This window comes from Equus przewalskii, chromosome 16 (assembly GCF_037783145.1).
Source record: "Equus przewalskii isolate Varuska chromosome 16, EquPr2, whole genome shotgun sequence".
Lineage (NCBI taxonomy): Eukaryota > Metazoa > Chordata > Mammalia > Perissodactyla > Equidae > Equus > Equus przewalskii.
In genome coordinates, this window is record NC_091846.1 from 18,221,214 (window position 1) to 18,293,302 (window position 72,089).

General features: G+C 40.6%; 1 long non-coding RNA gene across 1 annotated transcript; it reads left to right on the top strand.

Annotated features, from left to right (window-relative positions):
- The first annotated feature begins 28,058 nt into the window (after positions 1–28,058).
- Positions 28,059–29,627, top strand: LOC139076380 (uncharacterized). The gene is made up of 2 exons (XR_011527945.1): positions 28,059–28,156; positions 28,402–29,627. It is a non-coding gene; the product is annotated as an uncharacterized lncRNA (long non-coding RNA).
- Positions 29,628–72,089: the final 42,462 nt, after the last annotated feature.

Sequence of the window (72,089 nt, forward strand, 5' to 3'; positions counted from 1 at the left end):
GTGGTGTCAACTGCAGATCAATTATTCTCTTTGGAATCACTTCCTTATGCTCTGGTTTCAATGATCCCACACTTCTGTTCCTTCTCTTACTGTTTTTTCAGCCTCTTCTGAGTCTGCCTTACTGTGGACTCTCTTTTTTCACTCACTTCTTAAAGTAAAATTTCCTAAGGTTCAGTTCTCAGCTCTCTCCTTTGGTTCCACTGCATGCTCTCAAATGGTGACTTGATTCATTCCCGAGACTTAAACTCTAAATCTATCCCTAAGCTAATTCTTTAGTTTCATGCATTGTTTTTAATAATCTTTTTGATATTTGAGCCATGGTGGTATGAACACCGTGTTGCTGAGTAAGCCAGGGAAAGCCACAACCTCTCTGAGATGACCTCTCCTCTTTTGTGAGATGAAGGAGTTAGTGTTTCAGGTTTCACATGGATATCATCAGTCAACATTCTTGGATTGAGAAGGAAACTTGAACAAAAAATAAATTTTCTCTTGACTTTCTGTGAGCTTTAGAGTTGCTAGTAAGGCTGGGGAGACAGCCTTACCTATGAATCGGAACAGGACATTCCCAGGTGTTCACATAGCTAGAAGTACAAACAAGTCCCACGGAAGGAAACATTTAGCTTTGCTGACAGGCTGCCACTGCGGGCACTGCAGCCATGGCCACGGATCCTGCTGCCTCCACCACTATGACTGTGTCCTGTGTGTGATGAATCGACTCTACCTGGTCGGCATCCTAGTATCACACGCAGGATTCACAGTCTCCAGTTGGAACATCCTATTGGCAGATTCTGGGTCATGTTGCCTGTGCCTGGGAGCAGTCAGAGGAAAGATCTAGCTGACTCTACACACAAAGGGGATTCCCACCCAACAGGAATGGGGATTGGATGTGGGACTGCAAAACTGTCTCCCAATAAGAAATGTTTACTATAGATTTCTCAAAGCTACCTCAAACTCAAGACATTTAAAACAGAACACCATCTGTTACCCAGGTAACTTGTGCCTGAAACATCTGCCACACGTACTCAGGATCAGGAATCTTGTTTCACAAGCCTTTGTTTTAGTAGTTGTTTGGTGTTATTCAGTGATTACATTGGTCAGATTGTTAAATTTTTGATCACTTCTTTCTTTTCTTTTCCAACCCCAGCACCTAGGTTTTGTTAGGAAATGATTAATGAGGGAGTGATTTAGGAGCTCAAGGCAACACAAAGCAAATCTCAAGGCAGAGTTCTATCAAACAAGGACAAAATAGCCTTGACTTGAGTTCTTGCTCTTATATGTGATTTTCATGGCTGTTTCTCCCCTATAATTTTCAATGAGCTTCAGTTACCAAGTAATGATTTTTCAACCCCCTGAATGCTAATGACAGAGAGCAGAACCTGGTGATTAAGGGTCTACCTTCCATTAGAAAGGAGAGCGTACTGAGACAACACTTTCTCTGGTCTTTTATTCTTTCACTGTAAAGCACATCACAACACTCTCAGCACTTATAATAATCATCATCTTTTGAAACTATATTTAGTTCAAATACTTAAACATTTTCATGTGTTGATGAAAGAAACATCCAGTGAATAAGGCATGACTTGTACCTATGGAAGTCTACAGATGGAGAGGAGGTGAAAGTGTGTCATCTCTCCAATAGACATATTTTCCTTTGTTTTTGATTGTGAAACTCAGCATGTCCCTTGCACTCACAAAACAATAAAGGAGATAATGTGATGTTATTCGAACATCTATAAATATCCTCAGAGGATAATAAACGCCTTCACTACCTCTAAGCCCATGTGTTATGTGAATTTTCAGTGTCTAGCAGTTGTCACAGATGCACTTCATGGTTTTTAAACTTGGGATCTGATTATATACTCAGTGGACTCTTAACTGAATTACCCATTTGAAAAAGCAAACCACCCACCATATTTTAAATTAGAACCTGCCCCTACTACCTTGGCATTCCTAGTCCCCTGACGCAGCTCTGCTTTTCTTTCTTTTTCTATCCCAACTTATCATCCCCTAAAATACTGTATGACTTAACTTTATGTATTTTTTATTATTTATTTTCCATCTCTTTCTGCTAAAGAGGAAGCTCTGTGAGGACAGAGGACTTTGTTTCATTTATGTCCTGAGAGCTTCAAATAGTACCTGGCACATTCCAGTCATGTACTTAACCTCTATGGAATGAATGAACAAACAGCATCCAGATGGCTTTGGGGCCAGCTGTAACCCCTGAGCCGTATGCTTCTGAAGTGTCTCCTTGTTGTGTTCAATTCCTGGTCTGTGGTCCCTTCCCCCTTAAAAACCTGCTTTTCCAAAGAGTCTAAAACTCATTCAAAGCGAGCCTTCAATGACTCCTCACAGTTTAATGCGCTTCTACTTCCTGCAGTAATTGCATTTTAACAAGGATCACAGTGTCAAGCTAAAAGAACACAATTACTTTTTAGACTTTACCTTTTAGAGCAGTTTTAGGTTCGCAGCAAAATTGAGAGGAAGGTACAGAGGTTTCCCAGATGCTTTCTCTCCCTGGGCATGCATAGCCTACCCCACTCTCAACGTCCCTCATCACAGTGGTACTCTTTTTTTTGAGGAAGTTCAGCCCTGAGCTAATGTCTGCTGCCAATCCTCCTCTTTTTGCTGAGGAAGACTGGCCCTGAGCTAACATCCGTGCCCATCTTCCTCTACTTTGCATGAGGGATGCCTGCCACAGCATGGCTTGATGAGCAGTGCCATGTCTGCACCCAGGATCCGAACCGGTGGACCCTGGGCTGCTGAAGAGGAATATGTGAACTTAACTGCTGCGCCCCTGGGCCAGCCCCACCGTGGTACATTTATTACAAGTGATGAAGCTTCACTGATACATCATTATCACCCAAAGTCTATAGTTTACATTACGATTCACTCTTGGTGTATATTCTATGGGTTTTGACAAATGTATAATGACACGTATCTGTCATTATAATATCATACAGAATAGTTTCACTGCCCTAAAAATCCTCTCTGCTCTGCCTGTTCAGCCCCCACCCTCCACAACCCCTGGCAACCACTGAACCTTTTTCCTGTCTCCATAGTTTTGCCTTTTCCTGAATGTCATATAGTTGGAAGCATACAGTATGTGTCCTTTTCAGATTGGCTTCTTTTACTTAGTAATATGCATTTAAGTTCCTTCCACATCTTTTCATGGCTTGATAGCTCATTTCTTTTTAGTACTGAACAATATTCCACTGTCTGGATGTACCACAGTTTATTTATCCAATCACCTACTGAAGGGCATCTTGATTCCTTCTAAGTTTTGGCAATTATGAATAAAGCTGCTATAAACACCTGTGTGCAGGTTTTTGTGTGGACATAAGTTTTCAACTTCTTTGGGTAAATACCAAGGAACACATTTACTGGATCGTATGGTAAGGGTATATTTAGTTTTGTAGGAAACCACCCAACTGTCTTCCAAAGTGGCTGCACCATTTTGCATTCCCACCAGCAATGAATGAGAGTTCCTGTTGCTCACACATTCCCAGCATTTGGTGTTGTAGGAATACAATTTTAATTGCAAAATTTCCACCACAGTTTTGTCTTTGTTCGTGGCTTATATATTCTAGCAGGGGTAACTTCAGTTTGAAGAGAAATAGACTCAATCCCTCTGATTATTACGTAAAGTTCCTAATTTATGGATTTCTTGTGAACAGATATCTATCCAAAGGAAGTTGTGACCTCTTTTTCAGGATTCTACTGAAAACTATGCGTTGTCTAGAAAACAAAAATAAACATAAATCATAATCTAATCACAAGGTGCTGGTATTTTCATCAACTGCTCTAGAAGGCTTGGACTCACCATCTTATTGTGTTTTGCTTTTCTTTTACTTTGTTTCTTTTTAAAATCTATAAATCATCATCACCATCATTATCCTCATCACCATCATCATCATATCATCATCATCATCCCATGAAGTTTGATATTGCATTATTTTAAATTTCCTAACCAAATACAGTAAAACCATACTAATCCGAAGGTCGTAACTGGAAACCACAACACTCTGGAATTGAATCAATAAATGGTCTCGAGCTGTTTCGAATCACTGCTTAAAAGTATCTCTTAAGATCCCCCTCTTTTCTTCTTGCCAACTTTTACTATTCCACCAGCTTTTGGCCTCCAGTGGAGGTTCTCTGGGGCAATCAGGTTCCTTGCAGCCATTTGGCCCTGGGTGTTGAAGGGAAGAACAGCACAGGTCAGGAGTTAGGAAGGATGTGGCTGGGCCTGGAGCTGGGAGGAAGGCATGGCCCGAGGGGAGCCCGGTATGGCTACACTCTGGTTTTCTAGGCTAATCCCGTTATTAAATTTAAAATAAAATCTTTAGTCATCTGAGATGTCTTCATTCTGCTTTTACACTTGATTTTTTGTTTGGCTGGGTATTAGAATGTAAACTAAAAAAAATTTTTCCCCTGATTTTGAAGGCATTTCTTCTTTGGTTTTTATGTCCCTTGGTTGTATTTGACCTCTGTTTTCTCTTTTTTTTAATATCTCGAAGACTTTAGATTTTTTATTTATCTTTAGTGCTCTAAAATTTCTAATTGATGAGTCTTTAGAAAGGTCTTTTTTCAAAACAATGAGAGTTTTTTTGGCTAAGCATTTCAAGAGCCCTTTCAAACTGGAGACTGGAATCCTTCAGTTTGAGAAGTTTCCTTGTTTAATTTTTTGTTGTGTAATTTTTAATGCAATTTACCATAAGGTGACTGGGCAGGGATTAAGCCCTTTAGCTGAGGAACCCCTAAATGTCAGCATGCAGCAGCCATCTTTGTTCTGGGCCATTCAGTTTCTCAAGAGCCAAATCTTTAACCCCTTGCCTGGCAGGCTCAGCTGTTCAGGCTGGCTGTTGGTATGAGACCATGGAAAGGACAGGGTGTAGGGGTGTCATTCAGATTTCAGACCTTCGTTGAACCCTGCCTTTGTTTCCTCTCTCTTTAGCCATACCTGGCATCCTGGAGTCTTGATCTTCTCTTATTAATGTTTTCTGGAGGAAAGCTTCTGGTCTCCTACAGAGGTATAGTCACCTGGCTGTGAGTGGAACAGCACACCTGGAGACTCTTGCTCTGTCCACTGACTTCAACAAGCCCTGTTTCCTGTCCTGTACTTCACCCCCACCTTCTGTGGCTTCCAACAGTGTTTCAACCAGCAGAGCGCTGTTTCATCAGTTTTCTATACTGAGTTTCACGTAAAATGTCTTTGAACAAGAAGTTCTGCAGCTAAAAATTTTCCGAAAACTACTAGTCTAGATAATCTTTAACACAAATTTATGATGTTGATGTTTGATGATTATACAGTTCACTTATTCATTTGCTAAAATAGCTATTGGGTTTCTACTCTATGACAGGCACCAAGCTAGGTACTCATGTCTTCCCACTTGATACAAACAGATTTAATAACGCTTCTTTGTGTTAATAAATATCTTATAGTAGCCACCCATCTTACCTATTTGAAATACTACATAGGTAAACAAATTCAAGTGATTCAGAATTATCAGTATCCCACTTGAAGAGCAGAATATCAGAACATTTAATAAATCTACTTCTTCAAATAATGAACTGGGACCAGAACTATTGCATTGCTTAAGGGTAGAAGGTCATTTATAAGATTATGGTTTTTCCCTTTAAAACTGTGCCTCTAACTTGTATTCAAGTAACAATACAACTTTTAGTTAGGTCAAATGAAACTGATTTTCCTTTAAGTAATGTATTATCTCAGTTTCAGATGAAAAAAGATAATTTTTTGATGTGTGGCTGGAAAATCACTTCAGTTGGTAAGTTAAGAGCATCGCTCCTCACCAGCTCTTTCTCCAGTGCTCCTTAGCTCAGCAGCTGGTACCACCCAGTGTCTCGGGGTGTTAGCTTCCTGGGCTGCCTTAAAAAACCGAGTGGCTTAAACGATGGAAATGTATGCTCTCACAGTCCTGGAGACTAGAAGTCCAAGATCAAAGTGTTAGCAGGATCGGTGCCTTCTGGGGACTGTGAGGGAGAATCTGTTCCATGACTCTCCCGTAGCTTCTGGTGCTTTGCTGTCCATCTTTGGTGTTCCTTGCTGTGCAGAGCATCACCCTGATCTCTGCTTTCATCTTCACAGGGTGTTATCCTGTGTGCATGTCTGTCTTGAAATTTCCCCTTTTTATAAGGACACTAGCCATACTGGATTAGAGCTCACCCTAATGAGCTCATTTTAACTTGGCAACCTCAGGAAAGACCCTATCCAAATGAGGTCAATATAGGGGTTAGGACTTCAACCTATGAATTTTGGGGTACACGATTGAACCCGTGACACTCAGGAACCTGAATGTCATTCCTGGTAACTCACTTTGCCTTCCCTCTCCACATCGTTCTGCCAGTTCTACCTTAAATACATGTTGGGTCCAGCTATTTCCTTCTATCCTTACCCCAACATAGTCATTCTTTCTCCTGGACTATGGTGGTAACTTCCTCACTGGTCCCCTGATTCCAGTTTAGTCTCTCCTAATCCATTTTCCATATGTCAACCAGGGATCTTCCAAAAGTGCATATTTGATTACACTTCTCCTCTTCTTACAACATTCAATGCCTTCCCATTGCCTAAAGATAAACTTCAACTCCTTCATGTGGCTTTCACACAATTTGGCTCCAGCCTTGTCTCTCCTATTTTATTTTCCCAGTGTTCTGAGCTGGGGCCAAATGGGAACTTCTTTCAGTTCCTTGATTGCACCATTCTTTTGCCTCTAGGCTTTGAACATTCTGTTCCCAGTCTGGAACACTCCCCAACCTCAACTCCCCAGACACTGATTCATCCTTTAGTCCTCAACTTTAATGTTGACTGGCTTCAGGAAGGCTAGCCCTCTGTAATAGGTTGAATGGTGGGCCTCAAAAAGATATGTCCAGGTCTTAATCCCAGGAACCTGTGACTATTATTTTATTTGGGAAAAAGGTCTTGATAGATATAATTAAGATTCATGGTTATATCCCCAAAGCCTAGCCCAGTGCCTGAAGGATATTATAAATATTAATATTTAATATCAATGCTATTAATAATAATAATTTTCTTGAATGAATAAATGAATGAATTGATCCATGCTTTAATCTAGGCACTATCCAAATGGTATAGATTCGGAAAAAACTAGAGGTCCAGCACCCCATAGTTCTGACCTTCCTATTATCTTAAGAAAGTTGCAGGCTCCCTAGTAGAAAAATTGCTCACATCTGGTAAGATACGTTAAAAGCCCAAAAAACAACACCACTCCCTCAAAATGAAAACAAATGCAATCAAACCTGATTTTACAAATAGTTTAAGGGATCCTTTTATCAAGACATTTGTCAAAATTTATTTATTTATTTATTTATTTATTTATTTATTTATTTCAAGGAAGATTAGTCCTGAGCTAACTGCTGCCAATCCTCCTCTTTTTGCTGAGGAAGGCTGGCCCTGAGCTAACATCCGTGCCCACCTTCCTCTACTTTATATGTGGGATACCTGCCACAGCATGGCGTGCCAAGTGGTGCCGTGTCCGCACCTGAGATCCAAACCGACGAACCCCGGGCTGTCAAAGCAGAATGTGTGCACTTAACCGCTGCACCACCGGGCCAGCCCTCAAAATTTATTTTTTATGGAATGGCACATTAGTTATTTAAAGCTGTGTTTAAATGGGTGGAATGGCCCTTAACCCAGAAAATTCTATAGCATAGTGAGAGAAAAGGAGAACTATAATTTTCTTCTTATAAGCAAAAAATCAGAAATATGTAAGAAGATATATGTTATTAGAGACGAAAAGAAAACTAACAATGACAGGAAGGACTAATAATAAGCAAATTCACAAGTTCCATGCCTGTTTACATCCCATTCTTAGAGCTCAGTATCATAATCATTGGTATTTCCCTGTATGCCCAACAGCTTTTCCTTCCAGAAACTGCTCCTTCCCAAAGTTCTGTTGAGCAATAAATCCTGCGACCCTACTTCTTCTGCCCCAGGAGGGCCAGACCCCAGTATCCTCTACTCCCAGGGACAGTGATGTGCTCAATGGTGAGTGTGCATCTCAAGTAAGATCACACTCACAGATTGCTGAGGATGTCATGTCAGAGAGGTGATTTTATTACTTTCTTTTCCTTCTGAGATTACTGGTTCTAAAGACGATGCAATCTAAGCTTCTAAAGGCCATTGTGTCCAGCGTGTTGTGACAGCCTGCCTGAGAAGGAAGCCAACAGATAGGAGAGCAAAGACAAGAAATGGGAAGAGAGTGACAGACTCTTGCTGAAGTTGTTCAAGCCTCTGGATGCAGAAGTACCTGTGACTCAGTCTACCCTTGGACTATCCATGTCTTTAGGTTGTGATAGAAGCTATGAAGGGATCTGCGTGATGTGCTAGAGAGAGGAGGGGTGGGAGAGATGTGTCAGAGTTGGCTGGATATTCTTAAAAAATTAATGCTTCCGCTTTCATACTGTAGAGTTGTCCCGGGCAGTGAATGTCCATTAGGGACTATATTTCCCAGTCCCTTGGCATCTAGATGGGGACATGTGACTTGTTTTTGCAAATGGAATGAGGGTGGGAATGAAGTGTGTCCTTTTATTTATTTCTATGAATAGACATCATTTTATTAAGCCTTTTGAGAGTCCATACCATCATTCTGTTAATATCGGCAGTGATTTGTTCCTGGTTGTACTGAGACATAATTACCATATAACATTGCACAAGTCTCATGAAGTGAGCCCCTTTAGAGTGGAGGCAGGTAAGAAATGGGTGGGCCTGCTTTACTCTCTCTTGCCCTCTTTTGTTGGCTGGATTCAGAGTACTCCAGTGGTTTTAAGGGCATTTTATTTAAGATCAATAGAAAAGGAAATAGATTCCTGAAAATTAGTCTTAAATGCAAAGGAATTTAAGATCAAACCAGTAAGAAAGAGACATTGAAAAAAAAATCTCAGTGCTGAAACACTTGCACCCTTTTTGAATGAAAAGAAGTAATTGACCCTTGTTAATAGTGAATCAAAGCTTTACTCCCAGGTCTGGAAGCTCTGTTGCTCACTGGCAAAGCATTTGGTTTTGGTCACTTCTCAGGGTCTCAGTTTCATCATACATAAGATCTCTAAGTCTCCTTCTAGCCCTGCAGCCTGGCTCCATCCCCATCCCCTAGTTGCCTTACTGGACCTCTTGCAACCACAGGTCCATAACTTACTGTGAGACATTTCACTCAAGAGCCAAAGAGCGAAATGGACAGGCTTTTCTGTTTGAAAGTTGTTTAAAAACCTTAGTCACATTATTTTGTCAATAAAGCTACCTTTGTTTGGTCTATGCTGTTCTGCTATTTTTACCCTTTCTTTCAAGTGTGCGCAAATTTGCTATTTAAGCTCAAATGGGACATGAAAGCTAAAACTGTATCCAGGAGGCTCAGAGACTGAACTTTCAAGTAAGAATTAACCAGTTAGCCACAAAAAGAGGGGAAACGTTTCAATTGTTTTAAGATAACAATAATCCTATTGTTTTGATCTGGAAACTTGAGGTTCAAGGAAACTTTACAGAGACTATATAAAATTTGAGGATGAGCCCACAACACTGTCACAGACTAACCCGCACTGGTAATGCCAGACCCGTGGGATATTCATTAAGCTTTATGAAGCAGCAAATTACAGGCCCCGTGGAGCCAGAAGAACATTTCTCTTTTATGTTGTTCATGTGATCACCTATTCCGGAAGCATTTCTGGAGGTCATGAATGTTGTGTGCTTGAGAAATCTCCTTTCTTCTTCACTAAGTCAGTTGTTGGTAATTGGGTCATTATTAAAAGACAGGTAGAAAGACCTATTAGAAGACAGTTAGAGCACCACTGCTTGATGCTGATATTCTTTTCCGGGTTTTTTTGGATAAGGGACCACCTGTGTTTATCTTCTTGTCGTTGTAGACCAGCCCTGAACTCAATGGAATGAGTGAGGAGTGGTAGATGGGATTGGTTTGGGGAACAACAGATTGAATAAAAAGAGGTGAGCCGAAGTGGAAATGGGAATGAGAAGGAGGAGTGCAAGGAAACTAAAAGGTACGAGTCGGGAGGGGAGATTAGGCCAAGGGCCACCCAGCTGGGATGATTGCATAATATTACAGGAACATATGCATTGGCTCTGAGAAGTTCTAGGTCTGTCTGCATGGAAAAGATGGCAAAACACATTCATTCATTCATTAATATATATAATCAACGTTTACTGAATTGCCTCCTATGTGCCAAACTTCAGATCAGTAACTACATCTTATAAAGAAGGACAATAATATTTTACATCAGTATCTTGCAAGTGTTTCATGATGATTTTCCTAATTGCTAACACTAATGTGCACTTTTTGAAGATGAGGAAATGTGAACCACTAAGAGTTTAAATGACTTGCCTAAGGTCACAAAACAAAGGACTGGCTGCACAGTGATTAGAAGACAGAGACTTTAAAACAAACGCATTGCCTCTGGCTAAATAATAACTAAGATTTAATGCAGCTAATATGATTTTTAAAAGTAATTTTCTTCTTAGCGACACAAGACCAGGCTTATAAGCAACTATAAAGCTCACAATGCTTGCCCTTTTCTAGGATCATTCCCTTGTGAGGTGAAGCCAAAAACGTTTAACGCTAATTACTCATTTGATCATTTTCAAAAACTTAATATCAGATAATGTCCTTGGTATAGAAAAGGCATTTTGCCTTTTTTAATATGCTTTTCCAAATCAGTGCAAGGGTAGTGACACCATAGCATCCTGGCTTTCTTAACAAACATCAGCCATTTGTGGCTATCTTGTCTCCTAGCCTAAAAGTGCTCAGAAATAGATTGCTCAAGAGCGTCTCATACCAGAGAACGGAGCTGCAGGAATCCAAATGAATATGAGAAAGAAAAGAATAGTAAATCAAGGAATAATAACTTTAAGAGGAACCAAATAATTTGACCTTTAAAGGCACAGGAAATGCTTAGGTCTGATTATATTGCACACAGAGCTAAGCCGACCGGCATATAAAAAAGTGAGAAGGCATTGGACAAAATGGTCGAGTGTAAATTGTCTGAGATCTCCACCAGTTCCAGCACGATGCTGGTCATTGGGTAAAGAATTCGAATCCTCTTGGCCTTGAGGAGCATTATCTTGCCTATTTTAGGCTTTAAGGGGAATAGCCATCATCCTGTTCGATGAATAGTGATGGAAGCTGGTCCCTCTTGGTTGCTGTTCAGTGTAGCAGTAGCACTTCCCTTGATTTATACACTCTCTGAGAGGGACACAACCTGACATCCTGTTTGTTGTCACAAATGGCTATAAATTGTAAATTAGGTGACAGCCATTCTCTTCTATTTAAAGGACATCCTCCTTTTTTTGTTTAACAGCTTTTTTCTGCCTATTTCACTGGTTTTACAACCATCTGAGGCATGAGAGTGTTCCTCAGTAAACGTGTTAGGCCTCAGCATTGACGAGTGGCTGCTGTGTGAAAACCTTGAGGCCTCATGTCAATTGCCATGTTGTCTCCCTGACCAGAACGTAGCCAAGAGCAGAATTTAGCTGGCTGTTAGGAACTTTTTCAAGTCATACACGAATTTGAAAATTACCTTAGCAAGAATTCAAAGTTGCCTATTCCTTATTTTGGAAATGTAGAATTCATATTCAATAGTTTGGGGGCCATGAATGGCTTGTAGGGAGTCCATAAGCCCTTGAAATTTCAAGCATACTTCCTTTCTGTTTTCTTTCTGAGACAAAGAGAAAAAGTGAGGTGGCCTTTCTACCTGGGAAGGGGCTAAGAGAAGGTGTACACCTGGCCTTGACCACTTGTTTTGTCAATAAGAGGTGACCTATTAAATGTCTGCTTTTACACGCGAGCCAGTCTTCTGCTGGAGTTCAAGAAAGAAGTGGATGGGAAAAGTACACTTCTCATAGCTTAAGACCAAACAATTCAGATCTTTTAAAGTAATTTATTCTTATACTTTTCCTCGAACAATTCAGGTCTCTTTAAATAACAATTTATTCTGATATTTTCTTGCTCACTTTCATTTTCATTTGGTTTCCAGCAGTTCCCTTCCTAGTATGTAGTTTCACACTACTTATTATTCTCATCTCCTTAGAAGTGTGATCTGGACAAATATTGTGAGACTGGGCTCAAAACTGGAAAAGAGAAGGGAAGCTGGTGTTTTCTAAAAGGTGTCAATCAAGGCACCTCGATCTGTGACCAGATAGTTGAGGAAGGCATGCAGGCCTCCGAACTTTTGCAAGTTTGTTTTGGCCTTTTTCACGCATTTTCTCAGTAAAGACTCTTGAAAGACTAACTTTGACTGTACTGAAACTAAGATAAAAGGGATTTTCCCACCCTCTGTCCAGAATAGTCACAGGCTTTCCCACCAAGTGAGGAGCAGCAGCCGTACCACCAGCTCCAGAAGGGGAGCCGAGCCAGGAGAAGCTCAGGGGGTGGTGGGGCCGGTGGGAAGAGGAAGCGGGAAGCCAGGATGGACTCTGGCAGGTGCAGGTGGGCACGCTACCTCCTTTCCTGAGTCTTCGAACTCAGGCTCTCTCCAAATAGGGTGTGCATTTCTCCTTCCCCAACTCATTAAAAATGATGCACATTATGCATTATTGGAGGCTTCCCTCTTAACAGGACCAGATATCCCGATGGCATTTGGCAGCATCCTCTTGCATTTCAGTGTCCAATGTGCTCCATTTCCGCTGCTCCCCCACCCCGGCACAATTTAGAGGGTGGGGTAGAAGTGAGGTTGTCCCTTTCTCTATTTTTTCCTTACCCAGTCCTCTTTCATTCTTTAACACCTTTGATTGTGTCTCTCCCTCTGACTTATCCATGATTCTACTTACAAAGATTTTTAAAGTTTTTGTTAAAAAAGTCAAGATGATACTCTTACACAATTTGAATCATCAAATAGTTTTGTGAAGTTTGCTCAAAAAGAAAAAACTGCATCCTCCTCCCCCGCCCTCCTTTTCCCATTTCTGAGAGGTTACCATTTTCGGCTTTAAAAGTATTTACCTCCATAGCTCCAAATAACATACTTCTTGATTTTTCAGTTTTAGGTATTATTTTTTGACCTCCACTGCAGGGGAAGATTTGCCCTCTTTTACCCTGCTGGACCCATCCCCTATATGTGTCTTACATAATCAGTGACTACAGAATTATTACTATGTAAATGCTGCTTTAACTGAATGATGTGAGAAATGTGACTCTTCACGCGCAACTTCATATTCTCCTTGGGATTAGTAATTGCCTTGGTTTTGATTTCCTTAGTTTTCCACGTCCTCATTACAATTCATCCGCAAACTCTGCCCTAGTTTCTCTATTGTCTGTTCTAGAACTTCTAATTTTTGAATATTGGTCATCCCGGACCAATCCTCTAATTTTCTTCTCTTTTCCTTCCTGTTTCTCTTTTCTTTTCATTCTACTTTTTCAGAGACTTCACAGCTTTGCTGTACAATATTTCTGGTGAGTTTTTCACTTCTTCTAGCATATTTTTAATCTACAGGAGTTCTTTTTTTTTTCCTCAGAAGTTTCTTTTTAAGACCAGCTATCCTCTTATTGTATTTTGTGAGACTAATATCTTCTCTGATCTTTCTGAGAATATCGATAGTTTTCTTTTTCAATTTCCTGGGTGGTTCTGTCTCTTCGAGTTGTTTTTTTCTGTTTGTGAGTGTTGGCCTCTGTGATTCGTAGTTGAGACTTTCTTCAGATATCTGGGGATCCTCCACTGTCTGCTTATACTTAGGAAAGTGGCCCAAAAAAGCTGAAAGGCAGCTCTGTGGCTGGTTGGTGCCTCCCACCTTTGGGACACACAAGAGAGCAATCTGGGAACCCCTGATGTCAATCTCTTTGGACATCTTCTCTTTCAAGGGAAGAAACTTTTGTTGTCTGTAGGGTCTGTGCCTGGCTGATGGCATCCTGAGACCTGAGTGGTAATGGAGGATTTATGGCCCCAACGTTCAACAGCTAAATGGCCTGGGACTTTGACTACTTGTGTTCTATAGACACCCTCATCCTCCGTGGTGCCTGGTCTCCCCCATTCCAGAGACCCCCTTTTTCACCCTGTCCTGAGAACAGCCTCCAGGGTCCCACCAAGGTGGGGAAATGCAGAGGCCAAGCTGTGCTGAGCGAGAGCGTGCGGGGCATCTGAGTCTACACGTTTTTTACACAGACTTCCAAACAACCACACTGTTTCCAGCTCTGCTGTCATTCCCATACCCACGGTTACTGAGTGCTGCCAACGTCCAGCCTTTCGAGGGGTTCCACGGTGCAAATCTTGTTCAGCTTTCCTCACTGGCAAGCTTAGTATTCATTTCCATTACTACTGTTTCACTCATCACTCATCCTTTTGCTTTCTAGCTTCCACAATTTCATTGCCGTTCCTTTCTCTCCTGCTCTTTGTCCTTGAGAACAAAATGCCTTAGCATTTTTTTGTTTCACTCTCATTTTAGTGAGGTTTCAGGAGAGTTAGTTCCACCTACTGCATCTGACCATAAGTCCTCTTGTGATCTCTAAAAGTAGTTTTCTCAGGAAAAAGAGCACAAGAGCAGGGTTATCATGTACAGTTGTGTTGCTTGTCCAGTGCATAACTCGAAGGGAAACCATTCCCCTCATAAGTGTTGCACATTTCTATGTTTATTTTGACAAATTTCTGGCAGATGACAGTAAAGTGTCTTATTCTACAAAAATAAGTATACCATAGCAATTTTTTAATAGGTAGAAGTAAGATTCTTCGTGAAGGGATAACTTTTTCTAAATTCATGCAGAGGAGCTGTGTGCACTAATAGCAGCTCCGAACACGGGATTTGAATGGAGATTTCTGATTTCAAAGATGTTTCTGAGTCTTCTAGTGTAAGTTGGACCAGACTGACTTCCAAAAACGGACTGAGCAGACTCTCATAATGCCAAATAAATAAGGAGTTTCAACAGGTGGCCTCTGAGTAGTCTGATCAAGATTCCTCTGAAAGGAATAACCAAAATTTTCTTGCCAACATGGCAAAATAAGATCTTACTAATTGCAATAGTCGCTGACAAAATTGTATTTAAAAATAAAACCAGAAGCAGATTTCTGGCTTAAAGTCTTTTGGCTAACTGATCCTGACACAACCTCTCCTAATTTCCTACTCAAATAACAAGAAAGAGGGCAAAACAATGAACATTTGTACAAAACTAAAGTTAACCGCCAAGATATTGCCAGAACCTGGGAAGAAATTCCACCAATTAAGAGGTATATGAGGTGGAAACAGAAATCACAATTGTTGACCTAGGTGTGCTTTTCCAGCGGAAATAGAGTGAACCTGACTTTTTAGATGAGGTGGGGGTATCGTGGTGCCCTATTTCAGTGCTGTACCCTGGCTCAGAGATCTAAGGTCTGTATCAAGCCAAAAACAGGGTGGCCATCACCCAGTTGCATAGATACTTCTTTTGGGTTCACAGGACTGATCTCTCTACATACCTCTTACCCCATCAGTAATTTCCCTTCCTCATTTATTTGGAGATTTTCACCTCTTGGAAAACATGCAGCCGGAAGTGTGTATGGAAGGAGATGAGAAGAAAAGAAGGAGAAGGCTTGACAGTGGCATGTTGCATTCTGGAATTTTAAATCCCAACAGTAACAAATTAGAGGTGAGAACAGATACAGGAAGGGCATGCTGGGGTTAATTTATCAGGACAAGGAACCAGGCATTGAGTGCAAGAGAACGTCTAAGGCCAGGACAACTGCACGAGTGGGATGTGAGCCAGTCACGGGGAATTAGGCTAGAAATCGTGCACCTAAATTTTCCCTCCAATTGTAAATCATTTCCATTTATAAATGAACAACTCATAAGGCCAAGGGCAAGTCATGGACCAGTTCTGCTGGAAAACACTAAACTCTAGATCAATCTTTTTTTCTTCCAAGATAATTGAATAGGAAAAGCCACAACAGCAGAAGGAGTACATGAGAAAAAAAAATACTATAAATAATGAGACAGAGACATAGAGAAAGCCTCAAAACATTTCAAAATGATTTCCTGGCCGTTTGGTAAAGGTGGTATCATGATTTCAAGTTTTACACACACTGTTACAATAACATAGCAGGAAAGAAAAAACAGCATTTAAAAGATTTGAAAAGACACAGCTGTTGCCGCACAAAATGATGCACATCTCTGTGGACCAGAGATTAGAAAGCAGGCAGGGACTGCTTCTGCTCTCAGTCTAGAATAGATCAAGACAACTGGGGTATTGATCCCTTTAGGATATTGAAAACAGAGTGCCCCATATGTGTCAGCAGCCCCGAGCCAGCCCGCTGCCTGAAACCTGGGCTGTGGTGGGGCACCCCAACCCTGAAAGGAAGTGGAAAGAGTTACAACCGCTGCCGAGAGCTCTGGCTTGCATAAATCTACTTATGTGGCTGCAAAGATGGAACAAAGACAACTGCAGAACCAGAATCTGGGCCAACCACAACAGGTCTGGGACTGGATCTATGATGTACCCCAATGTCATTGTGGAAAGGAACCCAAACCCAAGTCCAAAACCTGGTTCTGGTTATACTGCTAGATATAAATGGGGGAAGTGTGTGTTTGAGAGGGAGAAAGAGGGAAAGAAATTAAAGTAACTATTAAGAAATATGAAGGGGCAGCCCAGTGGTATAATGGTTAAGTTCATGTGCTCTGCTTCTGTGGCCCAGGGTTCTTGGGTTCTGATCCTGGGCATGGATCTGCACACAACTCATCAAGCCATGCTGTGGTAGCATCTCATACACAAAATAGAGGAAGACTGGCAACAGATGTTAGTCAGGGCCAATCTTCCTCACCAAAAAAAAAAAAAAAACCAAACCATATATACACGAGCAATAAAAACAACAGAGAATAAATTCCTCAAGAAATGCAAATAATAGAGCAATGTGAAAAATGACTTACTATAAAGTTATAAGCTATGTCTAAGAAAGAGTAGTTGATAACAAGGACTCCGGAATCAATCCTTCAAAACCTAGCTCTATGTCTTATTAGCTGTGTGACCTTGGGCAAGTCACTTTACCTTACTGAGCCTTGATTTCCTCATCATAAAATGAAGATTAAAATAGTATCCATTTCATTGAATTATTTCAAAGACTAAAGTAATTACAACAGCCTAGCACATGTCAAACCAAAATGCAATGAAGGAATTAAAATCTTCCTTGGAAACTGTAAAAAGTTGGAAATGGTAACATAGAAAATCTAACCAATAACATAGAATATAAACTTGAGAAATTCTCCCAAAGTTTCCAGAAAAATGAAAAGAGATAAAAAATAAGATAGAAAATAAAATAAACATTGAGGACATAGAAAAGCATTCTGACATTTAACACAAGCATCCTGACATTTAAATAAGGATACAGAGTATTTGCATTATCACTGATAACCTTGAGTTAGCAACAATATATAAATCTGTACAAGAAGATAATTTGCCTTCTTTCCAAGGATCTAGAAATACAGCTACTTTACATACTAAAACAAATTGTGCTATGCAAATATACAAAGCCATAGGGTTTCAAGAGATCTTTGGTGTTGCCTGGGTCAAAACCAAGGGGCCGTGATCATGAGTAGATTTCTAGGCCTCTCGCTTCTCCATTCAACCAAAAATGTTCTGCTTTTTATCTTTTCAAATATTGTGGTTTCAGTTAAGGTTTAATTTTTTGTGTGTTGCATTTGTTAAACAATAACAACAGATTGGAAATTACTGTCCTGAAAGTTAATAAATTCCTAAGTGTTGAAATAGACTGTATAGACCCAACTCTCAGACTGTCATAAAGCAATACCAGAAGTTAGTAATAAAAGTTAAAAACAAAACAAAACCCCCTGGCTGATTGGACATTAAAATTATCCTTCTAACTCACTATTGACTCAAAAAAGTAATCAAACTACAATTATAGTCTGTTTGAAAATGTAAACATCACATATGTAAAAAACAGTACAATTGATAAATCTAAGAGTTGCGTCTGTGAGTTAAAAAACAAATAAGTCAATGAATTAGACAGACTTCTGGCACTTATAATTTTAAAAAGAAAAAACACAAATTATCAAAATTTGTGTAATAACGAGTAGTAGTGAGGTGATAATGAGTAGTAATGTACAGTAATAAGGACGTGGTCATAATCACAGACTCAAAGGAGATCATAGCTTTATAAGAGAATTTACACACTCTAGGCAGGGAATAGAAATTGATTCTATCAGGAAAGGATTTGACGCATGAATCAAAATTCTTTAAAATGTGCTAACTTTTTGCTAAATATTTGTTTCTAGTAATAAAGTTTGATACAATTATTATAGAGGTGAACAAAAATTTATTTAAAAGGGAGTTTATTGCTGCATTATCTATAAGAGCAAGACATTAGAAATTTCATAAATGTTCAATTATAAAGAACTATTAAATAAATTATGGTATGTTTGTTCAGTGCAATACCATGTTACCATTAAAAAGTTGTAGAATCTTTGACACACTTATAATGAAAATCTATTATACTTTGGAGAGTGAAAAAGGCAAGCTTCAAGACATCAGTCCAGGCTCTTTGGTGCATTAAATGACCTAATTAATCTACGTCAAGTCATCGGTGGAGAAGACATACAACGTGTGTTTGTTTTCTCTCCCACGCAGGCTTATTTTGACAGCTAGCGGTATATAAGTGGTTGCTCCAAGCCTGGCATGTGGTCGTTACCCATCAGCTATTAGACTCTGCCTCTCTACCACTTGTCGGGGATCAGGAGAGCTAAGGTTTCACTCCAGCACACATTGGCGTTTGTGTACCAGAATGCAGTGAGTTGAAATGTGGTTTCTGAAGCAGTGAGGAAATGACAACTCGATAGTGTATGTGTGTGTGCGTGTGTGTGTCTGTCTGTGTGCTAACCTTTTTCCTATTGCTCTCTCTAAACATGTTTAGTACTGAATGTCTTGCTGATAATCAGAAAAGGGCAGCTGCATGAAAACTAGAGATCATTCTAGGTTCTGGCCAGTATTTCCTAATTAGTCTGGCCATGAGCCGTGCTCTCCCCAGTTCAGCTCCATGCATGTGTCTTATCTAGATCCACAGCATGTGTTTAGAGAGACCCTGGGGCATCCTGTGAGTTGTCAGTGTCCATTAGAAGACAAAACTCCCCTAATGACAGTTTTTATTAAACTTGGTGTGCTTTACAACAGCTTTCAGAAAATTCTCTAGGTAAAGAGTCTGCAACCATTAGTTGATTTTCATTTTTATAATATGGTATGTTAAGAGTTGTAATTGGACTTAGTCTTGCTCACAGAAATAGTAGTTTCACTGAGATAATCAAAATATGAGCTTGCTCCTGACTTCTCCTTTTGCCTTGACAAGGTTGAGGTACTGGATCCCTGTTCTGTATGGCCAGTAGAGGTTCCCATGGGAAGCTCTGGCAAGCCTTTGCAGGGCACCTTAGAATTAACGAGTGTTATTTCTTTCTGCATCAGCCCTACATGAAATACCATCTTTGCAAAACGTGATGCAATAACCTGCCTAGGTTTCTCTCACCCTACAATTGTGATTCTTAAAACTATCATTGCAAGAACCTGTTGGGACAAGTCTTTTGGGTCCGTGAATAATTGTGTGACCTACTGAGTAGGATTTCTCTTTCCTCCTATCCTTCAGTACCTCTGATTATCCCAAGCATTATTTTGGATCTATTTCAAGCTTTCAATTATCCTTCTATTTTGTGTCTATAGGGTAAATTTTTATTCTTAGTTCATCTACTGTTATCTCATCCCAATATTGGACAAAACATAGTTGTTGCTCTCTAAGGGCCTTCAGAGTCATTTGTTTTTCTGGTAGCACGTGGACAGACTTACTTCCACTCTTGGAATTGGGAAATCATGTGGTATCAACTCATTAAATGAAAATAGTCTCAGGGATCTGATTTATGAGTGTGTAATAAGGTCAGGCTATCGGGCCTGAGGGCAAATGTGACCTCTTTATAGAATAAGGACTTCTGCCATGTGAGAAGCGGAGCTCTAAAGACACTCAAAAGGTTTTCTGGTCATCTAAATAATCTTACAAAACAACACTGTAATGATTTAAGTGTAAATAGATTAGACACATATGGATTCAATTTCCCTTCAAATACACATGACTTGTTAAAATCCAGGGGAAAGAGCTTAGGGCAAAATGTGTTTTTGGTTTATAAAAACCCAAACATTGGAAAATAACAATTGGAACAATTGTCTAGCCCCAAATACCACTGGGTCAGCTTATCCCTCACTGTCAATTTACAACTTGTTCCAGGAAAGCGGACTATGTCTCCTCTATTCTTGTCTTATGGGATAAAATGCCCTTAAAATAAGAGGACCTCTTCAAAAAAAATCTTTGAGGAAAAACTCATCAAACCTCCCAAATGGTTTTTAAAAGAGGAGGATATCATTTGCTCTGTCCACTGTAACGCTGATATCTCTCCTTTCATGGGGACGGGTCACTTTGTGTTACATCTTGGGGTCTTTGTATTCGCTTACTTTGTATTATTGGTATTTGCAGCTTTTTGGGGAAAACTCTTTTCTTAACAGCAATAGTGAATTGTTTAAAAATGAGCGTAGCTTTTCAAAGACTCAACAGGCTCTGAAAAGAAAAAGTACGTTGAAACGCAATGTAAAATCGTTTAAACTCCTTAAAGTCCACGGGGCCTCTAAGCTCATTTCATTTCCCTCAGAGCCTCCTGAGTTCTTGTTCAAAGAGGGCAAGCGCAGTGGATCACCCCAGCCTTTTGTCAAGGTGATGTGGAAGAGGGGTCAGTGATGGTATAGCCAGTGAGGACAGTGGGGGTTTAAGACTTGTCTGCCAAAAGAGGGCGAGAGTTCCATTACACTCGGTGCAGTGTGTGCGCGTGTGTGAGCAGATGTGTGCATTTGTGAGCGTGTTTGGTGGTAGTGGGCAGGGGGGTGGGAGAGAGGACTTTTCCATAATACCTAAATAACCAAATAAGAGCTCTGAGTGGGAAAAATGTGACTAAGCAGTAAATCCAGTCAATTTGTTGCTTTTAGACCCTGTCTTCAGCCTGTTGTAACCACTTACATTTGGCATTGTACATTTTCAACTGACTGTTCAAAATATTTACATCTTCTTGTGTTGATCATTTTCTTTTTAAAAATGTGAGGGGGTTCTAGTTTAGTTTGGATACAAACTAAAAATAAAAACGGTGTACCTTTATAACAGTAGAAATGCTACAAAATTGATATTTATGCAGTCGTCTCCATTAATGTGTAGAGTCAATATTGCCACAGATAAATAAAAGCAGTTGATAATTCAAACTCTGTATTAGTCAATAACATGGCATCCTCCCTCACTGACTTGCTGGGTCGGAAGCGCTCACAGGAAGGTCGGGATGGTGGTGGTGGTTTCGCACATCCACTAAGTGCCGTGTGTTTTACTGCAGATATTACTCATCTTCACCCAAACTCTTCCATTTCGATGTTCTTTGGTCCATTCTCTGGATGAGAAAACTGACAGTCAGAATCTATAAATGACTCGACAAAGGTCACACACTTATAAGTAACAGAGAGAATATTTGAGTGCAAATCTGGGCGATCATAAATCCATTCTGTTCCCTTTCCAAGTTCCCCATCTGCCCTTCAGTGAAGACGGTAAGGAGGAACAGCAGACTGTGATGTGGCAACAGCATTAACACAGCAGCCGACAGTTATTGAGGTATTATGACATGACAAGCAACATTTTAAGCTCCTCATGAAATAGACTTCACAACCACCACATTTACTGAGTGCTTATCATGCGACAGATTATGTTTTAACCTTAACGTATGGAACCTTTTAAATGCTTTACATGTATCAACTCCTTTGAATCTCTTGGTATCAGAAACCTTATCCCTGTGGGTTAGAAAAGGAAACTGACTAGTTTAACTTTCCCAAGGTCACATACCTAGTAAGTGGCAGAGCCAGGGTTCAAAGGCAGGGAGTGTGGTCTGGAGCCTCAGACTTACAACCTCTGTGATAACTGTCTTTCCTAGTCAAGCTGCTGCAGAAGGAAAGAGCCAAAGGCTAGAGATTTGGTTAAACTGAAATTTCAGGAAGAGGCAATATTGGCAAAGGTAAGAGCCTTCCTCTGGGTTGAGTGACATAAAACAGATCAGAGACGGAGAGGTAGATGTTGTGAAGAGGTGCAGTGGATGGCTGCAGTGTCCTCAGAGGATGCAGGAGGACAAGTCTCTGACCAGAGTGAGAGGGGAGATTAGAACATCACGGGGAAAAAATGGAACAATTTTCACAGGACAGGCCAAAAAGGAACCCTCAGGAAATGAACAGCGGACCAGGTCTTGTTAGGTCAGATGAATTAGTGGGAGAGACAATCATTCTCACAAGGTCAGGTCCAAGAGCGCTTTTCCAGTCTCAGAGGTGACTCTGGGCTGAGTCACCTGCCCCCAGCTCCCCTCATCACAGACGGGAGGTTTTGAAGCAGCTCCCAGGACAGGAAGCGTAGAGCCTGGGACTCGCCGTAGGGTGTGGCTGACTGATCTCCTGTGAGCTGGGACTTGTAGATTTGTCCCATCACCTTCCTGCTGGGCTCAACAGAGGCAATCATCTGCAGAACAGAGTTAGGCATGCCACCTGCATCAAGGGACTAGAGAAAATCCTTATGACAGAAAAGTTCCCCAAGATCCATTATTTCAGTGTTGCTATTTCTCCCAATTTCTAATAGAAATCTCAGTCTGTAGAGTGGCTAGGATCTCTAATTTTTTAGAAAGATTCTAATTAAATATCAGATTGAATCTATGTTCCCATCCTGGGAGAAGTAAGCGGATGCTCCATTTTACTTACCTTAGCTTGCCCCGTTTGGCATATCTCCAACGCATCCATCCTAACTTTAGGAGCATAGGACGTTAGCCTGCCCCTTTCTCTCTCTCTTTCTCTGTATATATACACAAATAATTCCAGGCTATTTCATTTCCTCACCTGCTCTCAGGACCTGTAGAATATGCAGGGAAGCTCCTATGATCCGATTTGTGTTGGTGTCTGTTTCAGTCAGGGAGACTCCCACTATAAGTCACAGACGACCTGCACAGACTGTCTAAACAATAGGGAATTTATTGACTATGTAACCGGAAATATAGAAAGGTGGGCTTCAGAGTCAGTTTAATTCAGTGACTCTAACATCATTTCCCCACAGTTCCTCAGGCTGTTCCTTTATCTGTGTGTTGACGCGGCTTCATCCCATGCAGCTTCCTTTGTGGCTGCAGAAATAGCTCTAGTAGTTCCTGACTTCACACCCACATACCACAATGTCCAGAGCAAGAGAAAAGAGCTGTCCTTTCCAGTGGTTCAATCTTAAGAGACAGGAAATTTCTTGCCTAGAAGCTCTCAACATACTTTCTCTAGTATCTAACTGACCCAAATTCCCTTGGTCCAGGAAACTCTGTGCATTGATTGGCTTAATCCTGGTATCTCAACCAACCAATGGCATGGGGGATGCTGCTATCCCAAGGCCAACCAGGTCCACTCCTGGACCTGGGGCTGGGCAGCTTCCCTGAGGCCCATGAGCTCTGAGGAAACGGGTAGATACCAGCCCAAAGCTGGGGTTCTCTTAGGCAGGAAAAAGGGGTGAAATGAAATTGAGGTAGTTATGCCCTGAGGGGCACAGGGGAGGAGGAGAGCAAATGAAGGGGAGCGTGCTGCTTAGACAGCATGAATCCTAGACAGTGGAATTCTGCTGGTGACATAAAAGGGTGATGAGCTTTAAATTGTAGCTCCTCTGAAGGGATGTCTGAGGAGCAAGTCCGCGTGGCTGGGTGCTGCTCCAGGCAAGGGCTGAGAAGAGTTACTTGGAGATGGGATACACGTAATGCACTTTAACGGATTTTTTTTAAGTTCCTGAAGAGTTGTTTTTGCATAGTCCTGTACATTCTGATCCAGTCACTAGAGGGCTCACGGGGACGCTTTTCAGAGCTGCCCCCTAGAGGCGGAGCCCAGAAAGGTGGTGCTAAGCTGTCCTGCAGCTCAGAGACCTGGGAGCTGATGAGAGGGCAGGAGGTCACAGGAGACCTTGGAGATGAAGCCACAGGGATAAAAAGCTGGTTGAGGTCCTAAAGACAATGTGCTAGTCACCCCTGAGAATGACACTCGGAGCACTTATAGCTGCGCTGTCCAGTACGTAGCCACGAGCCACATGTGGTTACTGAGCACTTGAAATGCGACTAGTTGAAATGGAGGTGTACTCAAAGAGCAAGATACACACTGGATCTCAAAGGCTTAATATGAAAGTAAAGAAAGTAAAGTATCTTGACATTTTTAATGTTGATCATATATTAAAACTTTATTTTGAATACATTGAGTCAATAAAATTATTAAAATCAATATCACTTGTTTCTTATTTATTTAAAAGAAATTTAAAATTGCCTATGTTTGTGGCTCACATTTTGTTTCCATTTGGACAGTGTTGTGCTAAGCTCTTCGCTAAGGAGAGAGAGTAACGTGGTTTGGAGTTGGTGGGGAGTGAGAAGGCTACACTTACTGAGGAATTCTGGGGGGATGCTTGAGCCAATTTACAGAGACCCCCTCCCACTTGTTCCTAGCCTGGAGTAAGAGAGTTCCATAGCAAGTGCTCACTAAAAGTTTGATGATGATGATAATCATGACAATGACAATTTTCCCTTCATGAAATGGTCCAGCCTCTATCAGGTGCCGCCTTTGTTTCTATACGCACTGCTGAAAAGCAGCCTCCCCACCTGGATGCTCCTGCCACCACGGTGGTTTCTGACTTCACATCTCCACAGCTCCCTCTCCTCATACATAACCTCCTGCCTGACGAACCTGTCCAAAATTGCACCATTAAAAAATTCTGTGTCAGATTAAACTCAACACCCAGCATATTAAATGCATCCCACGGTTGCCCCCAAGTTTCTGGGTGAATCAGAACAGATGACTAATGTCAAACCTGGATACAGAAAAAAAAAATCTTACACACGCATTTATCACTTTTTTTCCAGAATAGAAGTGCTTGACCATTTAGCATTTAGAGACTGTGAAAATGAGCTTTCGTGAAATATTGCTGCTGTGTGATCCATCTCTTTAGAGCGGACACATCTGACCTTTCTGTTAACATCACCTATCACTGCCTGGCATGTGTCAGACAGATAAGTATGTTGGACATCACCTCGTTTTTCAGAGCAACACCACGAGTCTTCTAGCTTCTTCCTGTTTCAGAAGGCAGAAGTTCATTACTTTTCCATACTTTTTATGTAACTTACTGAAGACAGATGAATAATATAAGCTGTTAAAACAGAAGCTTCCCAAAAGTCTTGGCCAAGGCTAAGGCCAAGAATCCATGTGAATAGAAATGGAAGCAATTATGCGAAGTAATGGATAAAATGATGACTCCTAATTCTAATTCCTGGGGCATCAATGTGGACATTCCTTAGATTCTCATAGGGGCAGGAGCTGATAGCATCAATGGCCAAGGTCCTATTTCCAGAATAAGTCACTGGCTTTCTTGTGCCATGTCATCACACCTCTTGACCATCTCAGCTCTTGACTGCCAAGGCAGAGTGTCCACTTTTGACTTCAAAGGCACTGCCAGGGCCATCCCGTAGGGCACGTCTTTTCTCTAACATTCCCTAGGTGAAGAAACCAAGATCCCTCCACCTGCCAATCGATGCTGGGGAATCCTTTTATTTCGCAATTGCAAAGGATGATAAAAATGTACATGTTTACTTCACATTAAGTAAAGTAGGATTGGCATTTGATAATGAATTGGGTTTTATTCTAGAAAACTGACAACAGAACTGTATGCATCTTTCAGCAGTAGTTTCAAGGGATAACTTTTAAAAATATCCATGCCTCAAAAGCTACAGTTCTATTGGGGGCATCTCTCATTTGAACATACATGTTCCAATATATCTGACAAAGGTCAACCCTGCCACTAATGCAGGTGCAACTCTGTCCAATATCATCGCATCCCTTTTTGTTTGAACTCTCTTTCATCCCTTTCAAAACAAAAGCAAAGCTCATTTTGCCTTTAGGGTTTTTCAAACAATTTTTCAGCCCTACTGAAGTGATGGCACATCTCCTTTTGCACCCACCTTCCGACCCCAGTACAACTCATAAAAACACATACTGCAAGCTTATTCACAAACATAGGGTGCTAAGGAGGCTTCATACAAAAAGAATCAGATGCAGTGAAGCTTAACATATAAAATGCGCTTCTTGATCTTGTTTAGATCCCAAGTGTTCCTTAAATAAACTAACATCCAGTTTCTACTCTGCCTAGGACTCTGTGGTAGAAATTGTGAGAGATATAAGGATGAATGAAATAGGATTGCTGCCTTCAAGATGCGGTTATGGCGGGAGGAAGAACTAAATAAGGACACAGTTAACTGTAGGACGTCCATAACATGCAAGTGCCCAGGGTGGTTACAAATCAATGGTACGTTAAAAATCACATGCCACAATTTCAATTTTTAATGTTGAATCCATATATATTGCTAATTAAAACTCTTTCAAAAAGGCAAAAAATGTCATAGTTAGTTGAGCACAAAGTTCAAGCATATTGCATGTCCTGCCAGGAGCTGTCTCTATTTCATTTTGTCACCAATATTTTATGCCTGCAGGGCGAAGTGTGTCTAGAACACCGCTGTTGCCAGGGCTAGCTGTGAAGGACAGATGGGTGGCAGGGGCGGGGCAGGAGGGAGAGCTCGGAGCCCGTGGGAGTACTCGGCTGGGAGGGGAGTGGTGGGAAAGCAGAGAGGCTTTGTCAGAGGCATAGGTAGACCCATCAAGGAGACTGATAGCAACACAGAGGGTGGTGTGGTTTGGGGTCAGCTCTGTAACACTAGCCCTTTGCAGCTTTTGGTCAGACCTCTTCCAGCTGCCTTCCTATCAGGCCGATGTTCAAGAGAAAGCAGACAGTTCCCCTTCCCTTTTGCCTCCACATTTTAAATTTCCATGGTGCCTGGAACTTTTAAGTCAACACATCTTTCTTCTTCTAAAGACTGTTTACTCAAATCTGTAAGACCTGAGTAACAGGATCTCCCAACAGTCATTCGATATCTTTGTGTTAGGTTTTATTTTTACATTGAGGCCAAGAATTCCTTAATTTTCAAATAATTTTATGTATTATCATGCACCAAATAGTTTACTTTTGAATCCTAAGATCTTTCAAGTAAAAAGCCCAAAGAACTCATATGTAGTTAACAGGAAAGGCAACTTTGTTCCTGCTCTTGTTAATGTGAATATTATCAGTAGTATTACCATTGGTAATAATACAACCCTCCTTAAAAGCGAGGAGGAGATGAGAAGGTCTCAACCACGGGAGTCCTTTTGCTACAGCAGAAAGAGAATGCCAGGTTTTTAAAAGAGGGAACTAGGATATTTTAACTATAAGGTCCTCCCCCCCTCAAAATACAAAGTAGTGCTTTTGTACACAGTAGTAATTTTATGCAATGAATAAAAATTAAAAACCACTAATACATCTGAAAATGCAATTTACCAAATTTTACTGACTGGTAAATTATAGACTGAATTGAGTTACTATGACAAATGTTAAGGGAATATGGGAAGCTAAATGCTGTTTTCCCATTGGCTGGTGATGGGTCTTTAACTGTTAGGGATGACCAGCACAGTAAACAGGAAGTTATCTCCATGGCAACAGGCCATTCAACTTAACTTTTTAACACATGAAGAGGTAATTACTTTATTTTTTACTTCCATTTTTATAATTTTCACAGTTTATAATAGCCATGAGGACCTTTGGGTCAGGCATTTCCTGGCTGTTAATAACAGGCTGATTTAAGGCCACCAATGCTTGAACGTTGTGCCAATTTTTTTTTTTTAATGGAAAGAGAGCTGTGATTTTTTTTTCCTTCCTGAAGTCTGTAGCATAAATAAATGACAGAATTTTATGTTCACACACATGGTGTTTTGATTTCCTGCAGAGATAACATCAGGGAGGGGACTGATAATTGGTGGGGGGATGGCATGGGGGTGGGGCTTGGGATGGAAAAGCTCTGGGTGGACCCCTCTCCATGGCAAGTTGGAAGATAATCCCAGGGAAGTAGAGAGATGACAAGACTGAGGCCCAAGCAGGGCAGAACTGAGAACACGAAGATGCACAGCCTCGGAGACCAGGCAATGTTCTGTTGGAGGCAATGATCAGTCAGTGGTTCCTTCTGATCTCACCACAGGCTTCAGAGTTCTAGGCAGCGTCCTGGCCTTTGCCCACTCAAGAAAATTCATCTTCCCTGGTAGGACGCAAGCTTAATGATCTATGCGTTAAAAAAACCCCAAGGTAGCCTGCAGTCATGGGTTGTCTTGGGAACAAGAGAGGAAGATTGGGTAAAGCCATTACCTTAGATACTAGAACATCACCTTAGGTAGTCGGAACACAGCAGCCACTCTCTGCAGGAGAAGCAAGGCCCAGACAGAGGGCACATTGCTCCTCAGCAGCCGGTGGGCAATTTTTAATCCAGCTCTAATGTCTCTCCCCCAGCTTCTGGTCTCTGAAGGGAAAAGGGAAAGGACACGAGGACTCAGCAGCCATCCTCTTCAGCTCTTCCTGCCCGGAGCACAATCTTGTTAACCATCCACCTGTAGGCATCGAATGTGAAAAAGGGAAGACAGGAGACAAATCTCTGACAGCTGCACCCTCTGCATCCAGAGCCCGGTAAAGCCACCTCACTGCCACCAGGCCCCAGAGAGGCAAAGGAAAGAAAGAAGCTACAGAGGGCAGACGGGAGCTAGGCCGGCTACCTGCCAAATCACCTCCCAGTCTGGAATTCAAACCTGAATAGACTCTCAAGACAAAGAGAGAGGCGCCATTTGTGGGGAGAAAGGGAAGAGTGATGCTGGAGAAGAGGGAAGAATCCTGCAGAAAATGGAAATGCACACAGCCCAGAACAGAGACCCAAGAATCCCAGAGATGCCCAGCAGAGTTTGTACTTCCTGGATAAATACTAGTATTCACATGACTGCACAGTTTCAGATAAGATTATTTTCAAATTTTATTTAAAAAATCCAGAAATTCATTTTACGTTTTTCCTGAAGCAATATTATTAGCACCCAGAACTGATTACTGTTAGAGAAGAGATAGGTGCCACTAATAATGTCTCAGGAGCTGGATGACAATGCAGGAACACAGACTTTCCCTTGTGGCGTCTGAGAGGACTCTTCCTGGACTCCTCTTGCAGGCACTTTGTGATCATCACACTCATCAGCCACATTGACACAAACACGTTTGGATGAGAGGCCATTATAGTTATTGCTTTTCTTTCCTTCCCAGTCTCTCATCACAGATTTTGTTACCTTAAAATCTGAGATACTGGCATGTGCTCCATTGCCTGCCATCCAAAATCAGGCCATCTGGATTTTCCAGCATTATTGTTAAGATGGAATCACTCACGGGAGCCAGAATTCCTCTTCTCCGATAGGGCTCCTCAGATTGAGGATGCTGTTATTTTTCTCCTGTTCCCTCAAAGTCAGAGTCAGCTTGTGAAAAGTTGTTAAACAATGTACTCCTTGTGGGAGTGTCCATCCTGCCTCTAAACTTGCCTTATCCAAACTATCCAACGGGGACACCATTGAACTTTATCATGTCAATATGTATAACATCCTCCAGAGTAATTTTATACTGTTATGCATTGTTACCCATGTCCTGCTTAAATTACCATAAATATGAATAAAAAAGTCTTTATAGAATTGGATAGAATTGAGGGGAAATGGCAGTGTCTATCAGGTGTCTTCTATGTGCCAAGCACTGTGCTTGTAAAACAGGTACTTCCTTCCACCCACACGAGCCCAGGTGTACAAAAGCAAGCATTGTGCTCCACTTTCCAGCTGACTTGCCAAATAGCCTTTCCAATGGAGGCCTTCTTCTGATTAGGCTAAGGGAGGAATCCTGACAACATCTCACAAAACTTCATCTTCTCAAGAGTGTCCCTCAGTTGCCAAGGGAGGCTAGGACCTCAATGGGGGGTCATGGTCGCATCCCTCTTGCACTCTAATGCTGATAGAAGATGCTTCTTTCTTGTCTGCACTGTGTGACAGGATCAATCTCATTACTGCAAGGCCCCTGGCAGGGACAAAGTTTCTCCTTTGTCACATTGTGGATAGACTCAATTTTCATTGACTAGATTGCAAGCTCAGTGAGGATAGGTGCCTGCTCTGTTTTCTGGCATTATGTCAATGTCACACACATAGTAGTCACTCAGTATCTTTGAATGACTGGAATCCACTCCAGCTAAAGCCTGCACTGGTCCCAGGAAATCCACTGGCTTCCCTTTCCAGGGGCAGCTTCCAATTCGCACTCCCACAGCCAGCTCTCTCAGCCTTTCTCAGAAGATTCATTCCCCAACACCAAACAGGACGATCAAATACGCATCTTCTCTCTCTCACTCAGTCTTGTGTGATGTGCTTTTGACACTAAACTTTTGAAAAGATACTACCATCATTTCACAATACCTCCTTTAAATAATGGGTGAATTTCCCATCTTTTGATTTCTTAACTAAGATATTCCAATATACCTTTGCCTTCGTCCTCTGTCACATGTTTTGCCAGAAAACACTGCTGAGATTGGAGTAGCAGTCAGATACAGATTAGACTTCACAGTCTCTCCTAAGAAACTATCACTCTGGTAACAGACTCCCTGTTCCCTTCTCTTCTGTCCTATTTGCCTCCAACAGCTCTGAGACATCATTAGAGTAAGCAACAGGCTCAACACTGTTTCTGTGGTTTGAGGCCAATGGGTATGGATGGATTTTCTTCCTACCTGTCTTGGAGTCTCATTTTCTGTTCTCTGACATCAGTTCCTCTCAGTTTCCCAACAAGTAGACACCAAGCGCTCCCTGAAGTAGTTTGGTGTAGATGGGGAAGTCGTCATGGAGGAGGTGAGATCTAGATTGAATATTTAGGAAGGGGTGGAATCTAGATGTGGTCTGATCACGGTTGCCATTCATGGAGGGAGCTATCACACGGGACAGTGGAGTGGGCAGTTGTCTGAAGTGAGCAGGTAGCAGGGCTAATAATAGGTACCCATTCCAGAAGACACTAAAAACACTACAAGGGAGTCAGAATCCCAAAGTCCAGTGTGAGAACTGGACCAGAAGGCAGAACATGTAGTCAGGTGTCAACAGAAGTCAGGTCTATCAGCAGAGACCCAGAAGGGTTTCCTGAGTTGTTTGCTTGTTGACTCCATTCACTGTAATTGGCTCGGCTCCTCGGGGGACTCCTCTTTAAGAGAAGCTTGAAGGCTGTTCTGAATCTTATGGGAGACACTACACAGAAAAAGCATCAGGGTGACCTTAAGCAGGATGTGTATATGAGGGAGAAAGGTTCACAGCAAGACATATGGCTGGGTGCAGCCCAGAGGGCCTGGGGAGTCATGGGGAGGATCCAGGACTGGACATGAGGACCATCAGGGAGCCACTGTGGACTTTTCAATTCATGCAACATGTGCTTGTTAAATATCTACGGTGAACCAAGCACTGAACAGAGGAAGGCTCTGAGGGAGTGATTAAGGAAGCTGAACTGGGTGGTAGGCTGCAGGAAGGGGTGGGTGGGAGGCAGGGACAGGAAAATATTTGGGGAGATAGCCTAAATCTCCCTTAGGCCCCCCTCAAACTAAAACAGTTAAATCCACAGCAAGAATCAGGGCGTCCACATTCTCTTCACTTCCCTACTTTGTTTAATTAATGTCCTTCTTGAGATGGAGCAAAACAAGAGTCCCTGTGTTTTTATCAAGTCCTAAGCATACCCACTTCATTTATTCCTTTCTTTTTTCTTTCATTTGACAACTATTTGTTTAATACTCATTAACCTCTGGGTACTGTGTTAGGTACAAAGGATACATTGATACTCAAGGCAGACACAGTCTCTGAAGTCAGAGAGCTAATAGTCTAGGACAGGTGTTGGCAAACTTTTTTGTGTAAAGGAACAGATTGTAAATATTTTATGGTCCCTTTTGTAACTACTCAATTCTGCCTTTGTAGTCTGAAAGTAGCCATAGGCAGTGCGTAGATGAATGAGCACGGCTGTGTGCCAATGAAATTTTATTACAAAAACAGGTGGAGGTCCAGATTTGGCTTGCAGGTCATAGTTTGCTGACCCTTGGTCCAGAAGGGAAGTCCCTAGGCATGTAATTGTAGTGAGCATACTGATTGTTTTGAAAGGGGAAGAGTGATGAGAAAGCAGAGAGTAAGGGATCCTAAATTGTCAAGTAGTCTAGAACTGAGTATGTGGTGTTTAAACTGGAATCCAAAGATTCAATAATGAATTAGCCAAGTTGAATGGGTGTTGGGAATTTAGAAGAGCAAAGAATATTCCAAGGAGAGGGACAAGCATGGACAAATGCTCAGGCATCAAAGAGAACATGGGAGACATTCAGCATGGTTAGAAGGAAGAAGAAAGGAAGGAAACTGGTGAGAGATGAGACAGATGTGTGCAAGGGTCAGATTATGGAGCACCTGTTAAGTCATGCTGAGAAGTTTGGGCTTTGCATAGCCTAAGACAATGAGAAGACTCTTGCCAGGTTTTAAGCACTGGAGTGGCATGACCACGTCTGTGTGTTTGAAAGCCCTCTCCACTGTGGAATGGAGTCCAGGTAGAAGTTATCAAACTGGGAGCCAGTTAGAAAGCTGAGGCCCAGTGCATGTAAGAGACAATGATGGTCTGGGGAGTGTGGTGGTGGAGATGATGGGCATGAACGGTTGAATTTTACAAATAGTTAGGAGGTAGTCCTGGAGTAAGCAACAAACTCAAAAACTTGTTGGAAGAGGAGATGGCTCCTAGCCATCATTTTGCTGGTTTTTGCTTTCTGGGAAGAAGGAAGAAATTTTGGATGAGGGAAGGGATGCAATTAAGGAGGGTGAGGAGTAACTGTGGGAGAGCAGATGGAGGAGCAGGATTAAAAGGCAGCTTGTGGTGAAGTGGAGCATCACTTCCAACTCTTTCCCTTCCAGTACACAAGAATGTGCACCAGAGTAGACTTTCTGGATGGGATACATGGGCTTTGTGAAAGAAGGTACCTGTCTAAACATAGTTTAACTATGTCCGTATATGATTATGGACATAGTTAAACCCATGCTGGTATTGATGAGTGAATTCCCTATATTTAATACTTCAGAACACTTTGATGGATATCCTCTGAATATGACAGACAGGAGTGTATCCAGTGGTTGCTCAAAAATATCAACTGACGTGATTTGGCACCTTAGAATGTCTAAAGACTATAGGACCTTCTTTCTAGACACTCTCAAAGATGGCTTCGGAGACAGAAAGAGAATCAGCTGTCATCTCAAAATATTTTAAAGATCTTTGAGAGGGATAGGTGATTTCAAAAATTCTGGAAATTTTAGCGCTAGGAAAAGCTAGATGCCAAACCACTACTTCCAATTCCCCTAAGCATTAAGTTGGGTTTTATCTTAGTAATCCATCAGGTAAGATTCATGGGGAGAAAAAAACTCCAACAAATATCTTTGCCTGTGACCAAAAAAATTTGGTGATCACTTTATTCAGGGGAAAACAACAGGTACTCTTGCTAACAGAGTGGATGTATATTTAAGGCAGATTACAAAAGATTCCTAGTGAAAAACCCTCTCACTTCAAGCATCCAGTGCAGGTATGGACAGAAGAATAAAATAAAGGCCAACGAGTGTGTCTCTCAATAGGAAAGGATTCAATTTGAAGAGCAAAAGCTAAGAAGAAACATGGCAGGCTGCCTCTTCATACAGCATCTCCTTTTGTGTAGCCATAAGCCCCACACTTCTAAGTCACCAACAAATCATCAGGAATATCCATTGAGCCCTGGTGCACTCAGGATCTCAAGGCCCAGGGGCAAGATCACTGCATGACCTGACATCACTGTCTACACAGCAAAGTGAAGTGAAGAGGATGGAAATCAGCTGCTTAATACTGGCTCCTTCCAAACTTGGTATCCAGGAAGGAGTCTTCTCTTAGCACCTCATCCTCTTCTGTGTGTTCACTGAGTTGGCTGATTTTATTGGCATAAATAACTGCCTAATTGTCAACGTATTTTCTTATAAAACTGCTCAAGTGATGTAATTTGGTGCAGCTGGGTGTGAACAACGTGGGGAATGCTGAGCCTTCATAAAAATCTGGAGTTGTGGACTCATTTAACCCAATAAGCCTCATGTAACCCACTAAGATTGTAAACCACTTGTAGGCAGAGACCATTTTGTACACTTCTTTGTATCTTTCACAATGCTGTGAACATAGAGGCTCAATAATTGTCGAGAAATGCAGTTCGGTTTGTGACCTCCCCATGGCACACGGGCCGTGGTTTTCAAAAGAGGCTCACACACAAACCCACACCTTAGAGTGGCTTCCAGTTTTCATCAGGTGCTGCTCAGGACAATGAAACTGCTTCAAAAAATTGAAGCTTTTTTGACCCAACCTTAATACTAATTTCAGGCAGACTCCTTGCAATGACTTGCAGCTGTGACTGTCATTCTGCCATGGGGAAAGTGTCAGCAGGACCAAGAATAGTAGCAGTCTGTCATCTCCCTGTTTTTGACGTTCTCATCTAAAATGTTAATTAAGAAGTTGCTATGCACAGAATGAAAATAAAAGTCAAGAAAAGTAGCAAAGGCAAAAAGTGCAATAGTGGTAGTACTAAAACACAAAATTTGTTTTCCTGCATTGCACATGAGCTCCGTTCTTCTCATTTTGGCTGTGAACATGTTGTGACTAGCAAAGAAATAAATAATGATGCCCACCGAAGGAGAGGAAGATTCAGTAGATACATGATTTTGTTTCTGTTTAAAATCTATTAACAAAGTTAGTTACTTAAATAGATTCTGTTTTGATTAATCCGTTAGTAATGGAAACTGTGTTTTTATTTCACACATTTGTTTGAGTTTCCTGTATCTTGCATTTCACAGCAGAGGGGCCAACTCAACAATAATTTCATGAGTCAGGACCCTAATGTTTTTTAATTAATTTTTTGAATGAAAATGTGATCAGGACATTTTAACTGTTAATTAGTATAGTTGGACACATATAAATACTTTTATGATAGTGTCAGAATTTGAAATCTGAAGTCTATTTTTAAGCCTACTTTAATAAAAATTTATGTTTACATAAGGGTATAGGTGGTGGTTATCTTTTATGTTTTAAGTTAATTCTTTCCAGAATAATGAAGCTCCCAGAGAGTATTTGAAAATGCATTCATTTATTTATTTATTAAACAAAGAATGGTCTCATTCATAGGGTCAGAGTTCTCTCTGCCTCAGAAGGAGATACTGTCAGAAAGAGCAAAGCCTGGTGTTGAACTGAAATTCGGCCTTTAACCTTTGCTGAAAGGACAATATTTCAATTATCCTAAGAATGCGTCAGATAAGGGAAGTGAGCTCAACAAGATAAATGGAGACAGAGAGAAAGGAAATTATACTTGACCAGAGAGATCAATGAATCAATAGAATTTGTTGATCAACTACTATATATAGGTAATATGAAGAATAAAAGTGTAAAAAAATAGTCTACTTATTCCCAAAATCTAGTTGGAGATACAGGAATAATACAGTGAAATAATAGCAAACAAATCAAGAGAATCCTTGATTATGCCTTACATGTTTTAAGCATTGTAGAAATCCAGAAGAGTCGATGTACATGAGGGCTTGACTGGATAGGGTAAGATTCATAGAGGAATGGAATCTGAAGTAGGCATATTGAAAAATTCAGGTAGGAAGAGAAGAAATGGTGGATTTTGTTTGTTTTTCAAGGAAACAATCTTCTGAAAGGAGAGCAGTAAGGATGACGTGTCTTTGGAATGTTGAAGTGGTTGGTCTGATTTGATGGCTGGGTTGTTACTGAGAAGTCAAAAGAAATGAAGCCAGAAGAGAAGGTGAAGCCATATGGCAGAAGGCCTTGGCAGTCATATTTGATATGGCCCACTCCATATGTAGAATAAGGGAACAGCATTTAGGGAAGTTCCATCTCATGATGGTCCCCAGGATGGATGGATAGATGCTCTCAAGCTTTGGGGCATGATGGGAAGTGGTTGGAGCAGCTGCCATCGGAGAAAGCAGGAGGAAACTGTTGCAGGAATCCACATGTGTCATGATACAGGCCTGGACTAGAAGGGAAGAGAGTTATCCACTTGGTGGAACAATTTGTTAACTCCACTCGGGTCAGATGGTGAGTGCATACATTTTCCTGGCAAATTTAGTCTAGAAAATCACTCATAAACAATCTTGTAAGTGTCTTTTTCTTATCTTCCACCTCAAAACCACGGTGGAGTACGGACTGCCCTCTCCTTTGCTGCACCTCTAAGAATTTAAATCCCCTTTGGAATAAATTTCTCATCTGTAGCCTGAGCATGACCCCTTGCAGAGCGATGATGGCTGTGGCCTGAGGCCTCCTGCCTCTCCTCCAAGTCTGTACGGGAGTCTGAATCGCCCTCACTCCAGGTTTCGGTCCGGCCACAAAGACCCAGAGTGAGGACAGAAGAAGCTACATTTATTGACACACATATGGGCTGTTCGGAAGAGGCTGTAGTTTTCTTTTTTCTAGCATATTGATTTCAGATTTATTGGATGTCACTATTGTCTTAAATATATGGTACTAAAACTTTTTCATTTCACACTCCTACCAAAAAATACTTTAGCATCCTCTTCAATATAGGTATGTTTATTTATAAATATGTATTTTCTTACATTAATCGTCATATTTTAATGAGAATAAAAAGAATAAATATGCTTTATAATTTTTAAAATCTTGTTTTCCCACCCTCTGATACAATAATTTGAAGTTCAGCATAGAAGTTGAGTTTATTTACATACTTGATTTAAGCCTGTCATAGCTGGGAAATGTATCCCAGGGTATGATCAGCTCTAGGTGGAGGACAAGCATCTCAAGCTGCTTCAATAAATAATGGCAGGCTTTTATCCATCCCTCCAATAATTATATAAATGTTTCAGTCGAAATGTGGCTAGTAATTTTCCATCCTCCCCAATGTCAATCAAATGTTCTTTCAACTAATCAGAACTTGTTGCGTTTTAACGTTTTTAACAAATGTGTTTAAAAACCACTGAAACTTGTTTTTTGGAGGATTTTTAAACATGCTAGAGCAAAGTTTGCAAGTTTCCTGAATGTATAATTTACCAGGTTTTTTTGTTTGTTTTTTGGGTTTTTTTGTGAGGAAGGTTCACCCTGAGCTAACATCCATTGCCAATCCTCCTCATTTTTTTTTTTTTTTGCTTGAGGAAGATGAGCCCTGAGCTAACACCTGTGCCAATCTTCCTCTACTTTGTACGTGCAATGCCTCCACAGCGCGGCCTATGAGTGGAGTAGGTCCGCACCCTGGAGCCAAAGGTGTGAACCCCGGGCCGCAAAAGCAGAGAGCCGGGAACTTTAACCACTCAGCCACAGAGCCGGCCCGCAGTTACCAGTTTTTAAGGTGGAACACATTGCTTCTGGCACTAAAATAATAAAACAATGAAAACATGTCCAGACATTTGCTTCACAGTGTCCTCTCTACAGCCAGAGTTTCTTTTGAAAAGCGGGTGTTTTATAATTCATTGTTGAAATGCCACCTTTACACCAAAGGAAAGTTTGCATTTATGTCTAATACAAGTTTGTATTAGAAGAAGAAGCTCTATTTCCTTACTGATAATTTGCTCTTTCATTGTTAGAATTATATTGAGTGTTATCTGTATTTAATTTGTTGAAACTTTTTTAAACCACTTGTATATTTGGGGGAGCATCAGTTTAGTTAGAATTAAACGGTACAATCCACTTAACTATGGGACACATAAACTGCAGCGCATCACAATTCACAGCACGCAGGTAGGTGACTGACTTCACTGCCCACCTGCCATTGGAGACCTGGGACCCCTGGACATATGGACTGAGTGAGGAAGCCAGTGTTAATCCTCGTATCACATATTAGTATATTTCATTTCATTTATCTTCTTATATATGATAATAAATAAAATTAAAAGTTCAATTATTTTCCCATGCCGCAGTGGAACATCTTTTTTCATAAAGACTTTAATTTTTAGGGCAGTTTTAGGCTCATTGGATCATCTTTGTATCCCACCTTGACAATCACTATCTACAGTGAACAGTAGGGCGATAGCAAGAGTATAATAATGACTTCTTAGAGCTGTGTAACTGGGATCTCCCTCAACTTCATAAGACCGTTAACAGTGACACTTTAAACTTCACAGTCATTTTGAACTTACCTGCATATTGCAAGAAGTCCAGTTTCCCCTAAAGCCTCATTAAATAATTATTGGGCTTCCGGGAGGCATCTTACACGTATTTGTAAATCAGCTTTTCAAGCTCTCCCCCAGGCCCTCCTTAGTGCCCGCTGCCCAGGCGATCACTCAAGGGGGACGCCTTGCCACTGTCTCCAAGGCTACCGTCCTTGGCAAAGACACTGATTCTTTGCCCAAAGCCCTCCATCCTGGGGCTCCCTCAAGATGCCAACATTTGAAATACATTTTGCACGAAAACAAGGAACTGAAGACAATACTTTGGTTGAAATGATAACATGATCCAAATGAAATACCATCAATTGATATATGTCTCTTAAGAATTTTTTCTACTTTTATAATTTTTAATTTCAAAATTATTTCAGCAAAATGTTCCTGCCTTGTACTACTTGTAATATCAAGGAATGGGAAATAACCTTTAAATTGCTGCCACATTTTCACTATTATGAACTCCACATATTACAATGATTTCATTGGCAGAAAAATGTATTGGAAGGAAGAAAAACACGAAAAAAAGAAAGAAATATATCCATCCACTAATAAATTCTTTAAAAAAAGCAAAAATAAATTAATGTTTGTGTAAATAGCTGTAAAACTTGCTGGTGATGAACCCAAATTATCAATACAGGAAAAATGTAATGTTTGAGAAATATTCATTTTGTTTTAAGAAATCACCTATTCAAGTCAAATAGTCATCCTAAGACAAGCTGATTTTCATCACTATCATCTTGTTTTGAATTAAGTTGCTTATGATCAAATTATTTTTAGCCAGATTCCTTAGAAGAAACATCCTTCTCCCCAGTTCTGAGTCACTTTCTGTCACTCAAGTCCTGAAGGTGCACTCCTTGGGTCCTGGTAATTTACAGAGCATCATATGGAAACAGGTCCTTACTTCAGGACGACAGGAACCGCTAACCAATCTCTGCAACCTGCTGGATGCTGTTGACTTTTCCTTCAGGGAGCTCTTCCCAACCTACCTCTCTCCTCCCTCCAGACAGGTCAGAGAACCGGGCAGCTCTCTTGAGTTGCATGCTGGGTCAGCATCGGAAACCTCCAGGATGAATAGTATTTTATAACTTAAAAAAAGACAATTTAAATTGCATGTTATAAAATAGTATTTTATAATTTAAAGAAACACATCCACATCCATTATCCGTTGCTTAATTCTGCCAACACACTATGAGGTAGTCAGGGAAGAATTACTTTGACCATTTTACAGATGAGAAAAATGAGTTTTAGAGCTGGAAGGAAACTTCAGTATAACTTAAAAGTCCAATACCCTCATTTCCCATGGTGCGTGAGGTAGTCCAGACAATTTCATGCATTTTTTTTTTAACAGAGACGTTCTACACCCTCACTCCCACCCAACAAACTCTCCATGGAAGCATAATAGGCACACAGATATAAAGACAGATTTTATAAATAGGAATTTATTGGTATGAATTGAAATGTATTACAAGTTGAATCAATGAAAACAGTGAGGCTGGCCTGCTGAATGCAAAAAGTTGGAATTTGAAGTTAGAGATGACAACAGTTCTCTTACCCTCAGCATCAAGTCATTTCTCAATTTTGTTTTGGTTTCACAATGTTTGGACTACACTGGTCTACCACATGTAGTAGGTTGGTTCTAAGAGGATCCCCAATGATCCTGGCTTCCTGGTCTGTGGCTGTGTGTAATTTTCTCCTTTGAATATAGACTGGACCTCATTACTTGCTTCTAATGAATAGAATACAGCAAAAGCAATGAGATCTCACTTCTGACATAAGATTATTAAAAAACCGAGGCTTCTGTCTTACTAGCGCTCATTTTCTCTGCCTCTTCTGGCTTGCTTGCTCTGGTGAAGCCAGCTGCCAGGTTGTGAGCTGCCCAATGCAGAGACCCACATGACAAGGAACTGAGACAGACCTCCAGTCAATAGCCTGCGAGGAACTGAATCCTACCAACAACCAGGTGAGTGAACTTGAAAGCCAGTCCTTGCCCAGTGGAACCTTTAGATGACTACAGCCCTGGCCAACACCTGACTGCAACCTGGAAGAGACTCAGAGAACCAGTTAAGCTGTGCCCAGATTGCTGCTTACAGAATCTGTGAGATAGCATATGTTGTTATTTTAAGCCTCTAAATTTGGGATAACTTGTTATGCAGCAATTGATAACTAATACACCAGACAAGCAGCTACACAAGGTAATGGGTTTTTAACATCTCCCCCCAGTCTCTGGATTTGTTTGAACTAGGCAGAGAAGGCAGGCGGGGGAAGCATTAGTACATTTTCCCCATAAAGTCAATAAAGTAACAGCAAGAAGTGGTGAGTATAATGTCCCTAATGTTATAGCTTGTATAATAAAACACGTTTGAGTGTACTTCTTGGGTTTGTTACAGTATAAGCAATAAATACAAACTTTAAAAAGTGAATTTTCTGTGAAATATTTGCAGAAATCACAGAAGATGACAAGTGTAGTGGAAAGAGCCCAGGACTTAAAATTAGGCTGATTAGTGGAGCCTTGATTTCTTTATCATAAAATTGGAATACTAATCCTGAGTTTATGGATCTAAATGACATAGGCACTCAGTTCATTGCCTGGTCAATTGATGCCCTTTAGCTCTCCTTATGTCAAGTGATAAAGTTGAGGCCCAGAGAGGTGAAGTGACTTGATGTACCCACCGAGGATGGGATCTAGGACCTACTTCTGATCTGATATAACCTAAATTACCAAGCAACTGAGCGGCAGAATCTGAACTCTGAACAGGTCTCTGCTTCCTCCACATCACACAATGAGCCTCAACCCACCACCTCTGTGTGTCTAACTCCCAAGAAGAATTCCTCTTGGAACTTCTGTTAAAACCAATAACTCGAGCGGAGTTTGCAACACACTAAGAACAAAGGCTTACAAAGACAGATGGAAGAAGAGTGGCATTTCCTTTAGATAAAGCCACATTTAAAATACCATCTTCCCAAACACAGTCTTTCCTCCACCCTCTATCTTTGATTTTGACATTGATAGAGAAGCTTTCAAGAGAGCAGCATAGCTCAATTAGATGAAGCTACTAATTTGAAAGAACAATGCATAATGAATGGCACTTACATGTGGTGATGGTAACAGCAAATGTCTTCTCCCATTTTTCTCTCTGGAACATTATATCTTGTCTTCTTTCCCCTTTATGTATTGTTAAGGACTATTGCAAGGTTGTGTGAGAGAGAGAGAGAGAGTGAAAAGAAGAAAGAGAGTGCAACTGCCTTGGAAGAATAAAAGGTGTAGAAAAAGATGCGCCTGATGACAGGTGGACATCAAAGCACCCAGACTTCTGAAGAGGGGCTTGGTCCTTCCCCCATGTGCTCAGGTCTGGGTGTCCTGATCCACAGGATGAACAAACCAGAAAAAACCCACCATCCTTCCAACTTCTTGGAGTGCTTTGAATTAGTACAGGACACTGCCATGCTTCTTCTTTTCCACATCTCATCCTATGAAGACTGGTGCAGAGAACCGCCGGGGAGCCCACCCAAATTTTGCTCTCCATTCAGCACACAGCTAACATCCTCACAAGCATTAAAAGCCAAATATTTGAGCTTCCTAGTATCCTATTGCACATTCTTATATAGCAAAAGCATCAGGGTAAATACATTCCAGATAAAACCATCTATGAATTAACAAATGAATGATAAAAAGGAAAATACAAAATCGGACATAATCATTGCTCACTTTTTCTCCTTCATTTTACTTGGATTATCCATGCTGCTGATGTGTTATACTCCTTGACAGCATTTCAAATCAAAGTCATTTGACTGAGAGGAAAAAAGGTATTTGCCCAAACTTTATAAATCTTTTTACTCTTCAGAGTTTGCATCATGTAGTGGAAAAACCAGTGCCAAGGAGTGGGAAGACCTGGTTTCTAGCTTGGGCTCTGGCAATAATTAACCAGCTGGGTCATAAAACAGCAGGGTGGTTTTTACAAGGCTCCTTCCTTCCTCCCGCGTCCAGGGCGAACTAAAGCTTCTCTCCATCTCCACAGTCATTATCTTGTCTGAGTCGTGTTCACTTCTCACCTGAAATAGCCTCCCAGCTAGTCGGCCTGCTTCACCCTCAACCCCTCCAGCTCCTTCCTTCCCACACAGCTGTCAGAATGTATTCACAGAAAGGAATCAAGGCACATCGCTCTCTACTCAAAACTCCCATGCTTTTCCACTGCCCACCCTTCCCATCTCATCTCTTGCTATTCCCTCTCTGTCCACCACCCGCCTGACAGTCTGGTCTTTTGCCAAGCTCTTTCTTACTTCAGGGCATTTTTCTTTCTTCTTACCTCTGCCTCAAATGTGCTTCACCCATTTCTTCTCTCAAATCATCCCAAAGTTGATACATAATAAATATTAGTTGAAGTAAATGAATAAATGAACCCAAATCCTAATTTGTTCCTGCCATACTTCAACTTAAATATCAGGTCCTAAGAGAAGCTTACCTCAATCATTTTAACCATAAGAACATCTCCCCATTATTCTCACATATCCATCTTTATGTTCTTTTTAGTACTTACCACGTGGTGACTGTTTTTTCTTTTCCTGTTGTTTATTTGGTTACTGTGTGTCTTTCCTATCAGAATTGAAGCTCCCAAGGGACAATTTCTGTCTTCTTCAGCATTGTGTTCTCAGTGCTCACTATGGCATAGTGCCTAGCGTATAGCAAGTTTGTAATAAATATTTGGGGAAGCAAATCAACAGTGAATGAACCCAAGTTCTACTTTATTTATCCCTTACCTAAAGACCTTCCAAGGTTCTCCATAGCCTATCAGAAAAATACTAGACTCTACATGATCTAATGTGGCTCCTCCTCTCTTCTCTAGCATTAGAAAATTACTTGCATTTCCAATTAAACCATATTCTTTTGAACTTCCATTTCTTACATACAAAGTGTTTGCCTGGGATGTCAACCACTACCTCCCCTGAACATAATCCTCTTGGCGAACTTCTATTTTTCCTTCAAAACTTAGTTCTGAGGGACCCTTCTTTGGAAAGCCCACTTTGATGACTTTCTCCTCTCTGTCTATTTTCCCCTGCTCCGGGTGGTAACCCATGCTTCCCTCTATTTTAGCACATGTAGAATGTTTCCCTAACTAGAGGGTTTTTTCTGGAGGGCCAGAATTGCTTCTTATTACTCTCTATCTCTTTGTTACCTAGTACACAGTAGATTTTCAATAAAAGCTTGTGAGTAAATATTTGGTGAATGGCTGACTCACTCTTTCTGAATAGTATAGGAGTGTAAGAGGTACCATTACTAAGGGCACGTACTATAGAATGCACTCATGCTCAGGTCATAACTCAAGTGCCGTTTAGTGCTAAAAAAAATCCTCTTATCATGGCTTAAATTAATATTTTAAGCTGCTAAAGCTTTTGGCTTTGCAAACCAGTGTCCCTTGAGGTCATCCTCTTCAGAAATGCTGCGTAGACCCTGGACAGCTGTAAGGCTGTCCTGGTTTTGCCCTTGCAAAAAAAAAAAAAGTAAATCCTGACTTGCCCTTAGACTTATCTTCTTTTGATGATGGAATCAGCCACTTAGAAGGCATAAATGTATGACTTTGTCAAGCTGAAGTCTGGATATTGTGTGAAGTCTTGGATGAATAAGCATGGGACCTGACAAGGTGTCAGGCAAATGGAGAGGATGAGCGTCCTGTGCCCTTGTTTGTCAGATGTGGCTAATGGCCTATCTGCATCAGAACCGTCAGGGCCTCAGGGGACACTGGGGAACTGAGTCTGTCTCTGGGTGGTGATGGTGGAGCCACAGGCTACCTCAAGTCCAGCCGGTGAACTCACCCAGAGTCCCTCCCTGCCTTTGTATAAGTTCTGGTGTTTCCTTCCTTTCTTCTCACTTGTAAAGTGAGGGAAGAATCAGATCGATTTGAGGTAGAGCCACATTTATCCCAGAAAAATATTAAAAATAATCAAAATAACACTTTTTATTTGTCTACTTGTCTAATGCTTTATAATTATGGGATGTTGTCATTCATGGAAAACAACCATAAGCATGACGGAAAATGTGAAACTGTGTGTTTGGAAATGAAAAATGAGTCTTGTAAAGCAATGTTTCTCAAAATCTGTCCAAAAACCGTCTGAGATTTTTTGTTTAAAGTCTGGATTTCCAGAGCCCTGAAAGGCAGATGGAGGTGGAAGTGCTCTGACAGCAGCCTGGGAATTAGTATTTTTGGTGAGTTCCCTGGGTGAGTCTTATGCAAGCTCAAGTTTGAGAAGCCACCTTGAAAGCATGTGACTTTTTCATTAAAGGGTAGCAAGGCCATGGAGGTAAAATCAGGACAAGTGTCCCTGGGCACAGGTAACCAGAGGATTTGGGCAGAATTTAAAAGGTAGGTTATTTTAGAGGAAAAGAATAAAAGAAACTCAAGATCCTGAACTGAAAAGGCTAAAGTTTATATGGTAGAAATGAGGCACTGACTACAAAGGGAGGCCTATTTTTCCCAGTGTAGGGATAGGATATGCGGGCACAATTACCATCATCAAAGGGTTGTTCCACGCATCACTAAATAAAAAGTGGCTCTGGGACCACAATCACCTATTATTAGAAATGTAATAGTCATATCTTATTTTAAAACCTGTTTTTAATCTACAGCCACCTGTAAAACTAGACTAAACAGATCAAATGTTAAGGCTATCTAAAAATACTCTGAGCAGAAACATAATTAGGGTTTTAATTAGGATTATCATTCAGTAGGCTATGTTGACAAGCCTGAAGAGATAAGCCTCTATCAGCAGCATTAAGTTCTAAGTGTTTACTAGATTTGCAGGTCTAAGCCATGTGTTTTTTTGGACCATATAGAAATTATGTTGAACAAGTTTCAAAATCCAAGTAATGATTGCAATTTATTTTCATTTAAAGAATATTCTCACTGCAGTGATTTCAACTGACTGAACAATATGTTGTTTCGAGGTTCCCAGCTCATGAGAAAACTTAGCTATAGATCTTATGCTCTCTAAGTTTCCAAATACTACTTCGGGAGAGAACTCGGAGCATTTTTGATTTGCTTTCTCAAGGTTGTTGCATTTGTGTCGTATGCTATAGGACACTGTGAAATCTCTTGATTTGATTAAGTATCATACAAGCCATTCTCTGTGCAGAAGACAAAAAGTAAATATTTTTAGATATAGTCAATGCTATTTATTTTTTTGTACTAGCAAGGGAACCTGGTAGTGTAGGATTTAGCAATATGTATCTATGATCTTCGGTATTCATATATTAAATGATCACATTAAAGTGATCATTGAAAGAAAACATGCATTCGAAATTAACATTTCAAAATAGCTGTCATAGTGTGGTCTGCCTGTAGAAACCCCCCTCAAAATGAGAAAGAAAATGTTTTAGCCTCTTTATTTGGTTCCCTTACTCAAATATTTCATTCTGGAAACTACTTCTTAGGCAGATGAAAAGAGCTAGCTTAAGGAAAATTATCTTTTTTGTCTCCTTAAATTCCCTCCCAACTCATAGTTTCTGTGAGATTGGAAAAGGCTGTTAAATGTTCTAGCTGAAAAGATGGAAGGCATCTAAGGGAGACTCGAGTACAGTTGTCTGCAAGCCCACCTGTTGAGGTCATTGGCCATGGTGGCCTCTTGTGCTTTTGTGCCAAGAATGTGTTCTCTTTGAAAGTGGTGAGTTGACAGAGTTCCTTATCCCAAAAATGTGTCTCAGAAGTCTTATGCCTTCCTTACCCACAAACCAGCTCTTTTCTCATAAACTCATAAGTGTCACTACAATTCTTCAAACAGAAACTTGAGAGGCATCTTGACTTTCCCTCCCATCTTCCCTGCATACAGTCCCATCAAGTAGATTTGTCACTTGTTTTCTCAAATATACATCAAATTTTGCTCCTCCTTTCTGTCTTCGGTGACATGTTTGTCCAAGTCATCATCACATTTTGTCTGACTAGTGCCATACCTTGAGTAGGTATCTTTATCTCTACTCTTTGCATTCTCCAACATTTCACACACAGCAGCCGGAGTGATTATGAACATAAGGCATATCTTATCATTCCCCTGCTCAAAAGCCTTAGTTACTTTCCATTGCACTTAGAATGAAACCCAAAATCCTTATCAATGCCTACAAGAGTCAGCATTACCTGGACAATGCCTATCTGTCCAATATGACTTTCTGCCACTGTATCCCTTGCCTAGTAACCTCTAGAACCCTGGTCTTCTTTCAAGAGGTCAAGATCTTTCCTCCCTCACCTAGCCCAGAATGTTTCACCCTCCCCCCACCACAACCCAACTGCCTGACCAACCCCACTCGTCCCTCAGCTTCAACATCATTACCTTGAGGAGGACCTCTCCAATTACCCTCCCAGCCAAACTGGATCCTCTCTCTACTTGTTTTATTAGTTCAATCTTCTCCTTCGGATTAGAAAATCCACAAGGGCAGGGACCACGTATATTTTGCTCACCACTCTATCTTCAGATCTTGCATAGTTCAGGAAAAAGTTATAGAACAAATAGATAATTGAAAGAACAATTTCCTTTGGTATTTTAACACAAAAATTAAAAATGCCAAGAGAAATAAAACAAGTGTGTTTCCAGTTGCTTTTATGTCATCTTCCAGTCTTCCATAGAAGAGCTGCAACTGAGCAGGAGTAATGCCAGGGCCCTGAAGTTCTTTCCTCTCCAGATCTCATCATGAGCTCTAGAAGGATCAATAAAACTTCTTTTCCCTGGGAAATGTTGGTGTCTGTTGTTGAACCAATGCAAGAACAGATATTTTGTTTTAGTGAGTGGTATTTCATTAACCAAGTTATCTCCGTATCCTTTGAGGTATGTCATCAGATTCTTCAAAAAAAAAAAAACAAAGCTCCTTGAGATTGGCCTCAGCAATGATTTTTTGGGTATGACACCAAAAACACAAGCAATAAAAGCAAAAATCAACAAGTGGGACTACATCAATTTAAAAAGATTATGCTCAGTAATAGAAACAATCAACAAAATGAAAAGGCAACCTATGAAATAGGAGCAAATGCTTCCAAAACATATATCTGATAAGGGGTTAATGTTCAAAATATATAAAGAATTCATACAGCTCAATAACGAAAAAACAAATAATCCGATTGAAAAATGGGCAGAGAAACTTAATAAACATTTCTCAAAAAAGGATATCCAAATGGGCAACAGATACGTGAGAACATGCTCAACATCACTAATTATCAGGGAAATGCAAATCAAAACCACAATGAGAATCGCCTCACACCTGTTAGAATGGTTGTCATCAAGAAGACAAGAAAAACAAGTGTTGGTGAAGCCATAGAGAAAAGAGAACCAACTCTTGTGCACTGTTGGTAGGAATGTAAATTGGTGCAGCCACTATGGAAAACAGTATGGAATTTCCTTAAAAAATTAAAAATATTTTCAAAGTATACTTTGAAACTTATAAACCCACACATTTATGGACAGCATGGTGCTGGCAGAAAAACAGACACACAGATCGATGGAACAGAATTGAGAGCCCAGAAAGAAACCCGCACATCTATGTATGGCTAATTTTCGACAAAGAAGCTGAAAACATACAATGGAGATAGGAAAATCTCTTCAATAATTGGTGTCGGGAAAACTGGACAGCCACAAAACTGGACAGCAAAAGAATAAAAGTAGACCACTATCTTACACTATACACTAAAATTAACTCAAAATAGATTGAAGACTTGAATGTAGGAAGTGAAACATAAAATTCTTAGAAGAAAACATAGACGGTATGCTCTTTGACATAAGTCTTAGCAATATCTTTTTGGATATGTCTCCTTAGGCAAGGGAAACAAAAGGAAAAATAAACAAATGAGACTGCTTCAAACTAAAAAGCTTGTGCCCAGCAAAGGAAACCATCAACAAAATGAAAAGACAATCTACCGACTGGGAGAAGATATTTACAAATCATATATCTGAGGTTAATTTCCAAAATATATAAAGAACACATACAACTCAACAACAAAAACACAAGCAACCTGATTTAAAAATGGGCTGAGGATCTGAACATTTTTCCAAAGGAGATATACAGATGGCAGACAGGCATATGAAAAAACGTTCAATATCACTAAGTATTAGGGAAACGCAAATCAAAGCCACAATCAGGTATCACCTCAGGCCCTCCAGAATGGCTATAATTAATAAAACAAGAAATAACAAGTGTTGGAGATGATGTGGACAAAAGGGAACCCTCATACGCTACTGGTGGGAATGTAAATTGATGTAGCTGCTATGGAAAACAGTGTGGAGACTTCTCAAAAAATTAAAAATAGAACTACCAAATGATCCAGCTATTCCACTTCTGGGTATTCATCCAAAGAACATGGAAACAGTAATTTGAAAAGATATATGCACCCCTATGTTCATTGCAGCATTATTTACAATAGCCAAGACATGGAAACAACCTAAGTGGCCACTGACAGATGAATGGATAAAGAAGATGTGGTATATATACAGTGGAATACTACTCAGCCATAAAAAAGATGAAATTTTGCATTTGTGACAACATGGATGGACCCTGAGGGTATTATGCTAAGAGAAGTAAGTCAAACAGAGAAAGATAAATACCATATGATTTCACTCATATGTGGAAAATTTAGAAAAATAACAAACAAACAAATAGATACAGAGAACAGATTGGTGGTTACCAGAAGGGAAAGGGGTGGGGGGAGGGCAAAAGGGGTAAAGGAGGACATTTGTACTGTGACAGATGGAAACTAGACTTTTGGTGGTGAACACAATACACTGTATACAAAAGTTGAAATATGATGTGCACCTGAAATTTATATAATGTTATAAACCAATGTTATCTCAATTTAAAAAATTAAAAATAGAACTACCATATGATCCAGCAATCCCTCTTCTGGGTACATATACAAAGGAAATGAAAACAGAATACTGAAGATATCTGCACTATATATATGATATGTGTGTATATATACACACAATGGAATGTTGTTCAGCCAAGAGAAAGAAGGAAGTTCTGCCATTTGTGACAACATGGTGGGACCTGAAGGGTATTATGCTAAGTGAGATAAGTCCAGACAGAGAAAGGCAAATAACCGCATGATATCATTTATATGTGGAATCTAAAGAAGCCAAACTCTTGGAAACAGAGAGTAGAATGGTAGTTGCCAGGGGGTGGGTGGAGGGAGGGGTGGAATTGGGGAGATGCTGGCCAAAGGGTACAAACCTGCAGTTAGAAGATGGATACGTTCTGGAGCTCTATTGCACAACATTGTGATCATAGGCAACAGTACTGTATTAAACATTTCAAAGTTGCTAAGAGACTAGATCCCAAAGGTTCTCACCACAAAATGAAATGACAATGATGTGACCTGATGGAGATGTTAGCTGACTCTATGGTGGTAATCACATTGCAATATAAAAATGAATCACATCAACACTTGTACACCTTAAACCTACTGAACGTTATAGGTCAATTATATCTCAAAAACCCCACAAAGCCAGACGAAAAGAACAAGGAAATTGAAGGATAGATGACGAAGAGCTGCTATTATCTGACAGTGAATTATACACCAACCACCTGGGTCATTGGGCTCTCTTTGCTTGGTTAATCCTGGCTTTTTGGCTTGCCCAGGCTCCAGTTTCCTTCCAACACTTCAATCCTTAAAATGGGTACGAGACTTGAGAGAGAATTATTTTTGGGAGCCTGTAAGAATATGGAACTTACAGGGGTAGCAGAGGGTATCAACCTGAAATACAAGAAGCATTAAGTCAGCAGTTTGAGCAGAGTCTGCAAGGATAGAAGTCTGAACTCACAGAACTTGTCTGAGAACAGCGATACCGAGCCTGATCATTGGGCTCAGATGAAATAATAAGAATGTGCTGTTTGCCAACTAAGCATTTGCATTAAATATCCTAACATGGGCACTGTTCCAATTCAAATGTTCAACAATTTTTCTTTCTTTCTTTCTTTTCTCTCTCTCTCTCTTTCTTTCAAAAATTAGTTATGCTGGGGGGGCTGGCGACACATCAGTGACCACAGCAGATGTGATGCTATTGTCACGAAAATTACAAAATAATGGGAGGCAGACTTCAAAGAAATGCTTTCACAAAGTAGTTTAGTTACAACTGTGATAAGTTATATAAAAATGTACAACAAGAATGAATGATAGGGTTACCTGACTCGGTTTGAAAGATCAGGGAACGCTTCCTCAGAAAATGACATTTCAACAAGATCTGATGGCTTTCTAAATGCCTTACACAAAGCGTTATAAATGCTTTATAAAATGCATCTCCTAAATGCTTTGAAAAAACTTAGAACCTTCTGTGCCCTCATCATTTTTCACACCTTCTATTCTTCAACTTGAAACGCTTCATTTAGAGGTACAGTGGGAAAATCACGTTCATTGGTCTGAGTATACAGTTTTTATCTTTGTTTCAGACTCTTTGCACCTACGAAAGGAGGCTTTATAGTAACACATACACACATTTTTTAAAGTTATACAATATCTTCATATTTTGAGCTTATATGTGCTTTTCATGATCTCTATCAGTTTGTTCCTACATCTTAGGAGGTGCTCCAAATATTATAATTATAGTCAACAGAAGTCCCTCTGATTGTATTTTCTCTTTGACTTTCTCTAAGTACAAACCAATATTGGTTCCTAGAAAATGAATATCTAGTATTGCCTCTGTGGAAGGGAGAAGAGGGTTGAGATTGAAATGTAAAGAACTTCAGCTTTTTTTAGTAATGTTTTATTTCATGAAAATAAATTGAAGCAAATATTATAAAACGATAGTATATTTTGAATTCAGAGTGTAGGTTTCATGAGTGTTATCTTTTCTATGATATGTTTTTTAAAATTAGGGCCTCTGATTTGAAATCCTACAATTAGTTAGTGAATGAGTGAATGAATGAGTTGCTGTTGTTAGTGCCATCTGGTCGATTCTGACTCCCATCGACCCTGTGTACAGCAGAGGGAACCCTGCTCGGTCCTTTAGTGCCATCCCTTCACCTTCCAGCTCTCTATCAGGCCATGCTCTGCTACTATTCATAGGCTTTTCACGGCCAATTTTTTCAGAAGTGGGTGGCCAGGTCCTTCCTCCTAGTCTGTCTTAGTCTGGAAGCTCTGCTGAAACCTGTCCACCAGGGGTGACCCTGCTGGTATGTGAAATACCAGTAGCATCTCTTTCAGCATCACAGCAACACGCAGCTGTCACAATATGACAACCAACAAATGTGTGGTGTGGTTCCCTGACTGGGAAATGAACCCAGGCCACGGAAGTGAGAGCACTGAATCTTAACCACTAGACCACCAAGGCTGGCTAATTAGTTAGTACACACAACCAAGAGTCATTAAGCACCTATGACATACCTGGATTTGCACTGAGAAAAGTACTACGAAGAAAGCACTCTATCCATGTATACTCTACCCACGTACAGAATGTGGGAGCTTCCTGATTTAGGTTTCCCCACAATAAGAGGTGATTTTTAATTGAGATTAGATGACAATTAGATCCGTTTATGGAGTGTTTAAAAACAGCCCTGCCTATTTACATCCTGTTAAAGAGCAAATGCCTCTTCTCCTTATCTCCTCTTCTTCCCTCCCCTCTCCTGTCCAAGATCATTGCCATGGTAATTCATTTCCTCTAAATGAGCAAGTCTTCATAAAATGTTTGAATGGACACATTCAATGAAATAAGAATGTTGGGTATTCTGTCAAATAAAAAGTTTGAAGACCTTAAGGCCGAAATCCAAGAGTGGATATCCTTTGTGCCAAAAGATGCTAGGTAAGCTTGCTTTTCGTTGGTTCAATTTCTAAACTGAGTTAGCATAACTGACAAGCTTTTGGACAAATTATGAGAACTCCTTTTCACTCTTTCCTTTGCTTATGGTAGTTCCTTAAATAGAAACTATACTCCTTAAAGCAAATATTACAAAAAAGACACTGCTGATGTCAAGTGGTCCGAACAGCGAGTCTGCAAGTGGAACCATAAATTCGAGTGCCATGCATACTCAGTCATGTTCATTCTTGCCTCTGAATGGCTAAGAACTTACCTGAACAGAGATGATTACCTGCTAATCTTCTGATAACTAACTGACGACATGAGGTTAAAGGAATCTCGTTCAGGCAGAAAATGGGCAAATACTGCCTTCACATTATTAAATAGGTCTTTACCTATTTATATGTTTCTATTATAAAATCTGAAGGAGTCTCCCAAATCATCTTCAGCTAATTCCTGACAGAATGGTATTCTAGCTGTGAAAGAGCTTTCTTTTGAAATCACATAATTGTTGCCGTATTCGGGCTCATATACTCTGAGTTTTCATGGTGAGGACAAGGAAAGCAATAACCAACAAGGCGCAAAGGACCGAAAGCAGGGAGCCTCTGGAGCTTTATGCCACTACTGGGGATTCATTAACAGGAATGGTACTGTGCATGTGTTGGGACCATTATTGTTATGGATAAGCTAATACATTAATAATTTAGTTTCCTGGTTTTGATTTTTCATATCATTTCAAAGTTTGTCTCATTTATAAATATATCCACTGGTATGGTCATAAGTGATAGAAACAAAATATTTTCTTCAAAATCTATTCCGTAACCTTGAGTCGCAAGGTGGTAGAAAACACTGAACAATAGAAATGAGGGGCCCAAGTCCTGGCTGAATTCAGGGCGCCATTTTGCTTTTTGCTGTGATCTCTGCCCTGTGAAGAATGCGTAATATGGGAAATTCTACAGATTCAATAACAAAGTTGAACTGCCCATCCTAATGCATTTAGTAGCTGAATATCAAAAAGGAAACAAGCTTATGTGGAATATCTATCCACCTCAATCCACTTCCGTGATCTACTCTCCAGCAAAGATGGCCTTGTCATTTCAATTTCATAAAAATGCAGTTGGAAGCTCTGGGGCACAGGTCATGTTCTCTGAAACATAGTTTAGTGTATCTTTATTAAACTCCCTTCTCGGTTTTCTCTTTAACCACTATTAGAACAAGCAACAAGTAATTTTTGCCCAAGTTCTTCTTGAAAACTTTAGTTTTCACCTTTCAGGCTTATATTCCATGTTGGGGGGCTGCTACTCTGAGTAGCCCCACTCCCGCACAGATGCACGTAATCTCCTCAGAGGAGGCTGTGCCTGCAAATGACAAGACGCAAGTGGGGAGAATTGGCAACTACACAAAAAAAGATGCAAAATAATCTCCACCTACCAGTCAGATGCTACTCCATCAGAATGGAAAACAATGGGGAGAATGAAGATCATTCAGTTGAACATGATCCATTTTGAGCAATCTCTAATCAATTCAGGGACACCTCCTCTTCACCCCTCCTCTCCCCTCCATCAGCTGTCTGCATTTGTGTAGCTCTGAGCACAGCATTAAGAAGACTTTGACAAGGGTGTCATTTTGATCTGAATGTCTCAAAATGATTGGAGAAAAAAAAGTTCTCTTTTTGCCTTCAACTCCAAAATAAAAATTATGTGAGAAGGAGAAAAAAGTTTCCCCAAGAGGTCTACTTTGATGATGTCTTATAGGACTGCCCTGAGCATAGAGATAATTTCAGGGTAGGCGGGAGGGTGTGACATTTGTCATCATTCATTAGGAAAGAATTAGTCAGGCCAGCCCAATAGAGGCTAATTTCTCCCCAATTATAAGGGCTTTAAGGGGAAAGAACCTAGAATTTGTAGTTGGAAGTTTGGCTCTGTCCCTTATTACGTATGTGATCTAGCACGTCGTTAACATCTTGGAGTCTGTTCTCTTATTTGTAAAGTAAGATAATACCTAAATTAGGGTAATGTGAATATTAAATGAGGTAATGTATGTGAACATGCTTCCTGCGGTATCTAACTTATATAGGTAGGCGATAAGATCTGAACTGAATAAAGACACAGAGTTCAAAGTCTGCAATGATGGGAGCTTAACCTTGGGCTACCTGTAGGGTGAGTGGCAATTCCTAGACCGGGGTAACACGCATTGAACCCTACACCCCATATGTGCCCGAAACGTACACGTACATTGCTCAAGCCAGGTAGGCCTTGAGCATGAGTTGAAGGAGGGAAGACTTGATGTGAGGGTATCCACTCTGGCTCTCTCTCTCTCTGTGCTTTCCTCTCTGAGGCCTCCCACTCTGACTCTTGCAGCTGTGACTTCACACAGCACTTACTTGCAGACGACACGGGCTGTCCTCAATCACAGATACCTTAGAAACTCTTTGTCACTGTGTTTCTTCTCCCAAGAGTTCTTGCTGTGTGCCTTTGGTTGATATGTCTCATATTGCATCTATAGTTTCTCTCTCTCTCCTACTGCAATTCATTTAGTAAAGAAATTGTATTATTTGTTCTGTAGGGCCTCTTACATTCTGGATTTTACTACTTGCATTGCCATGTTTTTAACCTTTTCCTTTATCTTGTGTATTTCCTGTAAAGTGGTAGCTAGATCCAGAGGCATTTTAGATTCAGATTCAATGTTTTGTTAAGAACACCCTAGAGATGATGTCGTGTGCTTTCCCCAGCATCTTCAAGAGGCAGATATTCTGTGGTTGTTTCTCTTTTTGGCGACATTGAGACTGATTAGTGGGTTGGAGTATGTCAGCCTGATTCACTCTTTATAAAGTTTGCCCAATGGTTTTAACAGCCACTGGTAATTACTGCTAGATCCGTTATTTCATTGGGTTTGCAAAATACTAATATTATAATTCTATCATTTCTTTTTTATTTATTCTCTGGAATTCTTTTAAAAGTAAAAACTTGCACTCATCAAGCATTTGATTACTCTTAGGTATCACATGGGTAGGAAAGACAATATAAATGTTTACATTTTTCTCTTTACCAGTTTTCAGAATAATGTATTGCTTCCCTAGCATTCTTCAAAGATGACCAATAATGTTGTTGTAGTTTTTATTTTTTGATGTTATTATGAATGCATGGATCTTAACATATTTAATATGTTTCCACCCATTATCATTACTCTCCTTTTTAACATTCAGATCATTTCATCTTTGGCCAGTGGAATTACCTGCAATTTGGCTACTAAATCTTTTTAACATGACCCCAGTAATCTTGAATAACTCCCTTGTTTTCTGGATACAACAAAATATTCCTGATTCATCTTGAACCTTTTCCGCCCCGGATCTGGCATCGCCCATTTCCCCAAGCAGTCCTGTCTTATTTTACTGGGAAATTTTATTTAGAGACCACAGTCTGGATGTTAGAAGTGGTCGGTATGACTAGATGGATCATTGTTTCTTGGCATTTCTAAAAGACACAAGTGCAAAATGCATTTTATTTTTAGAGATATAAATATGAGCTTAATTCAAATATTTCCAAATCAAATTTATTATTCTGTAGTGTTAACTTTTTCTGTTTTATATTTATATCTTGTCTTAAGCTGAAAATGTTGGTTTCTAAATATATTAGTTTCACCGTAACAAATGTACTGTTGGTACTATTGATATGATTGCTGAAAATAGTTTAAAATTCCCTTGTAATTCTTCTTACCTTAGGATATATTCCAACCATAGATGTACTGTCAAAGTATACTGTTTTAATGTCATTTGAAATACTCTTCTCTGTAATTAAGTCAACAACTCAATACATAGATTCATTTGTTAATTTTGATTTTATTTTAGGAACGGCTTTTTAACCTTAATTTTGCAATATATACATAAACTATAGAGTTGTTAGTCATGTTATTTATTTTTATAAGTTTGAATTTTAGGGATATTTACACTTTGTGATATGTTGCAAATATTTTCTTTTATTGTCATTGAGCTTTTTACTTTGTTTCAGTGCTTTGGTCACATAAGAGCTTTTTAAAAGTAATCCAATTTATCAATTATTTTCCCTTATTGCCTCTTGCTATTAAGTTATAGTTTGTAAAGTTTTCCCATCCCAGGTTAAGGGTAGTTCATTTAGTTTTCTTCTGGAACTTATACAGATGGGTTACATTTGGACCCTTGATTGATGTTAAATTAATCCTGGTGTATGGTTATGAGGAATGGATCCAATTTCATTCTTTTTTATCCAGTTATCCCAGCACTACCTGATAAGAAGTCCACCATTGCCCACAGATTTGCAATGCTACCTCTGTCATATACTAAATGTTTACTTGCATTGAATTTATTTCTGAATTTTCTATTTTGTCTATCGGTCTGTTTATGCACATGCTAACACAGTGTTCTTTTAGTTTTAGTCTTTATATATATTTTAGTATTTGGTAGAGCTAAATTCCCCTCATGGTTCTTTTTTATGGTTTTCTGTTTCTATTATTGTTTCTTTATCTTTTCAAATAAAGTTTATAATTAATTTTGTCCAGTTTCAGGAAAAAGCCTTACTGTTTTATTAAAATTAAGGTATCATTAAATTTACAAATTAAAATTAACCTAGGGAGAATTGACGTCTTTTTTTTTTTTTTTTTTTTGATGAGGAAGATTGACCCTGAGCTAACGTCTGTTGACAATCTTCCTCTTTTTGCTTGAGGAAGATTGTCGCTGAGCTAACATCAGTACCTGTCTTTCTTTATTTTGTATGTGTGTTGCCACTACAGCATGGCTTGATGAGCAGTGTGTAGGTCCTTGCCCAGGATTTGAACTGGTGAACCCCAGGCCACTGAAGCACAGTGCGCAAACTTAACCACTGCGCCATGAGGTGACTCCGAGAATTGACATCTTTATGGGAGGGAATTTTTCTATCCAAAAACAGGTTCTATCTTTTAATTTGTTCACGTCTCCTTGTTTGTCTTTCAACAGCGTCTTAAAATTTCCACCCCATAGGTCTTGCATTAACCTGCTTGCATTTTGCTGAGCTTCTCAAATCTGTGGTTTGATGTTTCTTATCACTTTAGAAAATTCATGATCATTCTCTCTTAAAATATTACTTCTACCCCATTCTCTCTCTCGTCCCTCTGGAATTCCAGTTACACGAATGTCAGATCCTTTTATAACGTCCCACATGCTTTTATAGTTCTTTTTCATTTTCCACATAGTTCAGTTTGGATATTTTTTATTGACTTGTCTTTGAGTTCCCTAACCCTCTCTTCTACCACGTATAAATTACTATTAAATCCATCTATTGAGTACATAATTCCAGTTATTGATTTTTTTTGGTTTTTCAGTTCAAGAATATTTATTTTTTGGAAGACTTCATTTTTTGATGAGATTTTTTCATTTTTAAAATCTATTTTCAGCACATTTAACTCTTCTAGTTAATCATATTACTCATAGCTAAAAGGTCCTTGTCTGCTAATTCCTGTATTTGGATCAACTATGAGACAGTTTTTGTTGTCAGTTTTTTCCTCACAGTTTCAGTCATATGGTTCTGTCTAGCAAGTTCGTTATTTAATGCTGGACATTGCTAATAAAACTTTTCAGAGTTTCCAGATGATGCTATCTTCCTCCAGAGAGATGTCACCACTCACTCTGTCTTGGCAGATAGTGTCTTAGTCCAAGTATGTGCTAAGATAATCAGAAGCTGAGTTGAAGCTTTAGTAAGATTCTCTTTATCTCTGAGTTACTTTCCTCCTAGGAAATAGCTCTATTGTTGCCTTATTGTTTTGTATCGCTGTCATAACAAATTACCACAAACTTAGTGGCTTGAAACAGCACTTTTACTTTTTTACAGTTCTATACATGAGAAGTCTGACATAGGTTTCACTGGGCTAAGATCAAGAAGTGAACAGGGTTGCCTTCTTTTCAGGAAGCTCTAGGGAAGAATCCATCTCCTTACCGTTTCTAGATTCTAGCGGCTCCTTGCATTCCTTGGCTTGTGGCCCCTTCTTCCATCTTCAAGGCCAGCAGTGTAGCAGCCTCCAATCTCTCTTTCTCTACTTCTGTGGTAACGTTGCCTTTTTCTGCCTTTGATACTCATGTCTATCTGTTACAAGGACCCTTGTGACTAGATTGGGCCCACCCAGACTTTCCAGGGTAATCCCTCTATCTCAAAATTCTTAACTTAATCCCATCTGCTAAATCCGTTTTACCAGGTAGGGTAATGTGCGCATAAGTTTGGGGAATAGAGTACGGCATCTTTAGAGGCCACTATTCTGCTCACCACAGGTCCACCAAGCAGGGTTGACAGATTCAAAAATAAAAATACAGAATGCCTGGTTAAATTTGAATTTCAGATAAACAACAAGTAATTTTTTAATTTAAGCATGTCTTAATTATTTCATGGATCATATCTAGAATGTAAAATTGTTTATTTGTTGATCTGAGATTCAAACTGAGCTGGCCATGTCCTGTACTTTCTCTGGCAATTATACCTCCAAAGCCAACAATAAGAGCCCGATGTGCTCATTGAGACCCCTCCTTCTGGCTGATCCTGAGCTCTAATCCTTGTCTCCTCAGTACAGCAAGATTACCAATAATTTAAATATGCTTTTCAGAAACTTCTTGCTTAGATTCTTAAACTCCCAGAGTTAGGTAAATATCTCAAAGGGCAAACTACCTATGTGCTAGGTTCAGCTCTTTGACTCATTCTCCTCACCAGGATCTTAGTCCATCAAGTCTCCAATTTCGAATTTTCAGCCCCATGCGTCTACCACAATCTCTATTGGTTTCTCTTTTTCCACAGTGGTCTCTGCCCAGAGAAAGCTCAGTTTCTTTTCCTGCACCCAGAATCAGCCACTGTTTCCAGAGAGAAAGTGACTGACTCGACTCTGCTTCAGAATCTTGAGGCCCCCAGTCCTGGTTGTTTCAAAGGGCTCTCTGGTGCCCTTAAATAGAGTTTTCATAATTTACCGGGCAGGAGTTTTGTCTTGCTGCAAACTACTTTATCAACTCAGATTTTCTGAGAGCAAACCCAGTGATTTCCCAGGATTATCACAAATGTAGAAGTGGTTGGTGGACAGCAGCAGTGCAGTGGAAAGAATGGAAGTGGTTAGTGACATCAGAGCGGAGAAAGTGGGGCTGGCCAGACTTGGGAGGTGGCCAGGCCTCAGAGATCTTGGCAGAGCTGTTTGGCCTGGCACTGAGCCAAGCAGGCCCCTCTGAACAATGGAGAGTTGGCAACGGTCCCTTCCTGCTCTCTCAGCTTTCCTTTTAGGTAATGTCAGTGAAACCGAGGCACAGCCTCTCTGAAACTGGCCTGGTACTAGAGCTTGGTCCTGGGCACAATAATTTAAAAAGTAAAGTTTTAATATAATGATTTTAAAACTTTTGCCTGCCATTAATTATCCTCTTTTATCGGTAAACACGCTGTCACTGCCTCCCCGGTGACAGAGGTAATCTCGCTCCTGGCCTTGAGTCAGACACCAACACAGCCAGTTGTGGGGGTGGATGTGTGTGGTTGGATATCTCAGGACAAAGGCTGGAAGCTTCCAGTCCAAACTTCTCTTTTTCCTTCCTCTTCCCCATCTAGGACATTGTTTTGTGCCACTTGCTTTGTACCCAGGACATAATTTCCTGCTCTTGGGCACCAGGCTGCCATCTACTAGATTTCAGGAGCTATAATTTCTCCCATCTCCATCAGCAAAAACTGCTCAGGGGATTCTGAACTAATTTACTCTGATGAGGGGAAGCAGGCAAATGGATGGATGGATGCCACTTTATCTCACTTTGGGGTCTTCCCATTGTGTGGGGCTTAGGAAAGCCCTGAGCACTAAGCCTGAAGTGCTGACTGACTCACTTGGCCTCTGAGGCAGAGAGGAGTTTTGGTTTTTTGGCTTCTTTCTCCCTCTCCTGAAGTTTTAGTGTCATAACCTTACTTATAATGAGATGCTCAGAGCAAAGTCAAATTTCTAATCAATAAAATATTTTAAAAGGGAGCAAAGGGATCATACATTCCCCAGGGAAGATGAGTATTCTGGGGAAATATTGAGTTGATATCATGGATTAAAGAAAGACAAAATGTTCTCTGAAAAATTATTTCATATATGATGATAAATATAATGTAGTATCCTAGATGAGATCCTGGAGCAGAAACAGGACATTGGGTAAAACTAAGGAAATCGGAATAAATTACGGGCTTCAGTTAATAACGTATCAATTTTTGTTCCTTAGTTGTGACAAATGTGCTATCCTAATGTAAGATGTTAAGAATAGGAGAAACTGGATGCAGAGCATAGGGGAACTTTCTGTGCTACCTTCACAACTTCCTTGTAAATCTAAAATTATCCCAAAATAAAAGATTTATTTTAAAAGATGATTTCATGTACAAAGAAGGTGTTGAAAAGCAAGGGAAGGTGGGACAATCAAAGGCTACACTTCTGACTAAAGCGATAAAGCAGGACAGAAACATTGACATTCCCGGCAGAGTTACAGAAATTACGTCAGTAAATCACATTCATCTAGAAACAGTACAGTGGAAAAAGAGCATTTCATGTGGGGAGAGCAATCGTACAGAGCCCAGTAACACCACCAAGTCCTTGCTCACTTACAAATAACCCTGGGAAAATTTCTGTGAATGAAAATGTACATAATTCCCAGTTTTTAAAGAGCTACAGGCTGGGAGTCAAAAAATATCCTTGGACTCTATTCTTTCAGAATCCTAAAATTAACCTATTTGAATGAGCTGTTCTACTCGGGTGTTTGAAATGAGAAGTCTATCTCTAAAAATAACCATCTTATTTCAGTTTTTCTCAAATGAGGCATTTGATTATTTTTTTTTTTACGTTTTTATAAAAATTTCAAACACACACACAGAAGTAGATAAAATGGTATAATAAATCCTTCTGTGCCCATTACCCAGCTTCATCAGTGATCAACACTCACCAAGCCTATTTCAACCATCCCCTCTACCCTCTCATTTCTTCCCCTAGAATAATATGAAGCAACTCCCAGATGTCAGAGTCGTTTGCTTTTCCAATGTGCTGACATTTTAGGCCTCTTCTGTAAATATTTATGGAGCATCTACTTGAGAGGCAACTATTTTCGGAGGTGAGCATAGAGATGAGTCAGATATGGATCTCACTTGAAAGGAGCAGCTTAGTTTATTAACGGAGCTAAGACATCAACATAATAACATAATTCACAGTACAAAGGGATAAATGCTGTGATGGAGACACAGATAACACACTGTAGGAGTTCAGAGCAGAGGTGAAGAACTTCGGCTGCGAGGACTGAGAGTGAATTTAGTAGTATAGGCTGCATCTGATTCAGACTACACGTGATGACCAGAATTATGCATGCGGCAGAATGAGGACTGAGGAAGAGCTGGCTCCTAGTCTGCGACCTCCCCCTCCTCCTTCAGATACACACATAGTGACAGGGGCCACCTCAGAGGAAAGACATTTTTTCAAAAAATGGATCCACCATAATGGGCCAAATATTCATTTGAGGCAACTTCAGCTTAATTTGGTATGAAAGAACCTGAAGTTTAAGTTCTCTATGAACCTGACAGAATGGGCACTCAGAAAGAACTTAAATGATTACCCAAAAAATCAAGATAATTCTAGTTCTTGTGGCCCTGGGTTTGAGATACACACCTACCGTGAGTATTTGAAGATGTTGGAGTGAGAATAGATAACTTTAGAATTAAGTCTTGGCTTGGAGGTAGCAAAATGTCAAAGAATGAAGAGCAGAGTGGCAGAGCAAACCTTAGAAATGAGGAGAGCCACTTTTTCAGGACATCTGTGTTGAGATATAAAGGAAAACCAGGGATGAGAATGGAGGAAATGATTGTCACAATAACTTGATATTTCTCAGTGAAGTGGAAGCAAGGTCATGTGCCAAGCATGAGAGTAGGGTTGAACTGGAAGCAAGGGAATCAACCAGTGATGGTGACTGCAGGGGTGCTCTCTACAGACTCCAGATTCTTCTCTACACTTTTCAGGCAACTAGCAATTAGGTGAGACCACAAGGCTAGTCCTGGTCCATGCTGTGTGAGCATAAATGACTTGTGTTGCTCCATGATGAGGCACAGGAGAGCTGGGGTGCCACCTTCAGCCTTCTCTTCCCTTTCCACAGCAACTCTGGGAGCCACATGGTGAGACGGTAGCATGACGGTAGGGAGAGCTGGATCCCAAATTATCGTAGGAGGAAAGCCCAACCAACAGGACTTGGCCGTCACACAACTGAGATATGAACTTCGTTCCCACATCTTGTGGTTTATTTGTTAGTGCAGCACAGCATAGCTTATCCTCCCTGGAGCCACACTCAGGGTCCAGCCAAAGTTAGTTTAAATGTGCAGCTGGGAAGATGTAGGAAGGACCTGTGGATCTTTGCAATTAAATAAAACTGTAAGAACAGAGATAGTGTCTCACACACCCCTTGGAAGACCTAACGTAGCATTTTACAAAGATTCGCTGAATGTGAAAGTGAATAGAAGAGCGCCCCAGAGGTTGAACTTGTGGAATTCTCAGGCTTCATAAAGAGCAAAGAAGAAATCTTAGACGTGTCAGTTAGAAAAACAAGGTGGTGGTCTAAGGAGGTAACTCTGTGAAGAGGATTTGAATTTTCAGGGTCATCCTACACGTTGTGTTCAATAACAATGAAACGATTGTGTAGAATGAGTTCCCACAGGCAAAGCTTCGGTTTAAGTATCAGATCAGAGGCCAGGACACTAACTCAGACACCATGCCGATTTAAAAATTATCCTTACTTCTCAGTTGTTCTCCCAAATATTTTGATCAACTATACAGTTTCAAAGCAACTGTAGATGTGAGTCCTGGATATGGTACAGTCTCGGGGACTGTTTCAAAAACAACAAAATCGTTATAGAATCAAGACATTTTAGAGATGATCTTCAGGTATCACAAACCTTTGTACTGGGAAAAATAAAGCCGCTCCTGCCAACAGCACTGATGTGCAGTCAGCAGATCTCCCAGCTTAAGTGCCTGCAAAACTCAGGAGAAAGGACACAGAGGAAATATAAGTTACAGGCTAAGAATTTATGATAGAGAATAGAATTTCATAATGTTTTGAGAGACATAGCAGTTTTGTGCTTAAAAGAGTGAACTAGAATAAACCCACAATTTCTTATTATAGAAGATAATAATTATAATTAACATCTGCATAGCGTTTTGTCATAAAAAGTATTTTCCTGTAAATCGCACCATTTATTTCCTACAACAAATGCCTGGGGTAGGTAATATTATTAGTTCTATTTTCAGTAAAGTTAACAATAGGCTGCAGACACTGTTCACTTTCTGTTATGGAACACGGGCAGAAATAAGGCATCAAAATGGATGCTCCACTGAGCCCCTTCTGCTGCCTGAGCAAGAGTCGGACAGAAGTATGGAATGGTCCCTGGACCAAAGGGAGCCCCTTTACCCTCCCTTCATCTGGGGGCTATCTGGTCTATCTAGTCTGTTGGGTGGGAACCTTGTAGGGTGCAGTGGCCCAAGGCCAGGAAGCAAGAGACACCTACCCGTGGGTGACCTAGGGCATGAACAAACCACATTGCTTCTTAGGTGCACTTAATGTTACCTGTGTTTTTCAGGAGAAGGTCTAAAGACAGAAGAGAAGTTTGCTTATGCTGCAGACTGAACGCCATTGAGTGTAAGCTTTAAATGGTTGGAACTCCTCATGGAAGTTTTAAGCTGTTTTGTGCTCTCTAAGAGGTAGAATCTTAAAATTACCCTTGAGGCCCACTGTCCCTTTGTTCTAGGAAAAGATGCTCGAGTAGGCCCTGCAGGTGGGCGGTTGTAACTTTGGAGCAAAGTCTGAAATATGATGAGCTGGTGTGTGTTGTATCTTTTAGCAGATCTATGTCTCTTGCAAAGATAGAAAGTGGCTAAGTTTGGATTAATGGTACAGACTAACTAGTTAGTTGTTCTAACCACACACTGTTCTGTTGCTGGAGCTCACAGTCTTGTGGTTTCTTCATCGGGTGCCTGTTTGCAGGAGAAGCAGAACTGTGATGGAGAGGACGTGAGCTAAGCCCTCTTGTAACAGCAGAGAGCTTGAAAAAGAATCAGGAAGAATTTGGCGCAGCTCATTGTGGACTGGAATGTTGTTCCCTCACATAGAGTGTTCTTTCAAATCGAATAGCCCAGGCTTTGGTAAATCCACTGACATGGAGCCATTGCCGCATTTTCTTGAGGCCTTAGGCCTGGATCACACCTAGGGAAAGGGAGGCATAGTTCCCAAAAGGAAGGAATGTTTCTATAGTCAGTCACCCTGGGAAAGATGGTCCTAGAAAAGAAGTGAGGAAACTGGCTTGAGACTGGGTCAAGAAACAGCTTTCTCCTGTCTCTGAGCTAATTTTGGCGGCTCTCTGGGTTAAAATGCTTCCGGTGGTGGGAAGGGATCCGGCCTCCGTTGTTTGGAGCGAGCTCAAGGCTAAAGACGGAGGTGATCCAATAAGTGGTCTTGAGGACTGGTATCTATGTTGCAATCCTCATATTATTATTTACATTACTAATAGTATCTCCATGGCACTCTCCTTCCATTACCTCTGAATCTTCAGTATAATCTTGTCAGAAGTTACAGTCTAGCTTCTGATGTGAATAAGAAATTTCTGAGAAATAGCCTGTCCCAAGCTTGACGTCAAGTATCAAAGGAAAGGAGGAGTGGTGGGGACTGTGCTGCCTCCAGGAGATGCTGCTATACCTGGTGGAGTGGTGACCACAGGACAGTGGTCAGCAGCAGAGGCAGCAGCCTGGAAGCCTGGAGACAAGGTAGGAGCATAGAAACAAAGCCCCTGGAGTCTGTAACCTGAGGGCACTCCAAAGCCATTGGGCAGAGGAAGTCATGCCAACAAAGTCACGGGGCCTCAGACCACTGAACCGGGTGACACTTAGAAACGGGACAGATTAAAACCATTTCTATCAAGAAGAATGTATGGGATGGAAAATGATCCCAAGGGTTGGTATAAGTTATTGTTCTGCCAGAAAAATCTGGGGTAAAATCATAGCAAATTTCTTTTGTTTTTAGCTATAGGAGAAGAGATAAATTGCAAGAAAACAATCAGAGCTTAATCTTTTCTGGTATGTGTTCTGGCAATTATGTGTCCAGAAAAATTATTGGAGATACTGTAAAATTTTGTGTTTTTTTTGCTGAGGAAGATTTGCCCTGAGCTAACATCTGTTGCCACTCTTCCCCTATTTTGTATGTGAGCCACTGTCACACCATGGCCACTGATAGACAAGTGGTGTAGGTCTGCTCCTGGGAACCAAACCCGGGCCTCTGAAGCAGAGCACGCCCAACTTAACCACTAGGCCACTGGGGCTGGCTCTGAGTCAATTTTTTGGAATGTTTTTATTGTATTATATTTATTAAGATTAGAAAATAAATTAATGTATTCTAGAAATGTTTTTCATGGCAATTATTGAAGTTTTATGGTAATGCCATCCATAGGCAATATTTGTTCTAAAATATGCAATATTTATAATAACTTCTCCAAGTCTAAGCCTAAGTGCTTTCAGCATTTATAAAAAGAAGAAATTTTATCTTATGACTACTAATTATGCTTTACACCTGGGGCAGGCTCTCAGGTAAAAGGGGACGTGTGAGAAAATTTGGATTCCACATCTTCCTTTAGTAGGGGAAAAGAATTCCTAGTGGGGGAAAAAACCCTCTACAGACAGATTCTATCAACTTAGTTAACAGCATCTTCTTTTATCCGCACTACGTCTTAGGAGTTGGGTGACTTTGCGCAAGTTGTCAAGCCTAAATCAGTCTCAGTTTCATCATCCGTAAAGTGGTGGTAACAATCGTTCTAAATCACAGCTGTTTTCAGAATTAAATGAAGAGATCCAGCATGTGTGACACACAGCAAGAGCTCAGTAAATATTGGCTATTCTTCCAACACTGTTGTCTAGTCCCAGACACTTTCACAGCAACACGCGGTTTGCATGTTTCGTATCCATTACACTGTAGTTAAGATCATAGAGCTTATGTTGTAAACTGACTCCTTCAGAGCACCCAACTTACATATGGAAAACACTTTCCTACCTTAAAAAGTGCTAATCACTCCATAATCTTTATCATCATAAATCTTTATCATAAACTATATTTCTGAAAATAGCACCAGCTCCTATCTTTGGAAAGCTAGTAGGAGTGCACATACAATGCCCCTAAATCTATGTATATGCTCACATAGACACATTTTTGCAAGGTATTTTTAAGAGGTAGTCTACGTGTCTTATTTGAAAGAGAAAAATTCCTCCCCACCAGCGTCAGGGAACACTTGCGAAGCAAGGAGACAGGAGTAGCCCGACCGCGGCTCCTTGGAGGAGCCCGAAGATCTGAAGCTGTGTGTGCTCTTCCTGCCTTCCCCACCAGCCTCCTCCACGACTCTGGCAGAGCTGCGCAGGGCGTGGAACCAAAGCTTGCCCGCACGATCACACGGTTATCCTGGCATGAGAGTGGGTGTTGCGAATTGGCGTGCTACTTCAAAAGAACTGAGAAACAAAAGCAGATGTGAGTTTTAACATCCACACTGGGAGCTGGGGAAGGCAGGCACGCAGGGAGAGGGGAAATGCTCATTTTGTTTTAAGCAATCAAAGAATACAACTACTGAAAGCAGGGATTTGCTCAACCGATGCTTTTCTAAGTGAACCAGACTTTACACACTAGATTCTTTCCTCCTGAATGTTTTGATTTGGTTTGGGGGTGTCTTGAGAAGCATTTTTTTTTTTTGGTCATTCTTATGGTTCCCCTCCCCATTTTTCCATCCCACCAAATAGAAACCCATTGGTGAGAATAGACATCTCTTTCTATTTGCAGATTTATAAGGACCTTATCATAATTCTCTCTAAAGAGGAGCATTAGGAACCCCACGACAAAGAATCACTTGTAATAGCTGACGATTGTCTTCTTCTTCTGCCAGTAACATGGAGGTGTTTTCCAGCATGCGAAGAACTGGCTAGGCCCACTCAATCCCATTTGCTTGTCACACCTTAGGGACACTGCAGGCACACAGGCTTTGGAAACTCTGAGTGTTCAGGACACTGAGGAAGAGAAAGCACAAGCTCCCACTACAAAGAGGCAGTTGCAAACTGTGCAGGGCAGAAAGGCAGAGAAGCATGGCAGAAGTATGGCACCCTTCCCCCGAGCAGGGGAAGCTGGCGTCACACCCGAGCAAGGAGAACATTCCTCCCATTAGTGACCTAGCATCCAGAAGCCTCTGTGAAGGAGCCTGTGTTTGGGGGAAGCAGTTGAAGGCCTGCAACAAAGTGATTCACTCTTTCGTTTGGAGGACCTATGAAACAGCTCAAGGAGGGGGTCCGCTCTAGAGGCAGAGAAAGAGGAGAACGGGACAAGGGTAGCAAGTACAAGTGACAGAATTTAGGGTGATTGGAGACACTTTTTTCATAAGAGTTTAAAGCAAGAGGATCACATCCTCTTTACAGTATTCTTGAGGGAACTTTTTTCTCCCACCTTTCTGGCCCCTCCTCAGTCTCCCATGTGAACCAATCCAGCCCTTCAATGTAGGCGCTCCTTGGGTCTCTTCTGGGCCCCCTTTCCTTCTCATGTTACACACTCTTCCTGGGTAACCCCAGATACTCCTATGGTGTCAGTAGCCACCTGAATTCTGAGGTCTCTTCCAACTATAGCCCCAAGTCAGACCCTTCGCTTGAGCCTCATACTATATATCTAACTGCCTACTGGGTTTCTCTGCCTGAGTCCCCCCCAGAGACGTCAAACTCAACATGGTCAAGACAGCTCGCCAGTTTTGTCCAGGCTTGTCCTCAAAGCCTGCTCTTCTTTCTCTATGTCACGTCTTTGTGAACAGCATGATCACTCATGCAGGCCAGAAACCTGAATGAACAGCTCACAAGTCCCTCTCCTCTTCTCCATTCTCATCACCACTACTTCAGCTCAGACTCCATTCACCTCTTGCCTGGATTGCTATCTGAAATACCCATCCAGTCTCATCTCCTTCTAGTTAGTTCTTCACAGTGTTATCATGGTACCCTTTAAACAAGATGAAACATACTGTGTAACGGGGATTTTGCTCTTGTCTTGGAACTTTGTCTGGAGTCCCATCACTGAGAACAATAGACCAGGCTGAAGAGCCATAGAACTACCAGTCACTCCTTTCCAGGGCTGACTGACAAGTGGCCAAATGAGATGAAGATCTCTCACTCCCACCGCTGCATCCAACATAGATCTACGGAAGACTGGATCTCATTAAATCGTTAGGGAGGAGGGAGTCATTGAGGCCTGGGGTGAAGGGAAAGAATGCTTTGGCTTTTCTCCTCTCTTTCTCATGGGGAGAAGAAGGGACACTGTCCCACAAGCCAAGGGATGTGAGATACAAGAGAATTTCTCCTGAAGAGTTAAGGTGCCTGCAAAGAAGGATACTAAAACCTTCCTCCCTAGCTTGATGTTTACTGAATGGCATTAACTTGGAGCCAGCGATCCAGAGCAGATCACAGTAGAGAGTTCTTTGGAGAGCTGGGCTTGAATCCCCTGAGGTTTGCCAACAAGTGTGAAGACAGAGGCAGGAGCCTGCCTTTCTCCTGGAGAATTCTGAAGACAGCTCAAATGGGGGAAATGAAGAAACAGTGAATCAGCCTGAGCTCCTAGCAAGGATATACAAATTTTCAGGGGAAAATGCACGCCACAGAAGGAAGCTGGACTGCAGCCGTCTTTAATATTCTGACCTACCAGGAGCAAGGGACTGAGGGCTATACTTTCAGAGGCAGGAACTTCGGAGGTAACACAAGAGATGATCCCCAGAATATATCACCCATGTCAGAGAAGCACACATGACAGAGATCTTACAGAGCCTTCCAAAGAAACTTGAAAATGCACCCACAAAAGGGCCCTTTCCCCTTTTCGTTTAATCCTTCCTTCCTGCAAACCTTGTCCTGGAGGAGGCAGAAACAGGAATGCCAGAGTAGGCCTCCAGCTGCAGGCTCCAAGTCCCAGATGAGGACTGAGCTGTGGGAACAGAAAAAGCCATGAATTGAATGTGAGACTGGTGTTTTGATTTAGACTCTATTGGACTTTTCAATATCTGTCAGTGAGTCCATTGTCAAAGTACGACTCTTGGTACAGCTGAACATGACTGGAAACCTACAGGATCTTCTTGAGATGCTGTCAAAGGTTGAGGAAGAAAGATCTGGCAGAACACATTTGAAAGCAGTGCTGGGAGAAAAACAGAGTCATGTCTCATTTTCCAAAGTCAAAAATACCATGTCACTCCTTTGCTTAAAATCCCTCAGTGGCTTCCAAACATAACTCTTGGCACATAATAAGCATAAATGTTTTCTAAAAAAATAAATGAATGAGCACATCCATATTACAAAAAAAAGCAAGCTCACTCCTGTTCACATATTTCTGACCTACAAAAAGTAAAGACATTAAAAAGGCAGATATTTCACTATTGTTACGAAACACATTTGAGAATACTAAGTAGATCATGAATTGACCTCTCTTGTTCTTCCTGTCTCCACCCAGCATGTCCCAATATATTGTCTTTATCTGTAGCTATAGCTAAATCCATATCTTTATCCATATTGCATTTTATGTCATCAATGAAACGATAGGAAATGTTCTTAGTTTACAGCTTTCATTACTTCAAGTGCTTATAGAATTTTTTATCGTATTCAAATCAGCAAGCAACAAAGATAAGAAAATGAAACATGATTTGTTAGATATTGATATCTATATAGTTCTTGATATTTTTAGAGGTATATAGACGTAGATATTTATTTTCAGACATGATACCACACACATGAGCCTCCCTTTTGTCTTAGCTTGTCTCAACTTTGCTGTTGACAACCCCCTGAAATGCGACTACTGCTGACTCCTGGCCCCAGGTGGTCTGCCCTGCAGCTGGGGGATAACGGAACTCTCTGTTGTCGCCATAGTGAACCCAATGTCAGTATTGCAGGCCAGCGCCATTAGCTACCTTCAGGATCCATACCCAAGGCACAGGGCAACTTCCTAGAAAATCCTTTTCACTCTTGACACAGCCTAGCTCCCAAGACTTGATGCAAAATCTTATTTTGGTAACTGAAAAAAAAAACAAACATTGAATTTTTCTTTATCTTTGCATTTCTACCTCATCAAGCTTGCAGATAATATCTTGGACAGACTCGAGAGAAAGTTTTGGAAATGCCAAAGGGGAAATCATTTTTTTTTGATTACCCTGATATAAATTGGAGCCATGAACTGGATCAGGCCCTATGCTTGTATGTGGAGATCAAAAGATGAAAGAAAGCCCGGCCCGGGTGGTGCAGCGGTTAAATGCACACATCCCACTTCGGCAGCCCGGGGTTCGCCAGGTCGGATCCCAGGTGCGGACATGGCACCGCTTGGCAAGCCATGCTGTGGTGGGCATCCCACATCTAACACAGAGGAAGATGGGCATGTATGTTGGCTCAGGGTCAGTCTTCCTCAGCAAAAAGAGGAGTATTGGCTGCAGATGTTAGCTCAGGGCTAATCTTCCTCAAGAGAAAAAAAAAAAGAGATGAAAGAGATATGACTCCAGCTTGAAAAATGTTCCTTCTGGTGGGGATATATATAAACGGATAATTATAACATAGAATGAAAAACTTAGAGATAGACCCAAACGTTCAAACATTCCCCAGCTCCTCAATTCCTCCTTACTCTGCCTTTGTTTTGTGATGTACTGAACACTGGCTGGGCAATGGAAAAATCTGAAGCTAGGACTTCTTATTTGGGCTCAAGTAGAATTTGGCTGGCAAATAATTCATTAGGGAAGGCCAATAGAACATGTCCTGCGCTCCTACACTTCAGAAAACCGTGGCCTCATGGGATGTAGGGTGAAAAGCTGTGAGGGGTGGAGAGAAACGATTCTTTCTCTAGCAGGAGAGTTTCAAAAAGATACTAAAAATCTGTTTTTAGTATCTATGTAACATTTTGAAAAAACGTGTTACACATGCATCAGAATCTACACCTCCTAAAATGAGCAATAGGTACAGACTTAATAGCTTTCATAATAAAACTGATTTAGAAAGTTAGTGGAAGCTAATACTAAAATACAGGTGGAAAAGTTCCTTGCAAAGTAGTTTCATAATCTTAAATGGGAGGGATTGATACCATCTCCATTAAAGATGCTTCATCAAAAGTAATTTCTAATTTCTTATGCAATTTTTATAAGCATTATGTTGTTGCAATAATAATAATTCAAATAAAAATAGAAATATCCAACCAATTAGATGATTTTTGCTGAGTTCTCAGTCAGAATCTCACACAAGTATGGATATTTTCCCCTGCAAATAAATGACTCTTGAGGTGTGTGTGCTGGAGGGTTTGTGAAGCCAAGATTGTTTGCGTGAATCAAGCAATTCCCTTCATAGCATTGTTTTTGAAAAGCTCTGCTATCCAAAAATCGCGTTTGACCTCGTGATTTCTTTTAAAATGGTCCACAGGAATTAAATATGTTAATGAGTTCACTTGCGTCTAAATATCATTAGCACAATCATAGCATGTTCTAAATATCACCAGCGCAAAGTCTAAACGCTTCCAATTGTAAAATGCACACAGTATTTGGTACTAACTTTAAATAAAAGGAAAGCAGCTCTTCAGCAATGCACAGTGGGAACGAGAGCTGGTTTTGTAAGTTCAGTACCAATAATTTGATAAGACTAATGATGCCGCTTTGATATTGGGTCTTGCAGATCTTTCCCCAGGATCAATCCTTCCAGGTGTGGTTGTACCATGTGTGGACAGAGCTGTCAGTGGTAAAAATCAGGAACTTTTATCAAATGGGTAAAGATTCCCTTTGAAGCATGTACATGTTACTTCAAATGATCTAAATATGCATTTAGTAAAGAGTTGAATTAGACGTCCTGGAATTGATGTCTAAGCCTATTCTAAATTTTCTATGCTGGGAGTGTGTTTACCCCTGGGTTCTGACCATTACTTAATTATTACAATAAAATTTGAACTGAAAGATAAATCCTCTTTAAAAGTTGAAGGCAGACAGAAATGCAGAAATCTGGCACCAAATATCTCCCAACACTCCATTTAATAATCCTCACGATTTGCAGTTGCCAAATTGCCCACGGGCAAGAAGAACTTGTAAACTGGCGGGGGAGCACCTGGACCAGGCATATTTAGGCATAATTCACTGTCTCCCTCCTCCTCAGGGAGCTGAGTGGGGGGCCAAATGGGGCAAAGCCTCA